General features: G+C 41.3%; 3 protein-coding genes across 4 annotated transcripts; all 3 read left to right on the forward strand.

Annotated features, from left to right (window-relative positions):
* The first annotated feature begins 2,314 nt into the window (after positions 1 to 2,314).
* Positions 2,315 to 29,378, forward strand: LOC139638247 (kinase suppressor of Ras 1-like). 2 transcript variants are annotated; one of them, XM_071512315.1, is made up of 20 exons: positions 2,315 to 2,406; positions 9,279 to 9,426; positions 10,833 to 11,238; positions 11,550 to 11,713; positions 11,847 to 11,916; positions 14,897 to 14,980; positions 15,071 to 15,132; positions 15,777 to 15,889; positions 16,000 to 16,174; positions 16,693 to 16,734; positions 17,960 to 18,017; positions 19,397 to 19,451; positions 20,399 to 20,644; positions 21,807 to 22,003; positions 22,688 to 22,784; positions 23,145 to 23,278; positions 23,390 to 23,521; positions 24,712 to 24,847; positions 26,071 to 26,204; positions 26,937 to 29,378. In XM_071512315.1, the coding sequence occupies exons 1-20, from the start codon at positions 2,404 to 2,406 to the stop codon at positions 27,019 to 27,021; spliced, it is 2,541 nt and encodes an 846-aa protein (XP_071368416.1). In that variant the 5' UTR covers positions 2,315 to 2,403; the 3' UTR covers positions 27,022 to 29,378. The 2 variants fall into 2 exon arrangements, with proteins under 2 accessions (XP_071368416.1, XP_071368417.1); XM_071512316.1 differs by lacking the exon at positions 16,693 to 16,734.
* A 10,593-nt stretch (positions 29,379 to 39,971) lies between these two features.
* On the forward strand, positions 39,972 to 46,766 carry LOC139638244 (galectin-5-like). The gene is given in 9 exon segments (XM_071512313.1): positions 39,972 to 40,001; positions 41,575 to 41,663; positions 41,801 to 41,855; positions 43,593 to 43,709; positions 44,128 to 44,184; positions 44,862 to 44,950; positions 45,849 to 45,900; positions 45,903 to 46,007; positions 46,620 to 46,766. Coding segments are annotated over 9 exon segments (741 nt in total).
* A 9,529-nt stretch (positions 46,767 to 56,295) lies between these two features.
* Positions 56,296 to 64,142, forward strand: LOC139638248 (galectin-9-like). The gene is made up of 8 exons (XM_071512317.1): positions 56,296 to 56,443; positions 57,427 to 57,515; positions 59,223 to 59,430; positions 59,521 to 59,643; positions 60,022 to 60,096; positions 61,159 to 61,247; positions 62,212 to 62,368; positions 63,021 to 64,142. The coding sequence occupies exons 1-8, from the start codon at positions 56,414 to 56,416 to the stop codon at positions 63,165 to 63,167; spliced, it is 918 nt and encodes a 305-aa protein (XP_071368418.1). The 5' UTR covers positions 56,296 to 56,413; the 3' UTR covers positions 63,168 to 64,142.
* The last annotated feature ends 7,947 nt before the right edge of the window (positions 64,143 to 72,089 follow it).

Genomic DNA, 72,089 nt, shown 5'->3' on the forward strand with positions numbered 1-72,089 from the left:
CCGCCTGCGGACTACAGATTGATGGGAGGGACACACACAGCACGCACACACACACTAGTTAGGCACTTAGTTGCTGTCGCCCAAACTCAGTATAGCAGTTTAGTAAAGTACATGAAGAGGCAGAGACAAGTCAGAGGCGCACGTGAATTGGCAGCTGTAGGCAGATCTTTTGCTTAATGGCTTCTAATGAGGCTCCTCCTTTTTCAGATGAGGCACAAGCATGAAAGGGTGTGTCTCTTAGCGCCTGCACAATGTGCCGTGCAGCCATGTAAATCCCTACATTTAAATACATGATAGGCATTTAGATATATGGCTGCTGTGATAATCGGTGGTAGCAAGAAGCTGATTAGTGTTTTTACTCGGCATGAAGTAATAATCTGCAAATTTTTCCACATAAATACATGTCCATTTTGATATTCTCTATTGCTTATTAATGTAACATAATAGTGTAATTTCACATTTGGTGTCTAAACACCTGTGAGGGGGTTCCTTTTTCCCGGGAAAAATCCTTTGCTGCACAGGAAGTGATGCGTTTTATCTTTATGGAAGCATCAACAGCAGTTTGTTTGGAATTATTAAAAGAAGGGAGAAGAAATATAAGCCGCAGTTTACATTGAGTGTCTTTATTATTACAGTGTGTTAGGCCAGTACCTGTATTGATTACAAAACATCAAAATCAAGAAAAACAAGAATCTTGCAGATTATCAATAAATGATGATGAAAAACAATGATTTTGGACCTATATATAACCATAATTTGTTTCTTACATACCTGTGGTACTCAATGAGTCCAAACGGGGTTTGTCAAAATATCAAAGCCAGTCTGTGAAAATGATATGGAGACCAACCGATATTTCTATTCACAGCCCGGAAAGCAGCAGCACCGCATTTCCACTTAGTGGATCGTCTTCTACCAACTCTACTGTTTACAATCTGACCTGACAAACCCTGTTTGGACTCATTGTTAGCAGCAAGAGGCAACAGGGCTCACTGTTTCACATGACAGCTGACTCTAGAGCCAATATTCTCTGTGGGTCCTACAAGTCACTAAACATTTCCTTTAAGCAAGTCAAATGAATGCAAGCTTGGTGATTGTCCCTAGCTTAATCTTAAAGTTGACACTGGTGTCTTCTGACTATCTGAAAAGTCCACATTTCTATTAATGTAAAATCCACTTTTCTTCTGTGATATTTAGTCGCTTACAAATACAATAGACATCTTCCTGTATTACTGATACCCTGCTGGAATACCTCAGCATTAGGAATGTGGAATCTAATGCTGGGGATTTCACACTGACTCAGTATTGTTGTATGAATGAATCAGCACTGCTGCAATCTCAGGTCAGTTGGAGTAGCAAGCCAGCCTTAAGGAAAGGGCTTGGTTTAACGAAAAGGCCGCTCAGCAAAACCCCTGTTTCCTGTCAACTAGTGGGAGACATGCCCCCCGCCTCCACCCCCCGCTCTCTCTCTTTTCTCTGTCCTCTCTCCCCGTGCCTCCTCCTCACCATCTTAGTCTTATATGGCGTGCTCTGGACAGTGCAGGAAAATGGTACTGTGGAAAAAAAAAGAAAAAGAAAAGGCAGGCGTGCAGAGGAAGTGGAGGATTTCTTGTGAAGTAGGGTGGAGTGCGGGACTGATTAGACATGTGGTTTGTATAGCTGCTGTCTTCAGGAAATGTGAAGAGGGCAACTGCATTAGCTGCTTCCATGCTTATCTTACCATTTTGCTCGCTGTTATTATGATTTGAACGCGCTGGCCGATACACAGAAAGAATCCTCGCAATCAAGAGACTCAGTCTCAAGTATATGAATTCCAACTCAACTTATTCAATATCTCCTATGTACTGGCTTCTGAATAAATGTGATAACTGATCATTCACTTATGTGCTTCCACTTTTGAATTTGTTTTTGAATGCAGCGAACGGAACAAATAATAATAAATACATTCCCACTAGCATTTTACTGCTCTGTGGTAAATAGCCAGTGGCCCAGCATTGAGTTCAGAGTTGCCAAACGTGCTTTGTCAAGTTGTGTCAGGGCCAACCAGCTAACATTGATTTGAGGAAAACCGATTGCACAGGGCTCCAAGGGGTTTCACAGCCTCATGTCTACCCAGAGGGAGTTTAGGAGGCAGAGGCGTCCCACGGTCGGACGCCACCAGTTGCTGATGCACCATGTTGGCATGCCAGGAAGACAGACCGGCTGGCTGGCTATCTGGAAAGCCTTGCTTAGAAAGGGGGAGGGAAGTGCAAGAAGGAGGGAGGAGTGTGATAACAGAGCTAGGAAGAGCCGTAAGCTCTCTCTCCCAGTGTTTCCCAGCAGTTTGCTGCGCTTGCCGAATATTTCGTAACACTGCCTGGATTATGAGAGCAGGAGCTCCCATGCTGAGCACATCCTGTCGACCGCATGGTAACGTACCAGCTTTTCATATCTATCTGTGTGCTCTTAGAGTATGTAGCCTATGTTATACGGACTTCAGGAAAGGCTTTTTTTTTTTTTAGTCTTCAGCAGGCTGTTTTTATCAGGTGTTTCCTTGTTTCCTGTTTGACAGGAGTGCTGCTGGAGAACTTGTTTCCGCAGCGCTCACAGGTGGAAACCCAACAATATCCGTACCCCTCTGTGGAATAATGCCGCTGTTTGAGGCGATTACGTTCGGTTTCGGCATATGTGCTTGTGTACTGTTTGTTCAGCTGTTTGTGTCCTTGTGTGTCAGCGCTGGCAAGTGACAAGTTTCATGACGGGTTCCCATTGGCCTGTTAGGTGGAGGCATAATTCCAGACCCACGTGCCTCTTTAGTGTGGACTCTACCCTTCCCATTCAGTATGTGTGCTTCATTGTTTACCGAGAAGCCCTTGTGTATGTGTGTGTGTGTGCGCGAGAGTGTGGGTGTGTTTACTTGCGAGTGCGTGTGAAACCAGTAATTTGTATGAGGGGAGGGCGTGGTGTGTTTATGTGTATGTGTGTGTGTGTGTGTGTTGGGGGGTGGGGGTGGGGGGTGGTGCTGTGACTATTTTCTGTGTGCGATGACCTTCATAGGTTTACAGGAAAAGTTTTGGGAATTGCTTTCCCCCCCCATTACTCAACCTTTTTCGGTTCCTCTCTCCTGATTTTCTGCCTGTGTCTCTTTCCTTCTTTCCTTCCTGTCATTCTTGGGCTTACATCACCTCTAAACACAACCAGCCAAGGCATGCCCGGACACTGCCCAGGTATCGGTATGTGTCAGCTTTGAAAGGTTTGAAGTCCGTCTCTCCTGCTGTTTTTTTTTTTCACCTTTATTTATCCAGTCAACTGAGCTCCATGCTCTTCTCCAGCAACACCCTGCTTCCTATATCCAGTTCCACACATAGGGGCTGCCCAGTACAACCACAGTCTTCTACTGGTGGCCACTGGGAGCTGCCCAGTACAGTATTGTTACTCATTCACTTTCCCCACCCACATTTTCCCAATCGATCCAGCTTGTACACAAGCCTTCCAATCACAAGCCCACGTCTCTAATCTTTTTTCTTTCCAATAGCTGAATTGATTTGCTCAATAACAATGAACATCCAGTCTGGTGAATAAAAAGGAACAGAGCAACAAATATCAAAGAAATGAATAATAAGTTAAAATAAAATATATAAATAATATAGGCCTAATATAATAAAAAAAAATATGTATAAAAACAACACAAAATGTTGTGCCTCTTGTTTCAATGGGCAATCCCTTGATTCAGTCATGCTAAAGCAATTTGCTGCAGAGGGCAATTTATTCATCCTAAGTCATCTTGCTGACCTGCAACCCTTACTGACCCCTATTTACCCTCAAAGGTGCTACATGTGGCATTTTAACATCAATAAATCATTACCACATTAATTTTGAGACTAATTTTGAGACTAGCATTTTACAGCATGTGCCACCGCGTTGGATTTGGCGGGAAATCTGCTGGATTGCTTTACGGCACAAAACAGGAAGAGGGCGCTGTTCTTCCAGAGCAAACGGAGCTAAAGCTTTCAGAGTTTCAGAGAAGCAATGGGTTTTATGGGAAATGTGGTCTCACATCAGTGGTATCAATACCACTGATGTGAGATCTTTTCTACAGGAAGATGTCTCTCTCTTATTCCCTCACTAGCTTACTTTTTTGCCTCTTTTTCACACACATGCTCACTCCACACACACAGACATGTACTCACACTCACGCACCTGTTTTATGTGCTCAGCTGGCTCTGTGTGTGTGTGTGTGTGTGTGAGAGAGAGTGTGTGGACAGCTGGGGAACATGCAGCTCATGCTGCTTCTGGGTGGCTTTGAGGAATAGCTAGTTGAGATATTTCAACTAAACCTAAATTAGACTTTTTCTTAGCAAATAGATGAGCTTATGTCAGATTTATCACATACCGAGGGCCGTGAGGTGACATAACACGGGACTCCCTATTTTCACGCCATTTTGCCTTGACTGCGACAAAGGGGGCGTGTTTTTGTAGAATGTGCTGGTACATGCAAAGTGCGCACTTCACAAGCTCACACAACTTGTTCAAATTGATCCCAGTTTCTTGGAACATAAACAACTGCCACTTCTAAAAGTTGAGATTTTATTGAAATACGAGCTGTTTGGTGGATTGGATGAATCGCAAATTGCAAATCCACCAAATCTACTTGACCAGACCCATAGAATAAATACATAAAAAGCAACGCATAGAATAAACCAATTTTTATCGCGATGGTCTCATGTTTCTACAGCCATTATACTATTACTATTGAGGTAAATACTCTACACTTTGGGACTTCAACTGAGGCAGCTCTTCTCAAGCTACAACTCAGGATGTTTTGGAGCAGAGACTAGAGCTAAAGACATGACAGTTTACTGTGTCACAATAACCTAAATTTGGAAGCAAACCTACTATGAGACTATTCACTTTTACTTAGAACATTTCTGAATGGATCCAGCAAACATGACCAATGCAGGTAGCCTGAAATTGCTTTGAGAAACCCTTATTAAACCCCAACTTAACCCCTCATGCCCTTTTTGGGCCCTTGCTGGGCCAAAGAGAGCTTGTATTACAGTTTACATTAAAGTCACCATTAAAGCCACTCAACAGAAAACACAGAGAAAACAGAGTCAACCAATGTCACGTCATTGTGGTACTCTACCTGGGGAGCAGTGATTATGCTAGTGCCATATTCATCGATATGGGTAGGCCTAATAGCCGTGCCATTTTTTGCAAGTAGCCTACTCAAGTGTTGCTAGTGGAACATGCTTAGAATTACACAAATATGTTATAATTATCTGTTTTGGGCATAACCTTATGTTTGTCGCTTTGAAAAATGTAGCCTACCTAGTATCCATTTTAAATTAAATATCATAGTCATTCATTTTGTGATTCAGTTAGTGAATAAACACACCACAAAACATCCAAAGTTTGGCGATTCTTGAGCTTGGATGCTGCCAAGATGAATGTGGTCAAACTGAAAGATATCGGGTATCAGCAAAAAATGTATTTGTCATGTATCTGCCTTCAAAAACCCATATCAGTCAAACCCTAATCTGTATATTTGATGCGGTCATTTCTGTTTTAGGGCTTTCTCTCTTTTTCCCAGATATAATTACATCAGTTTTGGCCACTGGTCAACTCTGGACCCACCCCTCCCTCCCTTTGATCTCTTCATCCCCTGGCCTAAGTGGGCAATAAGTGGCCATTTAGTGATCTGACTCCATCCCTGTTTATCCTTGTACCTCACATGGATATCTGGTATCTGACATTCAAAAAGCACCTCATGTTCCCCTCTCCTCCCCTGAATTACAGTCCCTCTGCCATATCCTCCTCCTTTACTCGCTCTAATATATTTTACGTATCTCTATCTTAAAGGAAATCCCCTCTGCCACTCCCCTTAGCTTGTGTTTCTCTGATTTATTTTCCTAACACTCCTCTCTCTTACTTGATCTTTCACAGGAAAATTATTGCGTCTGTTGTTAGGGCTCTATGGCTCTGAGCTTTGCACTCTTTACTATTGGTTGTTTGTGAAATTGGAGATCTAGAGCAGTGGTTAGTAAAGTGGGATACAGGGGACACCCAGGGGTGTTTATTCCAATTTGAGAATGTGTAAGAATGACTACTGTAATTATAGTTTTCACTCTCATCACTATTATCTCCAAGGTACAGTGTAGACAGTTCTACAATACAATACTTAACAGCTAAAATCTTCCCACATGGGTTCCTTTGAAGAAATCTGATTCAATAGGAGCTGCTGATCTAGGAATTGAGGCTTATTATACTAATAATAAGCTAATAATACATCAACTAAATGCTTAAAATGTAAATGTAAAATGACATATACATCAATACAGCAGTTTTAACAGTGTAGGTGAGAATAGCAACAACATCAACACTAATCTTAAAATATAGTAACAGGAGTCTCTTTTTACCCTGTGACCTCCTCGCTGGTCCCATGCTGAACTGCTAGATGATCTCTTACAGCTTGTTAAAGTTTATGCTTTTGTGTTTTGAGACAAACTAAATTCAAATTCTATTTGAAAAACCATCAAAAACACTGTGGTAAGTGGTAATCCCTGAGATGCTTGCTTTTTTTTAGTTTAGTCTCCATCTTTGGTGCTCAGCACTCATTGCTGTGGTGTTTCTGCACTGCTCTTCCCAGAGATCACCTGTCAATCAAACAGTGTGTCCAGCACTGTGACGTCTTTTTCCTTGGATTTTCTGTTGATGCAGTTTGAGTTTATCTTTTCTTTGTCTGTTCAGCCATGGTGGCTATCACTGCTCATGCTGACTACCCAGTTCTTCTCCTATTTATTCCAGACAAACTGGAAACGTAAAACACGTCACTTCCAGTTTGCCAGAGGACTTTTCCCAGGAAAGAGCTACCAGACACAGGCTGTTTAGAACAGCAAATGTAAAAGCTTTCATGAACTGGATATAGGTTGAATCACTATTGTGTCCTACCACCAGCGATGGAGAGTAGTAAAATGGACATTTAGTTTTAGAAAAATGTTTTGGATTACTACTTTAATGGTCATTCAATTTATTATTTTATTTATTATTATTTATTAACAAATGACGTGTATTGCACAGCTATCAGTATGGGCTATGCCAGTCAAATAATTCAGTAATCAAACTTGCAGGCATGCTGTTCCATTGGATCCATCAGCTGAGTGTTCATCAGAATGAATGAGAAGTTAACTGCAAGAATACAGTTGACTTACAACCTGACTGTGGCATGGCTGTATATTTGGAGATGGGCTGCACTTGATCGAACTACTTTGATGCCAATAAGAGCTAAAGGTTAAAACATGGCATATTTAAAATCAATGCAATTGCAATTGTAATGACTATGGACAAAAACCTTGATTCCAGCCAAATACATCTACTAACCCCCTTGTCCAAGTCATCCCACCCTGTCCATTCACTTACCATGGACACAATACAGGAAGCACCCAGTTGCCCGATGATTAAGCCCCCCCACCCCACCCCCATCCACACACACACACACACACACACACACCCACCCACACACACCAAGGGCTAAGAAAACGTATTCCAGTAGAATAGAGGGGAGAGGACATAGAGTAAACCCCCTTTTCATCATTTGCCAAGGGATTCCAGGAATCGGCCTGGCATCAGATTTGGCATTTCACAGCAGTTGACCTTTCCTCATTGTTTCTCATTCAAATTCTTTCGAATGTCTGTCAGTAGGTTTGTGCCTTCTGTTACAGCTTGCATTTGCTGTAATAAATATGAAATAAAGTGTGAATCAGCATGTTGAGGCTCCATATTCCTGAAATCAAGCTGTCAGCTGATCAAGCTTTCCACAGAATACCGAAAGCTTGATCAAGCTGTCAGTTGATTAAGCTTTCCACAGAACACCTTGCCTCATCCACTGGCCTAAACTTTGTTGAAACTTGTCCTGCTGCCTCAACCACTGCCTATTCATGTGAATTTACGTCAACGCAGTATTGCTCGGCATTCGATGAGGCGTCCATTAAGGAAATGTCTAACAGCTCCTTTGCTACACACTGCTGTGTGTGACACTTTGGACCCAGTGATCCTTGTTTGAAATGTTTGTGTACAGCATTCCTAATGGAACAGGGATGGTAAGCTTCGCACTCAGTAGCATTGAAAATAGTAACTGTCGACATTTATGGGCCAGACAGAACAAAGTGTAAATAACCTAATGTCACTGTTGCATAATGTCCCCCACACCCTGCCAGGACAGGGCTGGCATATGGCTTGTGGCCAGGCTTTAGAGTCCATGACCAAACATCTTAGGAGAACGTCATTAAAACGTTTGTTTGGGTGACAGACTAGTTGACTAGTTTCACCCGCACCTGTGTGGTTGTCTGTCCGTCCGTCCGTCTGTCTGTTAGCAGGATGTCTCAAAAAGTTGGGCACAGATTTGCACAAAACTTGGTATGAAGGTTTGGTTATGGGCCAAGTAAGAACTGATTAACTTTTCATGTCGATTGGCCAAAAGGGGGTGTGGTGGTGGGCGTGGCATATCACCAAATGGTGCATAACTTTCTTGCAGGGTGTTGTCAGGTCTGTGCTCTACTAAGCACATTTTCTAGTATTGCTAAATATATACATTTATATCAGTTTACCCATTTATCTCATTAATCTCTCCCCTTCACTTTTCCTGTCCCTTGTACACCTATTTAACTTCATACCTTGCAAAAACTAAAAACTGAACTAAAAACAAAAACTTGTCCCTGGCTATGTCTCTGCCTCTCTCCATTTCTCTGTGGTATTTTTTGTCTTCAACAGACAAATTCAGGTCAATTTGTGAGTCAGGGTGAGACACATGACTCCTCTATAGTTGTACAAACTACATCACGAACATCATCAAATCGATGTAAAAATTTCCACTCAGTTCCTCTTCATTTCTTTCTATCCCACACAAACAAACACAAGGTGACATATTTGGTACCAATTGCCCCAGAGGAGGGACAACATGTGACAACTTGTTAAAGCTACAATTGCAACAAGTTTTCTCCTTGAGACAGGAAGTGTATTGTTAGCCCCGCCCTCCTCCACCTGGTCAAGTTCCCGTCCCAACACTTGTCACTCATCTTGATGAGCTGTCATGTAGCCCGAGGTAACCAGCATCCATAAAGAAGAAGATGGTGGACGCAGCCAATCTGCAATTTTAAAAAAAACACAATGCTGATGTTCACCATGAATGTTTAGCTTTGCTGCTCTTTCTTTTCTTCCTGCTTTCCTCCATTGTTGTTGGTTAGGGTTTCCCTCCCTCAAACTGTCACTGACGACATCTTCCTCCTCCTTGTCCACCTCTGCAGGCTGTAGCAGGGAAGCTGTCTGTGGATGTGTTGCTGCAGATGTCCAGCTCTGAGCTGCAGGACACCATGAGACGACTGGGATCCAACTCAGAGGAGTGTTCTCGCCTCACCGCCGCCCTCTCCTGTCTGAAGAGCGCTACTGAGACAGGTGAACCTCTGACTGCCCTGCTCATAATGGATTATTCAGAAAAGAAAAAAAAAAACACAAAATTTTCAGCTCTATATTTTGAGTTTATTCATAAACTTACTGGGCTGTGATTACCTTGACTGAGCCACACTGCTGCCGCCTTATTGTGAGCCAATGAGAATCAACATGTTGATTAAGAGTTACATATATAACAGGCACCCTACTTATCCAGGCCTGTGTTCAAGTTCAATGCACAGCATACTAGACATCACTTTTGCGTGTTCCCGAAGAAAATGATGACTCCCTATGACACAAAATAACATTTAATATTTAAAATTGTGACATTTTACATTTATTCCAGAAATATACCATTTCACCGTTACCTTTTTGTGCTTCGATGAACTGCTTATGGGACATGCATCAAAAGTGGGTTGTGGTGCTGCAAAAATGTAAAAATGACCCAGTGATTCACATTTATGAATTACAAAACACTCAATAGGTTGCTCTTGGATTTATTAAGTAACATTACCAAAATCAAATCAGTTTTGTCGTTTCATGATTTGGAAAGAATTAGTCATGCTTTTATGTTATTGCGTTTGGACTTCTGTAATCCCTTGTTCTCTTGCCTAAACTATTCATAGGTCCCACATTACATCAGTACTGGCCTCCGATATTGGCTGCCAGTCGAGTACAAAATTGATTTCAAAATTCCTCGGATCACCTACAGGGCATTGCATTGTCAGGCTCCTATTTATATTCTGAGTTGATGGTGCCCTTCACCTCTCTGTAAATGTTAGACTGGCCAACACTAGTGCTGCTTTTAACACATTATGTAAGAGACACCTTTTCTGGAAGGGATTCACTTAATCTTGCATTCTGTGTTGTGTTGTGTCTTATGCAGTGGGTGCATTCTATCTGTTTTATGTTTGAAATCTGTTTGAAAATATAAAGCATTTTGTGATTGTATGTCTAGAAAGTAAAGTAAATAAAGTTTACATTGCTTATTTGTAGGGATAGGACGATATATCGAAATTCAATATATCGCAATACAAAAAAGTATGTATTGTGGGGAAAAAAAACAAATTTTTCTGTGGCAGAAAAATTAATTGCGATATTGGCTCCATTTTATTCTGCTGTAGTAATCACAATGAGACGGCTTGACCATCACAATTTCACAAGCTCTCCATCCAAATTATATTATTTGCACTTTGTAATGACATTTTTAAATAGTTGTTTACATTCTAGCCATCTAGCCACTCATGCTATCTCTAGAAAGTTTTGTGGCTCAGAATTCTGCACAGTCATACTTTTTTGTCACTAAAAATGTATCGTATAATATTGCATCGTATTGCATCGCATCGTATCGTATCGTATCATAAGCATATCGTCCCATCTACTTATTTGTGAACTTTGCCTTTTCACTGTAGGTGGCGACCCCAGGGAAGACGCAGGGTCCTGGAGCGCTGAGCCCCAGCACAGTGACGTCTCACCCCCCATCAACCCACCTCCCTGCCCAGCGGCCTCCCATGGCAGTCCCTCCACCCCCCGGCTCCCCACCAGCACTCATGGCCGCTCCATCTCTATATCAGTGGTACCCTGTCTGGACGACCACAGACCTTACATATCTCCTGAGGAAATGGCAGACGCCTTCTCCTCAACGCCAACCCCCCCACCCGTCACCCCGCCCTCCAAGAGACGTGCCGCCAAGCTCCTCCACACGCCGCCGCCGCCTTCCCGCAAACTGCTGCAGCTCTTTCCCAACATCACGCTGACGCGAAGCAAGAGCCACGAGTCTCAGCTGGCCAACCGCATCGAGGAGCCCGCTACCAACAAGTGTGTGTTAGGATTAATGCTGCATTCATGTCATATGGTAAAGATGGTAGATAACAGTTTCCGTTAGCTTTCAGATGGTAAATACTACTAGAAAATACTGTTCACCTCAGCTTTCAGATGGTAAATACTATTAGAAAATACTGTTCACCTCAGCTTTCAGATGGTAAATACTATTAGAAAATACTGTTCACCTCGGCTTTCAGATGGTAAATACGACTAGAAAATACTCAAATTATCAATGGAGGTGTAAACTGGACACTAGTTCTACCTTAGGACCTTTAATTCTATATTTGGTTGCTCTCTCTATGCAGGGCCGGTAAGAAGAACAAGTTGCTGACTAATATTCAGATCAATGGCTATGGGAACGGCTTTGAGGACCCGGCCATGCGTTCACCACTGCTGTCTGCCCGGACCCCGGGCCCGGTCCCGGCCACCGCCCCCTACATGCTGCCTGCCACTCCCACCCTCCTGGAGAGTGAGTCCCGATGAGATATAACAGATACTGGCCCAGCTTTGTGGTCCTGTTGCCTTCTTTTAGTGCTTCTGTATCTCTTTTTCCAATTCTCTCTCTCTAGTCATCTTACATATTCTCTCACCTTCTTCACCAGATAATCTGGCCATGCACAGGAGTTCCCCTCAGACAATGAGGAGAGACATCGGCCTGGCTGTAACACACAGGTGGGTTACTATCGCCGTTATCACCAGTGGGCAATCTATCCTCTAGTACAGTTATCTGGCCTATCCTGAAAAATGAAAAGAGACAGCGACTTGGTTTACGGGTCACTCTATTCTGACCGATTGTGAGCAGTGTGAGAGGCTTCAATTGCACCTATAAAGATAAGAATGGCGTGACGTTTCAAACAGGCCACGCCCACAAAGTGCGGTACAAGTGATTTGCCCCGCTGTATCTCTATGGGCAAAACAACAACAACAAGCTAGCAAACTTCCGTTCAAGAGAGGAGTGTTCGCATTTTGTGACTTAAAAAAAAAAACATTTTAATGATCATGCTGTTGTTTGACAACGGAGAAAAGGTAACGTCAAATTATTTACACCATATACATTTCACATAAATTATTGAACGCAGAAAAAACAACCACAGAACATGTCGATTTACTGTTTTGCTCATAGAAATTGAATAGGGTTTCGCACTTGTACCGCACTTTGCAGGCGTGGCCTTATTGTCGTCTATAGTAGTCTGGTGCAGCTATAAAGTTTTGAATAGGCAAGTCATGGATTTTTTTGCTGCTTTGGTATTGCCTTTCATTATGTTACATTGTTTTGATGAGATAACAAAGCTAGCTGGCAAGTGCTATTTAGGTAGCATGAATCAAAAATAAACAGAAACGACCCCAACGATGGATGGAACTATTCTCCAAGCATCGTTTTTGAGGCGTTTATTCCTGTAGTCTTTCATATAAAAGTTGTAGAGAACTGGGAAGCTTTCAATGGCTGTAATCAACTTCTCACCCATTTTGCACTTGCTAGGCGAAACTATTGTTCATGAAGCAAAGTCACATCAGAAGGAAAACAAGGAAGTGCAGAAATCTGATTGGCTGTTGCCAGCCAGTGACTGGGAAAAGTTCAGCTGTGGCCAATTTTTCTTGGCCGACAAGCTTGTTGACCGTCCACACACCATCCGTGTTTCCGTGGTCACTCGGCTATGTAGGAAATGAATGGACTTCTGGTGACCTGTGGATTGTGTTGCTCACAGTCTGAACTCAAGAAAAAGAAGAGTTCCTGGAACCTGGGCCGTTAAAGTGATATGAGCGATTCTTAAAGGAATGGATCGCCCCAAAATGAAAATCATTTACAGTCATTATTTACTGACCCCCATGTCAAAACTCAATTGAAGTTCATAGAATCACCAAACACACAGCAAGTTAGCCCCCGTAGTTCCATCTCAGCCTCCTAACAAACTATTGAAGTCATTTTACAGCTCCAACAAAATCTGAAAATGTCCATCAAATTTCTCCAAACAGCTCGTGCAGCATAATCCATGTGTTTTGCAGCCAAATGATTGCACCACAGAACAGTCCTTCCACTGTTTGCCATGGTAATTTGGCTAGTACAGCATAAAATGGCGACTATGGAATTTTAAGGGTTAATTGCTATGGTGACAACACAAGTCTGTCACTTGCTTGAGAACTGTGCAGATGAGTCTGTTAGCAAACAGAAAAAACTCAACTGAAAGCTAAACATTAGCGACGAGGGTAACGTAGAATTATCAAAGACTGTACTTTTCTCGCTAGCTCTTCTAGTTAACATTAGCTATTAGCTCTGCTCTCACCTCAGCATCTTGTTGTGAGTCAGTTTATACGGAAGCTAGCCCGATGGTAAACATACAAATGGCCCCCGCTCTGACCGTCCTGGAACGTTGATTTGAATGGGAATGACCGTTCTATCCATTCAAGTTCTGTGGATTGCACTGTGGGTCCAAAGGTCCAGTATTTACTTCATTATTTCCTACATTGTTCTCAGTGATGATGCTCTGGTTGACCTACAGCACTCTGGCTGAAGGCTTGCTTGCTACTGTAGAGTGACTGTTGGCATTGTCAGCATTGTCAGTGAGGAAAATATAGGACATAAGGTAAATATTGGACGTTTGGACCCACAGTGCAGTCATTTGGCTACATAACATTTGGACTATGCTGCAAGCTGTTTGGAGAGATTTGATGGACATTTTATGACATTTAATGGACGACCCTATTAACTTAAATAGTTTGTTAGAAGGCAGAGATGGAACTTCGGGGGCTAACTGGCTGTATGTTTGGTGGTCCTACCAACTTCAATGGAGTTTCCATTGACATGGAGGAGAGTAGATAATGACTGAATTTGAACTATTCCTTTAAGCCTCAGCACCTTCTGGTATCTCCACATGCCTACTCTGTGTGAATACTCATCTGGAGTTTAAAATGTTTTTCGGCTTATTCACATTCCACCACTCGTATTGTGGTTTGCCTCGTTCACTCCCAGTATGGGTTTAACTGGGACAAAGGGTTGGAAGCTGAGAGAAGCCTATCCTAACTTGAAACTGAGCCCTCTGGCACAAACCCCAGCAGAATTCCTGCATCGGTCTGGTGAGAATGGCGCCTTGCGAGAATCCAGGAATTTGAATTATGCAGACCGCTCAGTCCGGCCCTGTGTTTATCTTACTGGACAGAGTGTGTTTATTCATTTTTAATCTTGCCTCAACATTTGGCTAAGGGAGGTAGCTGCCCTGTGAAAACTATTTGGGTGGCGATTTGTGGCGAGTTTCAGATAAATGCTTTCAGACAGCCACTTAAAGTTCCCCACCTTAAATACAGCTCAGTCCAAGTTAAGAAAAAGATGACCATGATTTATTATCCTGTCCTTTCTCATGTTACAGTTTAGGTTCTTGCTGATGTAGTGGTACAAAAAGGTGCTAAACTATGACCTCCAGTCAGTGATTATCATAAGGCAAACAATCACTGATAAGGACAAAAATCATTTCAGAAAAGCCTTAATTTATGCCTTTCCACCTTAAAAGACCCTATTTTCATATAACGTACATCACTCTTGATATTCGTTATTGTGATGTGTACTATAAATTTAGGGTCGTAAAGATTAATGTCAGCCTACAAAGGTAGGAACTCTATTCTGCAAATAAAAAGGTAAACCTTGCTCTCTCCTTTGCAGGTTCTCCACCAAGTCTTGGCTTTCCCAGACCTGCCAAGTGTGTCGTAAGAGCATGATGTTTGGTGTCAAGTGCAAACACTGCAAGTAAGCAACATATTGTACTGTAACCGCCCTCTTCTGTTTGGTGTTATTTCTTCAGGTCTCATTCGTGTGTTTATATCCATCCCTCTATAGGTTAAAGTGCCACAACAAGTGTACCAAAGAAGCTCCCTCATGTCGGATATCATTTCTCCCATGTAAGCAATAGTTACCATCATTACTGCAGCAGCTCAAGGCAGTGGTACTGGGACTTTTTTACCTTGAGAGGGTTTTTATGATATTATTAAAGGTTCTAAGAATTCTATTTCAAACATTACAATTAGCGGTTTGACTGCTTCTCCTGAAAATAATTCCAGACTGCAGACAGGACTGCTGACAAGCTGCTTTCTCACCATGCGGTGCACTGCCATAAGTGGTGGACAACGCTTGTTTATGGCAAATACGTTTTCCGTCAGATATCATAAATGGATCAGGGGAGAGAATCTAAATTAATAAATAAATCGGAGGTTGATTGGACAATTTGTAGCTGATACCGAATACATCAAAATTCGCCAGAAATCTCATCACCTGATGAAGTAATGGTTGAGTCATTGGTATTGATCAACTACACTGTCAACCCCCCACAGATATATTCATTTTCAGTATGGGATATAAATCGGCTAAATTGTACCTTTAACAGGAATTTAGAAAATGTTTATTCTAAAGATTGGTTTTTCCTCATCAAATGGTCCAGGATAAACCCTGATGATGTCATGATGAATTACTACAATAACCTACTTCATATTCAGTGCCATGTGACATTAATTATTTTTTTGACTTTAATTTGAATTTTGACTTTAAGTGCCAAGGATCCGCAGGGCAGAATCAGTGCCGTCGGATATCAATAATCAGATCGACCGCACCGCAGAGCTACCATTGCAGTTCGGCACTTTACCAAAGGCGATAACCAAAAAGGTAAGAGTACGCCTTCAAGTGTCCTTCCACTGACAGTTCTGATCTGCTGTAGGTTTTATAGTGTTGCTGTGTTTTACTGTCATTTCAAACCTGTGTGCGTTCTTGACCAGGAGCCCCCCCCCACGTTAAACCAGCTGGACTCCAGCAGTAACCCCTCGTCCGCCACCTCCTCCACGCCCTCCTCCCCGGCCCCGTTCCAGCAGAGCAACCCTCCCAGCATCAGCGCCACACCGCCCCCCAACCCGTCGCCCCAGGGCTCCCGGGACGGCCGCTTCCATTTCCCAGGTCTGCGCCCTGCCGTGGCCGAGTCTCACACACCTTAAGTTACAAGTACTCAGTATTTTTCCCCCAGATTTTTATTCTCGTCAGGGTGGAAAAGCCTCTGAAACAGCATTTATAGACCATCATGGGACTCTAAAACTCTCCATTGAAACCCAGACTGATGAAATTCTTTAGGTGGGCTGGCAAAATCTTAAAACATATCTCTATCCATTTTGGACCTGTATCCTATTTCCCCGTCTTTTTCCATCATACTGATTGATTCAGATCAAAATCTCATCAATTGCTTCACTATAGAACTATGTATGTCTTGCTTGCCTGGGTGCCAGCTCTCTAACACAGTCATAACATCTCACTTGTTTGTTTTCATAGTTGATACGCAGGATTCTGGGTTCGGGGTGTTGAATGTGTAAGCTTACTGGTTTTTGCGGGATGCTCTTGATTTTTCCCTCAAATCCTGCTGTTCACCTAACGCCCATTCTCACTCTCATCACCCTCCAATCATGTCCCATCTGCCCCAATAGCTGCCTGTTATATTCAGCCTAGACAGCACTTTGTCTTTCCTGGTGAGTTAACACTAGTCCACTTTGTGTGCAATTTTCCCCCCACCATACTAAATTCACTCTTTTTGGTGTTTAGTTGATGGCACTGGTATAGTTGTGCTGTTGTTCTTTTTTTTTTCTTTGCCTGAGATTGTCTGAAATTAACCCTTTGGCTCACCTGCCAATGTCTGGTAAACTAAAATAATTTACCTGCCAAGAATAATGTATACCAGACAAAATAATTAATACACATTTTTATAAAAAAAATGGGTCATTTTACCTGTTTTCAGTGCAATCAGGTGCTGTTACTGTGTGTTCATTTACCTTGCTCACTGTGTTGTGGGTGGATGTGGTTGGCCTGAGCAGCAGTAATGTCTGTGTTGCCTTCTTTCTGTTATGGAGGTGTGTTTACTGTGCCACGGTGAAATGTAGCTCACGCATGCCGACTGGTGGCCAAAAAGTGAACTGAGTGAGAGGAAGCGTTACTTTGTTTGGTCCGTGAAATATGAAATATTCGATGGATATTGATTTGACAATATAGGATAGTGAATATTTTGTGACATTAACATTGATTCAGTCTAAACCAGTGGTTCTCAAAGTGGGGTTTGGGGCTCATCAGTGTTAGAAAATCAACATCATCAGATTTAATTGATCACTTTTAGATAGTTTTGACCAGCCGCCCCAGAGCCATATCAGCTCTATGAGTAATTGTCACTGAAAAATCAACACTTAGTAACACTGGAGAATTTGCTGTATACAAGACTTTTAGGCTCATTAGAAAAAGATTGATTGAAAAGATTGATTGAAAAAGATCAGAGTTAATAAGTGTTGATTTTTTAGTGACAATTATTTTGCGTTGACATGTGTTGATCGGAGCGTTGTTTGTGTAGAAACACTCTCAGAATTCAACTAACACTGACGATTTTGCTGATGGTCCTTGAAGGGGTTCCATGGGGGAATAGTTTAATTTGACTATAATTTAATTTACTAGATCCCAATTAGAAGATTTATATGAATTACTATTGTAATCCTATATTTCACTCTCACCACTATTATCCCCCCATGTACAGTGTAGACAGTTCTACTTTTCAATATTAAATCAACAACTAAAATCTTCCCATATGGGTCCCTGAGACTAAATTTGATTTTGAGAACCACTGGTCTGAATTCATTGAGTAACCTGTTAAAAGTGTTTATGTGTCATTTTTGAATGATGAGCAGTATTCTGAAGTTGTTCTTCCCCCAACAGATGTTCCCACTTCTCTGTATTCTGCTGGTCTACATTCTGGTGGCTACCATGACTCTGGGTAAGAGACAACAAAATCAAATTTTTTCAGCATGCAGAGACACTGTAACACGATTCCATATGACATGTAACTGACCTAAACACAGGTGTGGATGGTATGATTGAGGCATGTGCACTTGAGTTGAGTGTAGGGTTTTTTTTGGGGTACGTTTTTTAGTGTAGGTTTCGACTGATAAAGGTTTTTGAAGGCTGATACTGATATTTTTGGATTGAAGCTGTTTATAGAGCTGTTGTAAATTTTACCATTTTCTTGCCCAAAATTTCCTCAAATATCCACGTATGCAGATACATCTAGAATTATATTGTTTTCAGGGTGGAAAAGCCTCAGAAACAGCATTTGGTCTCCATTGAAACCCAGGATAATACTACTGCTACTACTACTATTGTTGCTGCTGATACTGCTACTACAACTAATAATAATAATGATGATAATGATAATAATAATAATACTAATAATAATGATAATCATGATAATAACAATACTAAAACATAAGACACTGACTGGAAAATAAAAGGCGAATATGGGCCTGATATTTTAACAGGCCTGCGGTCTCACCCTGGTTTAGAGTATATTTATCCATGCATGAAACAGTTATGCAAACTTTTTGTTCTTTCAACTGTTTCAACTTTTTTTTCTTTACAGAACTGAAACTGAAAACTTGAGTTATTTAGTAACTGGGTTATATATTAACTGCAGCAAATGATTCACTTATTGACCAGAGTCACAAAGCTTTTCCTTTAAAGGGCATACAGCTCAGCTATATGCCCTTTAAAGGAAAAGGGCATACAGCTGAATTTCAGCTTTGAAGAATGTTATTGCTATACTGTAATTAAACACCCTGAGGATGATTTTGTCCCACCTTTTAGTCTATGATGTCAAATTGATGCACAGCTCCATAGAGATGTGACTTGGAAAATGGAGAAACGTCAACTGAGACAGTGCTCAAGGAAACATTTTCTGGTTTGAAAATGAAACAACAGGAATCTCATTTGAATGTAAATGTTCATACAAACTTGCTTCTCCTTTTCATCATCAATAGAGATGCTCCAGGTACAACATCACAGAGTGGGTTCCTCCATCTGTAGTTTTTTCCATTTATACTGACTGGGCTGGCCAACACCTTGCTTGTGATTTGAGATGCATTGAAATGCAATGCATACAAATATTATTGATTTTTGTTTCTACTGGTGGTGGCCTTATACTGATAACAGGCTGGAGGTCATTTGTATTTAGCACTATGTCACTGGTTATAACCTTTTATAAGTTCTTGCACATTAAACATTTTTAACTTGGTCTTTACACAGTACTGTTAGATGTTAAAGATGCTTGTGAGGCTCATGTGAAAATAACTCTGATTGCAAATTCTTGTTTCTTCTTAGAGTTGTACAGTTGTCCATTGCCGAGACACAGCTTACAGGGCAGCAAAGAGAAGTGGTGAGTACAGGTAGTCAAATTCCCCAGCAAAAAAAATTAGGAAGTGGGAAGCAACATTTGCATGTTTGGTTATGGGAAACTAGTGACATTTTACTGAGGTGCTTGACAGACTGCATGTCTGGGGAAAGTAATTGTAACTGATAATCTTTGTTCGCAGTGTGTCATTTTGAATTTCAGTTCCTCATGCTTGGAAAGCGTAGCATAACAAAATGAAGCGAGGGCAAACCGCAGTCTGGACTGATGCTCATATGCATGAATTAGATACTTTGTCTGTATTGGTAAATTGTCATGTAAAGCCAGTTGCAAGAAACACAGGTGTAATTTTTTATGCAAATTTGAGTTTTTTCAAAATTGAATTGTTTCTATCCTTTAGTGATCTGGGATCTGAGTTCCTATTGCCTGTTCCACACTTTAGATTGAAAACAAGAGGTTCTTATTGGCTGTTTCACAGTCGAGATTAAAAACAAGAGGTTCCTATTGGCTGTTCCACAGTCGATATTAAAAACAAGAGGTTCCTATTGACTGTTCCACAGTCTATATTAAAAACAAGAGGTTCCTATTGGCTGTTCCAAGGTCTAGTTTAAAAAAAATAGACTATTATTATACATAGATAAGTAAAATCTGTATCATCTTTTAAATCACCTTTTAAAACTCACTTTTATACACTTTTAGGTAATGGTCTTTTTATAATTGTTTTTGACTTCTCTTTTTGTGGTTTTCTGTTTCCTACCTTGCTTTCATTGCTTTTGTTGTCGATTTAATCCTTCCTTTTTTCTTCTTTGTAAAGCAATTTGTAACTGGGATTTGCTATAGAAATAAAGATGCTTATATTTCTTGCAGGAACATCAGTCATCAACTGAATATTCAATATCCATATTCTCCCTTTCCTTCCTTCCTTCCTTCCTTTCTTCCTTTCTTTCTTTCTTTCTTTCTCCTGTGGCTCATAGGAAGAGGAGGCTGAGGAAGACTACCCAGCAGAGGATGAAGTTGAGCAGTGCGGTAGAGAGAAGAGCTACTCCAACGGGGAGTGTGACGAGGATGGACTGGAGGACCTGCCCACCTCGGCGTGCCGTCGTGGGGCCGGGGGCCGCTGGAGGGGCCCCATCTCCCGTAAGGCCAGCCAGACCAGCGTGTACCTGCAGGAGTGGGACATCCCATACGAACAGCTGGAGCTGGGCGAGCTCATCGGCAAGGTGAAGATAAAGATATAATCATCTCTGCGGACGGAACACTTAAAACTTGACTCACTTGATATTTAAATTGAATGCCATCCCTCTTCAGTGATGCAGTCACCCTTTGAGCCAATCAGTAACAAGTTATACAAATGTGAAAAAGGTCAAAATTTTAAGTCTGTTATTGAACCATGTAAATTTTGTAGGGGCATTTGTTCCGTCGGCTAGTCTTTTCTTGTTGGCATTTGTAGCTCCTCATACTGTTTGTTTGTATACTGAAAAAAAATATAAATGCAACACTTGTTGTTTTTGCTCCTATTTTTCATGAGTTGAAATAAAAGATCTAAGACTTTTTCTATGCACACAAAAGGCTTATTTCTCTCAAATTTTGTTCACAAATGTGTTTAAATCCGTGTTAGTGAGCACTTCTCCTTTGCCAAGATAATCCATCCACCTGACAGGTGTGGCATATCAAGATGCTGATTGAACAGCATGATTATTGCACAGGTGTGCCTTGGGCTGGTCACAATGAAAGGCCACTCTAAAATGTGCAGTTTTATCTTGAAAAAAGACATTTTTTTAAACAAGCCTTTTGTGTGCATAGAAAAAGTCTTCGATCTTTTATTTCAACTGGTGAAAAATGGGAGCAAAAACAAAAGTGTTGCGTTTATATTTTTGGTCAGTGTATAATGATACAGTATCCTTCTTGGTCAATCAGTATATAAATTAAAAAGCCTTTGAGAAAATTGTTTTTCAAGTTAACGAAAATGGTGGAAAATCCAATATGGCGTACATTGATGGTCTTGGAGGTAAATGTGTAGAGCAAGGATAGCTGAATATGTGAACCGCATTTCATGTCATTCCAGCTGGCAGTGTTGTAGATATGACTGTTTATTAAAATGTTGAATTATGACCTGTAATTGTGGCGCCCCATTAGTGTAATTTAAAAAAAATGCTGGAACGCAGTGGTGAGACCCCAAGACACCTATGTTTAATCAAAATCAGATCAGTGATATCTGAGATATACTATTTATAGTCATCTGCATACTCGTTGCAAATACATTGTACAGACACTTGTTTAATCCGGAGACAGGCGTGTGTAAAAGTCCACATAAAATGCCAAAAGTGCACAAATTTGTCAATGAACAGAGAAAAAAACACAACTGATATTGTGTTTCTCCAGGGTCGCTGGGGAAAGGTGCACAAGGGTCGCTGGCACGGGGAGGTGGCCATCCGGCTACTGGAGATCGACGGCAACAACCAGGACCACCTGAAGGTGTTCAAGAAGGAAGTGATGAACTACAGGCAGACCAGGCACGAGAACGTCATCCTTTTCATGGGCGCCTGCATGGCTCCACCCCACCTAGCAATCATCACCAGGTCAGTCGGTTGGTGAGCAGTTGCCAATAAAGAAATGTCATAAGATAGACGAAGAGGAAACTTTAATGGTCCCTGTGGGGAAATTGGGTTGTTGCACCAGCAAAATAATAATAGCATATGGCAAAGAAGAAATGGAATATACTGTAAATAAGAATTTTCAAAAAGTTTCATGAACATATTAAGAAATATCATGAAATATATGGAATTAAGGTGGTTCTCTTTGGTCTGAACCATAGTGGAAAAGTTGCATTTTTGTATTTGGTTCGTTTAGGTTCACACTGACCAATTACAAGCCAACCAGTTTCCTGTTTCCTGTTATTGGTTCGGATTATGTTCTTAGTCCTAATGAACTGCACCTCAGTTCTTTTGGAAGAGGACTAAGACCCGAATGACATTGTTGTCACTTGGCCAAACGAACATATGGATATGGAATATACTAAAAAAAATAAATATACTCAGTCGGAAATTAGTGAGAAGTTATCGAAACATTGATGTATGCAGTCTATACAAATTAACAAGATATATTAAGATATTTTATGATTTTGGCACTGTATACTTTTATATGTTTTAAGACTGTAGCCTATTACTGCATGCAGTATCTTGTTTTCCTGCATACTTCTGTGCCATTGTTGATTTGTGCATTCAGTTTTAGTAACAATATCTCATCCATTGTTTTCTCCCTAGTTTCTGTAAAGGTCGGACTTTATTCTCTGTTGTAAGAGATTCCAAACACACTCTAGACATCAACAAAACCAGGCAAGTTGCTCAGGAGATTGTAAAGGTAAGCAACCTTTAAGCTGCAACTCATATCACAGTGTGAATGAATGTCACAATGAGAATCATGAAATCATAAATAATTATCATAAAAATATGTTTATATTGATATACTAACTATAACTATATCTTAACTACATCAAACTGATGTTCATTGCTTTGAACTGCATGGTAATATAAAGTAGGATAAAACTGTAATTTTCAAATAATATTCCCCAATGTGTTTCAAATCTCATTTTGTGCGCTTTTTATCATTAATTTAGACAACAGAATTGTGTATTGTGATAACATTGATATCATTATTTCATCACGATATGATTCTATGATTCTACTGAAAGACATTACGAAACGTCAATCTCTGTTACAGGGAATGGGTTATTTGCACGCTAAAGGCATCGTTCATAAGGACCTGAAGTCTAAGAACGTGTTCTACGACGCAAACAAAGTGGTCATTACAGATTTTGGCCTGTTCGGGATGTCTGGGGTGGTACAAGAAGGAAGGTAGGCATGAAATGTCTGACACTCACAGCTTTTAGAAAAATGTATGAAAGAGAGAATGTACCTCCTAAGCAGTAGTTGTCTTCATGAGTATGTGTGTGTGTGTGTCTTCAGAAGAGAGAATGTGTTGCGGATACCTCAGGGCTGGATCTACTACCTGGCTCCGGAGATCGTTCGCAGGATGGGCCCGGAGATTAATGAGGACCAGCTACCTTTCTCCAAAGCTGCTGACGTTTATGCATTTGGGTATGTATCAGAATTTCCCATGTATTGATTATATTTGGGTTGGTCTGCCCAGGTAAATTAACAGCCGCTCTAGTAAATTTTTGCTTTATTTCGAGTGCTCTGATGCACTAAGTTGCCAGTAAAACTGGTGTTTTTCTTTGATGTAGTTTACAAAAACAAAGATTTAAAGTGGTATTCCCTGAGTAGAGAGTATCAAAACATTTATTTAGATAGAAATGTCATCACTGAAAACATATTAGTGAACTACATCGACTGTAATTCATTGCACCTATGACACAGTGCATGGCATTGGTCAGAGAGTCTGCGCTCTTTTGAATCATGCTGGCGCCAACATGAACTGAATAAAGGCAAAGTTTGAAATGTAGTCTCTGCAACATTGGCTAACAAATGGGTTCCCTTCTCAATATACATCAAGTCCATCATGATTAGAATAGATTGAATAGAGTGCATAGTGTGCACACTGAGGAACAGCTGTGGCCTCCATCACACCCGTCCCCGCCCAACCACAGAACCGATTACAGGAACTGTGAGCGCACACACACTCACACATCAAGGACTGTGACACACACACACACACACACACACACACACGCACATTAAGGACTGTGACACACACACACACACACACACACATCAAAGACTGTGACACACACACCTCCACCCTCAGAGACTGCTACCACAGACACAATTTATAAACACGATGATTTAACATCTATTTGTTAATATAACATTCAACCTTTATAAATTTGTAAATGCGTAAATTTAATTTAACTAGTGCCTTTTATTTTTAAGTTGTACTTGCACAAGTCTTTCGTAACATTATGCTGTTATTACTGCTTTTACTACTGCTTTTATTTGTTTTATTTTAACTACACCGAGAGAAGCCAGGTGAAATTTCATTGTACCTGAGTATAATGACAATAAAGATCATTCTATTCTATTCTATTCTATTCTAAAGAACATTTCCCGCACAGCACAACCCTCACCAGGAAACACTATGTATTGAAATTCACCTATGTACTGTCCTATACCTGTATGTATACATCTTTAGTAGACTTCATTTCCATGAGTCTGTTCAATCCATCAGTGTAATGTATGTGATAACCTCATTTGACATGGACTGTAATGGAGTGTAAACAATTCAAGTGTACTATATACTCACCAACAACATTTTCCTATTTAATATCTAGCACAATCTGGTATGAACTGCAGGCCAGGGATTGGCCCATCACCAACCAGCCCACAGAGGCTAAAATCTGGCTGGTGGGCAGCGGTGAGGGCATCAAGAAGGTGCTGGCAGATGTCAACCTGGGCAAGGAGGTAACGGTAAGTTTGTAACCACGGTGCTGTTATGATGATAATACCATCATGGTTAAATTGCTTTATTGTTGGATTATGGATATGGATATACAGCACAGACTAATGTGACCTGTAATTGTCATTAAGTCACATTTTCACAGTAGAGAGGAGTAAGATAGCTAATTAGAGCAGAGAGGTGGATTAGAACTGCCTAGAAACTCCAATGGGTACGGGCCAGAAAGTGAGTTTTGAAAGCCAGAAATCTCAGCACCTGGCCAAGCAATCGTTGAGTCATTGATATTGATCAACAACCCTATCAACCCTCCACAGATATATTATGGTCATTTTGTGCTACGGGGTAGGAAAAATCTTATTTATTGCACCTTTAATACAAGGACACATGAAAAATGACACAAGCTGAAAATCAAATAACAGTGAATTAGCTTTTGCAACTCAAAGTGTGCACACCAACATGAACGTAAGCCTGTTTGTATCCATGTTCTGATGAACAGGCCTATAGTAGGCCCATATAATGAATTATGATTAAATAATAATAAGGGTTAGGTTTAGGCTTTCCTGTTGATGCAACGTTGTAGATAAAGTTGACCTTTCCTATTTCGTTCTGTAATACTGTCTGCACCCACAGCTTCAAGGGAGTAGGTGTTATATGGATTTACCCAGAAATTTACCCAAATAGCTGTAGGCTAGTATGGCAAGTTTGAACTTGGAAGGCTAGCAGGCTAACTAACTAACCTAGATAACTTAGTTTGGCTAGCTAAAAGTATTTCAGCAGATACTCCTCAGAGGCAGAGCTGCTCAACTATCTTACCTAGATAGCTATAAGATAGTCTATCTAGCTTGAACTTGAAAGCTCAGCTAGGCTATCTAGCTAACCTGAATAACTTGCTTTTTTTCAGTTAGTAGCAGAGCGCTAGCCTTCATAATATTAGCTTCCTCCTCTCTTACCTCTTGCCTTTTTCACTGGGCTTCAGTCTAATGTTACCAAGACAGAAAACCGGTTTTGCTTTTGGCCCCGCCCATTGGAATTTAACTCAACCAATGAGATTATTTCTGCCTCAAGGGCAGCTCTGCCTCCGAAATGTTTGTATTTAAAAAAAACAAACAAAACACAAGTTGCTTTCAGTTTCAGGATTTCGTTCACATGAAAGATATGAGCCATTGTATTCTCTCTAGTAGAAATTAAAATGTGCTTTGAAATATTCCAACCCTCCTCCTTCCATCCCATATAGGAAATCCTGTCTGCCTGTTGGTCCTTTGAGGTAGACGAGAGGCCTTCCTTCACCCAGCTTGCCGACATGCTGGAGAAGCTTCCCAAGCTGAACCGCAGGCTCTCGCACCCCGGACACTTCTGGAAGTCAGCCGAGTACGTATCATAGAAAAGGAAAGCGCTTTCCATGATCCAGGGCGAGCCTGATTCAACGCGTACACTCTGATCCCTAGCCTCAGACGTTGTTCAAACCACCATTTGAAAAGGGAGTCTAAATTATGTCTTTTAGTTGATAAACGGTTAAAATATCTGCCAAAATCTAGATGTTTTATGGAGTGAAAGTGGTTCTTTTATCTAAAAAAAAAAAAAAGATGGAGCTGACAGGAACCAATACACTCCTATCAGTAAAGTGGGATATGTTATAAATAGGATTCTGTAAAAAAAATGTAACATGTTGTATGGTAATAGTGTTCTGTCCTGCTGAGAATTAAGTAATATAAATGACCTGTTCCTAATGTGATTGCTAATGTTGTAGAGGAATGCTGCAAGGATTCAGTTAGACTCACATTTTTCCATACCCAAGATGTGAAATTGTAGTTGCTCCCCTCACCTCTCCCTTTCTCTTTTTCCAGACACTTTTTTTTTAAATGACAATTTCCCACAATCTCTCTTCTGTTTCTGGGTGTCACCTCTTCTTTGTCTCTCCTTTTTATCGGTGATTTCCTTCCTCTGGACGCTGACTGGCCCCTCCCTTCGCCTATTCCTGCTGTCCCATGGTCTCCCTTGGATCCCACAACTTCACCTCCTCCTTTGCCTCTGTCTGCTTGTCAACCATTTTCCAACGCCTCTCACTGTCTTCCCGCTCATTCCCCTCTTCTCCATATGAAGGCCATGGGATCATCACTGCCTGAGAGATCACTGCTGTCAGGGCCTGCACTCTCACTGCCCTTACATGTACAAATACAGCAGTTGATAGATTTTGTTTCAAAAGTTGCTACATGTAGTGTTTTAACATGTCATTACCACATTAATATTGAGATATTAGTATAATTACTGTAAACAAACGAGATCATCAAGATTAGCAGCCTCTAGCGGCCTCTACACTGGATTTTATATTGGGGATTTGGCAGGAAATCTGCTGGATTGTGTTTTTACTGTGGAAGTAATCCACAACTTTTAACTTCAACTACGTAGTTTCAGCTTGACACTTACTTAGCTTACATGGTCAGAATGCGTATTGGTTGTTATGGGCTCTTATCCTTATTCTGGTTCTTCAAAACAAACGAAGAGAAGAGAAGGGGAGAGGGGGGACAATTAGCAACATCCTGTTTGAGACAGGAAGCAGCAGGGTTTATGGGAAATGTGACTGAAACAGCCAGTAGCCGATATTTTGTTTCGATATTAAATATTTTAAAATTTTACCAGTATTCAGTGTTTCCCCCAGAATTGTATTCTTGTCAGGGTGGAAAAGCCTCTGAAACAGCATTTAGACCATCATGGGACACTAAAACATTTTCATGCCTATTTCCCATAGACAACCAAACTGCATCATATCCATCATGTCAGAGGTAGACGACACTAACTGGATCATAGCCCATTTTCGTTAAAAGGCCAACATTTGCGCCGTATTATCAGCAAACTGATATAGCCTATCAGTCTAACTCCAGTCAGTCGGGTGACTGGAATGACGTAATTCATAAAAATTACTGTTATAGAAACAACTGCATCGTTCATCATTCACTCCATTTTTAGTTTTGCATGTCAGGGCTTTGCATGTCAGGGCTTTGCCATACCATATCAGGTGCCATTTGCGTTCTAACCACTGGCTCTTTGTCTCTTTCTCTATGTGCTGTCTGTCATTGTAACTCTCTCTCGCTTTTACAACACAGGCTGTAAACTGTAGAATGAAACTGATGTAAGCCAAGGCCAGGCCTCCAAAGCCTTAAAACTGTACTGCAGTAATACTTGAAACGCTTTAAATTGCCCACTAAAATTAGGCATTGTGGAGAAGCTGGTCCCAAGTCACAAGTCAGGGGCAGCTTTGGCTTTGTGTTGCATTATCAGTGTGGAGAGACATGCAAAAGGTTACATAGACCTGTCACACGTCTGCGTATCATAGATATCAGATTAATTATATGACTCCAGCACAGTTAGTTTAACTAGGGTGAAACAGAAACAAATTATGTACTAACCGTCAAACCATTCTGTGGATCCTTCTACTAGTCTTCTACAAGTGTGATTAAATGAAATCCACCGTTAATTTATCTATTTGTTATCTGTCTTACTTTGTAAGTAAAATGAGCTGGAGGGATAATATTGGATAGACAAATACATAGTAACAAGTAACTGCCTTTTATCTGTGCACTCTTTATTTCTTGGCATGCTTCATGTTTTTTGCACAGGATGTGGCTACACTGTGTGTGGTTGTGCATGTTTCCTCAGACAGGAGTGCAATGCATGCTCATTTGATGCATCTGAATGTAATGGGCTTCACAAGCACAGTCGAACCCAGTAAAACGTTGCAGTGACTTAATGTGAGCATCAATAATAATACAATTAATAGAATCTTTTAGATACATATATGTATATACAGTGCAGTAGGTTTTATTTAATGTTCTGGAGGCCTTTTGTGTTTGTACAAAGATTTTATACGACATGCATTTTAAATAGGTACTTCAACCATATTTATGTATAGATCTTTATACACATATTTTTCAGTATGAATACTGTAAAATTGTACAGTGTACATTGTCATGGGTGTATTGGTGTTTTTTTTTTGTTGTTTTTTTTTGGAGGGGGGAGGGCAGGGGTGATGTGTAGAATGCTATTTTTGTACAGAATGTGGCTACACTTTGTAAAGGTTTCTGGTTTGAACAATGGAGTACAATAAAACTGAACTCCAGTGACCCAGTGTGCTCTTTTCACGTTTTACAATAGAATCAGTATTATGTAGCTGGATGATAAAAAATCATTTGTATATAATTCTACTTAAATGTGGTTTGGATTCAGGCAATCAGTGGTTGCACGCATACTTACAAGCAGGGCTGTAGTCAAGACCACTTTAGTCCAGTCCAAGTCAATTCTAAGACCAGATCCAATCGAGGGGGCTGAGACCAAAACTGCGTTCGGAATGGTTCACTTGTTCGCAGTGTTTGTCATATAGTGAACTATATGCGCAATGACTGAACAAAGTTTCAGACACTGCATTAAACATTGCTTCAAAAAAATGCGCTGGATATTCATGCAACACACCTGGGCGTGTCCAGCATCTCATTAACAAGCCAAGCATCATGACAGTGGGTTGAAATGTACTCGGGTACTATCGATTTTAGGAAGTTTTGAACATTAAATTACAAATAAATGATTGAAATTCTAATCATGTGCAAGTGTTGTTTTTTTTTAAAGAAGGTGCTGTCTACTAATGCGGTAGCAAGCTGTTTTGGTTTGGCAAACAATAAGCTTGTGAGCTAATGTTAGCTAGCTCACAAGCTAGCGACTATCTACTCTTCTTCTGTAATGGTGCATTCCATTGGAAGTTGGAGGTCGGTAGTTCCAACTCGGAACCAATCTCCAATGTAAATGCGTTCCAGTGCGTCTTCTCAGGAAAACAGCCTTTGCCCATTAACGTTAATGGTAGCTATGTGACAGCTCTAGTTATGTTAGCAGGTGAGTTCATACAGCAAAGACCCATACCTCCCAACACTCCCGATTTTCGCGGGAGTCTCCCTATTTTTAACCCTTTCTCCCGCTGTGCTCCCGATTGGTAATTTCTCCCGTAAATCTCCCGATTTCATAGTGATACAAATCAAATGGGTGTTTCTCAGTTTCTGTGGGGGATATGTGTCGTGGTACCTGATTACCCCCCCCCCCCCCCCCCAACAACAATAGACAATGTATAGCCTATCCATTCGTAAGAAAATCTCCCTCTTTTTCACAGCCTAATGTTGGCAGATATGAAGATCTACTAACGAAGCGCAGCACACTTTCATAACACAAAAACTACATATCAAGTAAAATCAAGTGCAAATTGATGCTGTGACGTCAGCTGTGTTTATGTCGGACAACTCGGGCGGAAAGAATTTTGTCCGACTTTCCGACTGGGAACGACCGTTCCTTTGCACTTTTCCGTGTTGGAAGTCGTTTTTCTCCGAGTTCCGAGTACAATGGAATGCATCTTAAGACACAATCGCATTGCATTGTGGTATACAGGATCAATTGTGGGGTTGTGGGAAATTTAATTCACCTGAACTTGTTAAATGAATGAATACTCAGTATGAAATTTTACATGTGAAGTTGTTAGTATCCATGAGGAATGTATGTGCATTTATTATAAGTCATAATTGTTTTATCAGCATAACTAGCTCTACAGAAAATAATGGTGTCTCCAGATGAAAAGAATGGGCAGCTTGCCCAATGCAGGAATGAGAGGTCATGATGAACTGCAAGGCTAACGAGTTGAGGGAGTAGACATCATTTTTGATAAATGATAAAAAGACCCAAGAAAGGTAAATAATGGTGTATTGACAAAGATGAAAAGTTTGGAGTAAGATCAGAAGGTTTAATTAGGCCCACAATGGGATGGGGCAACAGTGGCATAAAAGACGATGTACTGAAGACATTTTGGCCCAGCTGAAGGTTTTTCTCCCACAGGGTACTTCGTCTGTTCACTACAATTTGCAGTGCATTGTGGGTATTTTATAGTTAACTATATAGTGAATCAAACTAACCTTTGAGAATTTGGACACTAGTACAAAATGGCGGACACACTAGTGCACTATTTCTGTAATAGGGAACGGTTTCCAACAGAGCTCAAGTCAAGACTGAGACCAGAGCAAAATGAGTCTTATTCAAGACCAAAATAGGCAATAACACTGTACAGTTTCTTTCCAAATGTAAAAAATAATGATTAAGGTGGTTCTTCCTGTGTGTTCACACCAAACGTCAGTCAATGTCAATGCAAAGATGCGAACAGACGCAATTTCGCACTGGGCAACGCGTATGACGCGAAATTCGCCTCAGTCTCGTATTCACGTGAGTTGAAATTTTTCAACTGAGCGGAAAATTTGTGTGACGCTGTGTCGCGAAAGCCTGTCAGCATTGAGATTCTCCCAATGTCACTGACGTCCTGACATTGAATCACAAAATGGAGGATACGCTAATAGTAGCCGTCTGTGGGCTCCCGGAGCTGTATGACAAGTCTCCTGGCATACAGAGACCATAACAAAAAGGAGAGGGCTTGGAGAAAAGTCAGTGAGGAAGTTGGACTACCTGGTAAGTTCTGAAAATATGTGTCTGTTACTTTATTCCAGCTATCGGTTGTACTTTACTATGAACCAAGTTAGCACAAGCATTATCCCCAGTTAGCGCAACCGTTAGCACAGCTGGCTTTCCCGGCATACGTTACTTGAATATTCGCAGGTTGTGTACTCGTAAACACAAATGATCCCGTGGTCAAACTCGCGTGAGTTTGGTGTGAACACACCTTTAAAGCTACACTAAGCGATTTTTTTCTGACCACTAGAGGGTGATAGAAACCACAACACATTTTGGGTGACGGCAGCCCTTAAAGACCCTATAGACAACTTTTTTGCTTTAACTTATCATTATGAAGTAAATGTCGATTTACGGCACAAAGGTAGTGCGTCATCCATTGCGCAACCAACAGAGGATAGGATAGGTTTTCCATGGTAGCTAGCGGTAGCAGTAGCGTTAGCCATGTTGCTAACGCTACCACTAGCAGCCAGAAAACGAACCAGGAGCTACAGGGAAGCCAGGACCAGCCAGAAACAAAGTCTACGTTTGTTTCTGGAACAAAAGAATCAAACATCTAACTATGATCCATTAAATGATCCATTGTGTATTTGATAATCTAAACAAAGAACAGGTTTTCTTGCAATGGCCTTTCTAAAATGAGTAGTGGTGAAAGTTACTATATTGTGATCAAGGAGTTGATAAGCAGACAGATGGTCTATTGCACGGAGCTAGGCTCTAACAGAAAGCGATCCGGTTGTCTTTGCGACAGCGGTGCAAACAACAATACCACTTGGAAACGCTAGGGGGGGACAACGGGGGGGAAGTTGAAAAGTTGTCTGTATCCACTTTGAGGACAAAACGTGAATAAAGGCTAATGGCTAAAATAAACGTACCTACGGAGAAATATCACCAGTTACCAGTCTGGCTTTGCCAGATTTTTCTCCCACTGAAGGTTACATGTCCTACAAGTGAAGAGCTAGGTAGCAAGTTTACTAGATGAAAACTTTTACTTGCTCGCTTTATCGATTCTGCCATTACTCGAATTTGACAACAAGCTTTAGGAAAGAGGTGAAAACACAGCTGGCCCGCGTGTGTGGCTAGTTCTTTATATCATTACGTCTCACGGAAATCTCCACATAGCACACGTTAGTTTCAGGATTGGTTTCCCAAACCTCTCCTCGAGTACCCCTTGTCCTGCATGTTTTAGATCTCTCCCTGCTCCAACACAGCTGATTCAAATGATGAACTCTTTATCAACCCCTGAAGCTGCTTGTTAACAAGCTGATCATTTAAATCAGCTGTGTTGGAGCAGGGAGAGATCTAAAACATGCAGGACAAGGGGTACTCAAGGAGAGGTTTGGGAAACCCTGGGTTACAGGATCAGAAATCACTTCCTGCAGGTTTAAGGATCAGAGATGTACATGATCTATCTGCAGGAGATCTGTACTAAGACCCTTCAACATCCAGCCAATCAATGCATAGGATTTTGAGGACCAGGTTTCTTCAGATGAAATCCCTTTGTCACGTGTGAGGAGGGGGGCTGGACCCAAATGCAAGACCGGCTCAGGACAGGGGTAACGAAAAAGGTTTTAATGAAAAACTAGGCAAACATACAAAACTAAAGTAGATAATCCTAAAAGGCAAAAGGCAAAACTAACAAAAGGCTAACCAAAAACAACCACAACCAGGCTGGCAAAACAAAAGGCAAACAGAACCAAACCTGGGTGGTGACCAACAAGGAGGAAGACAGGGGAACAAGGCAGGAAACAGGCGAGACAACAGAACACATAACAGGACACAACGAACTGGCACGGACTACAAGAAACAAAGACGAGGGTGCATTCCATTTGGTAACGATTTCTCCTCGTCTCGCGTCTCTTCCTCGACTCCTCGGTCAAAGGTCACGGAGGAAACGAGGAGAAGATGCGAGGAGGCGAGTGAACCTGGCTTGTCAATTGGAACGTCCTCACACCGCCGTATTGAACTGACGTGTGAAGCGTTGCGTTGAGGCTCCTCCCGCGCAGGATGACAGCTGTCTAAATTATTCTAAGGCTCATGTTTTATCCACATAAAAACGTTTAACAAAATTCAGATTAATGTTTAATTCATCTAAATTATGCCAGCCTATAGTGAGCCTTGTCTACCTCAAAAAAGGTAGAACAAAAAATCCCTAATGCCTAAAAAGCGTTTCTGTTTTTATTCAGTTTTTTTGTGTTATTCTGTCTGCTGTATGCTACATTTTAATTTTGTGAAGCACTTTGCAGCACTGATAAGAAAGGTGCTATACAAATTGTCCAACTTTTATCCTTTATGCGACTTGGATTAGACAACGATCATGTGGCTGTTTGACACTTACTGGCAATGAACCAAAGTGCTTTCTTTTTATTCCTAAATAAATAAATACAATTCCCAAATAACCATAGATCTAGCTGTAAGAGCAAAATGTGCGATTTAAAACAAGGAAATGCTGTTAATGTTTAGTAAGAATTTATTCTCCCGAAGAGAAATTCCATGGCAACACAAACACAATTCATAAGCATGATAAGAATGAGAGACACATCAAACAAACGCAGCAAACCAGCTGGTGATCCAGAGAAGACACAGAAGTGATTCCAGCAAAAGACAAACACGCGGCCTTTATGATGAAAATATGTGCTGTCATGGCAACGGTCATTACGCACCGTGACCAAGGTTATGAATATGGTGAGAATGGAAACAGAGGAAGGCTACGCCTAAAAGGCAGAGAAATTTGAATTTTATTTATTTTTTTACATTAAAAAAATAAAATAAAATTGTCTCTAATATAGTTGAAAATCGCTCCGTCTGCTGCTCAGCCCGTGCGTCCTCGGTCACTTCCCGGAGAAACCCCAGCAGCTCCCTCTCCTCTTCGCCTCTTGGCTGCCGGGGGAACCGAGGAAGCCGCGGAGGTCACACATGGGAGCGGGCAGCAGCATCTGATGGCCCCGGTTGCTCGTCAGGGGGACTGGGATCGGGGCTGGATGGGGAGCGCACAGCGGCTGACTCCGGCTGCTGGTCCACACGAGTCTGTTAAAGCGGGAGGGAGCGCCGATGGCCTCCCGCCGGTAGTCTCATGCATGAGGGAGAACCGGGGCCAGCTGCAGCCGTTTGCTCCCCATCCTCAGACCCAGAGCCCGGTGCTGCTGACTTGAGGTCCTATTAGAAAGAGACGCGCATGGTAAAAGAGACGCATGTGTGCATTTATAGGCTATTTCTATATGTCCTAATGAACGGATTTAATTTAGGCTTATTAGACCATGGAATGTCATTCATATTAATGATAAATCCTATAAAATAACTCCATAGCCTATAAAATTCACGTTACTTGCCCCCCACTCACCCCACTATGCGCTGGAGGATCAGCTGGCCGTCTCCTCTGTCCCTATAATCACATTCAAGCCTTAAAATAATTTACTGATGCCTATTTGGGAAAAGTTTGACATCCTACAACTACAGCAGATCTGTCAGTATATGAACATTTAAGTATACCCCTTCATTAACAAATGTTAGGCTAACATTTAAAACCTCTGCTATTTCTGTTTGAAAAATATATAACAAGTTGGTGCTACTTACTTACCTTGCGAGGCAGCTGGATTCGCGGAATCATCTGGCAAGTCAGGTTAGCTACTTACACCTGTGGATTTTTTTTCTGCCAATGTCCGCACGTTTTCTGATGGTATGGAGGCGGGCTTATATCCGCACGTGCCAATAGTTAATTGACTTCACTCATTATTTCCGCATCGAGGATACACCTGAGTATCCTCCGACCACGCCTTATTGGAGGACGGAGGCGAGGAGACTTGAAGGATCCTTCATGTGTCTTTTAACCAATTGGAACATCCTTAATGATGGCGGCTCATTTTTGGATGCCGGGTCAGCGAGGAGACGAGGTCGCGAGGACGGAGGAGGAGACACAATACAATGCACCCGAGGAGACATGAAGGATCCTTCATGCGTTTTTTGACCAATTGGAACATCCTTCATGATGGCGGCTCATTTTTGGATGCCGAGTCAGCGAGGAGACGAGGCCGCGAGGACGGAGGAGAGGATGCATTTTGGCCAAATGGAATGCACCCAAGATATACACACAGACTGATTACACACGAGGGGCAGCTGGCTGGCAGGGGGAGAGTCTGGAAGGTGATTGGTTGGAAAGCAGGCTGGTGAAGGGGGAACAAGGTAACCGGGCTAATGGGCTGACGGAAGACAGGTGTGGTGGAAGCAGGAGGGGGAGAACAGGTGAAGAGGGGAAGTCAGAGGACATCTGGTGGCTGGGAGGAGGATGGCAGGACTGGGGAGTGAAGGGAGAGAGACCAGGAGGCGGAGACACAAGGGCAGACAGGAAACACAGAAACAAGGAAAGTACAAACACAAGGGCAGGCCATGGCAGAACCATGACACCCTTGTATTATAGTGCTGGGGAGAACATAAGCCAAACATCAAGAAAATTGCCCATTTTTTAATTTTTAGAAAGGCATCAACACCCAAACACCCAATAGGCTGAGACCGAGATAAGTTCAAGACATCACAGAAGTCTGGAGCAGGTACGTGCAGAGGAGGGAGCTCTGGGTGTTTGGGCACCTGCATCTTTTCCCTTAAAGGAATAGTTCACCCAAAACTGAAAATTCAGTCATTATCTACTCACTCCCATGCCAGAAAATCAGGTAAAGTCTGTTAGTCCATACAACAGTCACAGAGATCACTGGAAGAAGTACATTGCAGCTTTCTCCAAAACAACTGTCTCTTGTTGGCTTCAAGAGACTTGGAGTATGCTGTGAGAGCTGCATGGAGCCATTTTATGGTTATTTTCTGTTATTAATATAAGATATATAATAATATAGTATATAAGACTGAAGACAGGTCTGCAGCAACTTTAGTTGTTTAAGAGACAGCTGCAATCAGCTCACTGAGCAAAGTTTAGTGTGCTGCAGACAGAGCTGCGCTATCAACAGAATCACAGAGCAGGACAACAACCCTGGGAGACCTAACTGTGATAGGTATCGGTTAGTTTAATAAATGTGTGACAAGTTGCAGCCATTACTTAAACCTGGCGATATATCACATATCCTGCAATTATTTCTTAGCATGTAGGCTGTCAATGAATCAATGTAGCTAATTGACACTTGGACCGAACTGACTATGGCTAGCTAGCTTGATGCTGCTGCTAATATTGACTTTCTTAGCCCAGTAGCCCAGATTCTCTCGTTTGCTAACATTATTTTTTCATTTTACATATTATACAGTGAGTGGCTGCAAGATGCCCTCGAAAGCAAGAAGTAAAAGAGAAAGTAAAGCAGAAAGCAGCTGGAGGAACTCAAGACAACAGGTGACAGCCTAGGGAGTCAGAGGGTGGCAGGGCAAGCTAACTTACCTTGATTTTTGGGAAAAAAACCTCCTGCTCCTCAACCCCCTGCCTGAAATGAGGTCATCGGGAGGGTTTAGTTGCAGTCAGTGGTGCCCAGGTTGGAGGACAGCGATAACACTGAGCAGTACTTGACTACCTTCGAGAGGCTAGCAACAGCATACCAGTGGCCTGAGGAAGACTGAGCGGTGAGGCTGGTTCCCTATCTCACAGGCAAGGCTGGCAGTGCCTATGTGGCTATGGTAGCTGTTAATGGACTAGTCTATCGGCAGGTAAGGGAAGCCATTCTTGTCAAGTATGAAATCAATGATGAAGTGTACCGTCAAAGGTTCAGAGATCCAGATATTAGACAGGGGGAGACCCAAGTGAATTGTATAACCGGTTGAATGACCTGTATCACCTGTGGATCCGCCCTGCAGATAAGTCCAAGGAGTAGATCGGGGAGATCCTTATCTTGGAGCAGTTCTAAAGATGCTTGTTACTGGGGGTCAGAATGTGGGTCAAGGAGCACAACGTGGGTGGTTTACTCCTAAAGTTGAAACATCGGCCACTCTTGATCTCTCTCACCTCTCTCAGGTCCAAAAGGAGGAGCTGGAGTCTATCACCCCCCCCCCCAGATCTGTTTCCAGAGAAACCACGAACCACTAATCTTGTGAACCATGAGATCCACCTGAAGAATCCTACTCCCATCGGGCAGTGGTTGTACCGGATTCCAGAGAGGATGGTGCCCGTGTTGATGGAGTAGGTCCAGGTGATGATCAATCAAGGAGTAATCAACCATCAACTAGCAAATGCAGCAACCCGGTGGTCCTGGTGATCAAGAAGGATGGAAGTATTCGTTTCTGCATAGACTTACGTAAGGTAAATGCTCAGTCTGAGTTTGATGCTTGCCCCATGCCTAAGCTTGACGACCTGATGGAGAAAGTGGGCCAGGCCAGGTTCATCAGCACACTTGACTTGTGCAGAGGCTACTAACAGGTCCCACTGACTGAAGCAGTGATGCCTCTGACAGCCTTCAGAACCCCTCAAGGTCTCTGGCAGTTTACAAAGATGCCCTTCGGACTGTAGGGGGCACCGGCAATGTTCCAAACGTTGATGTACAATGTCTTGACAGGTATGGATTCTTTTGCAGCTGCATATCTTGATGATATTATGATCTACAGTAACTCATGGTCTGAGCATCTTACTCACCTGAAAGAGGTCTTGCAGAGGATCAAGCAGGCAGGTCTAACCATCAACCTCAAGAAATGTGCTCTGGCGAAGGGAGAAACCACTGTATAAACCATTGTATAAATGTAAAGACTAAACTGGCTTATGTCAAAATGGATAGCTATTTCTACTTTTAGTGGCACCCTTGCTGCTAAGGGAGAACGGTACTGAACAGTTGGTATTTAAGCAGTGTCTTGATTTCTTCAGTATGTGTGACTGGCTGTGGGCTGGGGGAAATGCTGTCTGTAAGTTCATTGTCATCTTCCTTTGTTGTGCTTCCGGGCTGACACTAGCCTGTGTGCAGTATAAATAGTTTGAATGACTAATAAAGCCAAAACCCAGAGCTCTGAACCAAACTTTTGGACTGTTGCCTTTTTTCCTCTGCTCCACACTTCCCAGAACTGCTTGTCAACATCCTTTTGAGTAGGAGTTTTACACCATTACCCTACAATCCTGGCATTAGACAAAGTGAATCAGTCACAAGTATTACCTAACGTGAATAGTGTATTATTAATGTAATTTGGTATACCTATTGTAATCAATATCCATATTATTATCCAATAGTTGTAGTAGCAAATTCTTTGTATCCAAAGTAGTAAGGTTGATGATCACAATATACAGTAAACTCCAATTCAACTCAGTTGGTCTACTTCCCTCCCTGACATCCTCTGGTCTCCTGGCCAGTAAATGCTCTAAAAACTGGGTTAGACCGATATATATATTGGTATGTTGGATATTGGTTTGCCGATATTGGGCTGTTATTGAAAATCAGATATCAGTCAGTCAGGTTGGTCCACCTCTGATGGAGGTTGCTCCCTGACCACAGCTGCTCAGTATGTTTTTATTATTATTATCATTTTTATATCAAATGTCTGACCAGAGAAATTATTCCAGTGTGTTGTGGGATAATTTTACTCAACAGTCTGTAAAACCTGCAGTGAAACTTGAAAATAGTGAATATTGGCTATCAGCAACTTCAATCCCAAACTGTCGGTAGTGACCTTCAAACTCATATCAGTCTAACAGCCAGCCTATTAAAGCTTCAATCCGTGATTTAAATGCAGCTGGATTTCATTGTGGATAACTTGAATTGATGCCGTCACCTCTCAGGCATTTCATTGTGTCATGATTACTAGATATGAAATTAGAAAAACAGTTCCTGGAGAAACTGCGTGGGCTTGCTGCAAGCAGCTGGAAGTATAAGAATACCTAAGTTAGACAGGTCAGTGAGTTAAGTTTTAGGTAGTTAGACAGGTAGTTAGCTCAGTCAGTTACACAGGTAATTAGTTAGACAGTTCATTAGTTAGACAGTTCTACAGGTCAGTCAGACAGGTGATCAGTTAGACGAGTGATTAGATAGTTGACTAGTTAGACAGGTTAGTCAGTTAGACATGTGATTTCTTAGACCAGCAGTTAGACAGCTCAGTCAGTTTGAAAGGAAGTAAGTTTGACAGGCAGTTAGATAGCTCAGTTAGACAGGTGGTCGGTTATACAGGTGAGTGGTTAGACAGCTCAGTCAGTTAGAGACAGATGTATATGTGTGTATGTGGCTCCACAGCTGAGCCTGTGGCAGTTGATGAGTTTTGTGGCAGTTGATGACATCACCTGCTGTGAACATTCTGTCATGATTGTGTATGTGGAATTAATTAGCGGTAAAAACTTAAATATCTTAAAAAGTGTAGAATATGAAAAAGTTGTATACAAGCCTCTCATTCCAGTATGAGCTGAACATTTAAAGTTTGAATGAAGTTTCTACATGAAAGTATGACGGAGGAGATAGTCTAACTTATTTATTTTTTCTCTCCAATATTTGGACAACGAAAGTGTGCTTGCTGCACGGAAGCACACTAGATAGTGCAATAATGGCAATTTAGGTAATGGAAAACTGCAAGACAAATTTCAGAGGTCTGATGGAGAAGGGTTAGATCAGTCAATTTTTCACTATTCAAACACTGTCTAGGCTACTGCGGGAAATCGAAACCTATAAAACGGTTAGCCTATCTGCAGAAACCTCTAAATTTGAGCATCCAGAGGAAACTTCCTGCAGCTCAGCAAACCCTTACTGCCTCCTATTTGGAATAATGGCATTTCTTCAGCTATTTCACAACCCTGTAAGTATTTTTACATTTTTGTATCTGAAGTCATTTTTCGTCTGAGAAAATAAATGATGAAGACACAACGATAGAAGGTGCGGGTCAGGGTTCTAGTAACTAGTATCTTAAAATAACCTTACATTTAGCCTACATTAATTCACGCCTTAATTCATGCCTTAAAATGAGTTAAGGGAGTTATTAATGGAGGAGACCCCATCAAAACCACCTTAAACACCCCTTAATTTTTGACTGCTTTCTAATTTAATGTAAAATAGAATAAAAAAAAATGGAAAAAAATAAAATAAAAAAAAATAGAGACAGGAACTTTCCATTAATAACCATGTAAACCATGCACAAAAGGCATGAAAAATCCCTTAATTTCTAGTGTCTCCACAAACCAACCCATGAGTAAATCCCTTAAAAACCCATGATACTAACCTTACTTTTTTTTTTGCTTTGTTATTTTTAATGGATAATCAATGTTTATGTAATGAGAAATTAGGACGTTTCAGAGATAAAATTAAGGGGTTTGGTTTCCGTTCCCTTCTCTCGAGTGTAGCGGGAGGGAGCGTAGCCAAACTACACTCAAAATTGGGACAATTTACGGCTGCCTTGCTTGTCGGCAAAGGTGTAACCTTGCAGAACAATTATGATTTTTGACGAATCGTAAAGATCCATTCTTCTACTCGGCATACATCCAATACACCAAGAAGGAGTTATTTCAATACATTTTCAACTTTAAGTATTGGTTCATCTGTTATTTCCACAATCTTCGTGCACCAAAAGTGGAGGGCAATAGTGATTTTATAGAAATAAACAACACAGTCTCACGGCAGTCACGAAATAGTCACGAAAATGTAATCTATTGATTCGTGTACATGGACACGATTTTGCAATTTTTTTCGTGAAATGAACACGACCTAAAAAACTTGTCTCCACCACGACCTGAATTACGTTCCTCCACCATTAATTTGAAAACATACGTTTTGGCAAATATAACTACTTGTGTTACGGTTATGGTTAGGGAAATGGTTTGGTCATGGTTAAATAAAAAAAACATTCGTTAAAAATTTAAATGTGGCTTATGGTTGAAATGTACTTTGAGGGCAAGCGTAAACGCTCATCCGCCACTGTTTCATTTCAATGTCACACTACTTCCTAAGTCCCGACTGACAGAAAAGAAAACGTGTTGCAGGCACGAAAGATACTTCCAATTGAAATACATTAGTTTGAAAGTCGTGCTGAGTGTCATGAAAAAAATGGAAAAATCGTGTCCATGTACACGAATCAATAGATTAAATTTCGTGACTATTTCACGAACTGCCGTGAGACCGGGTTGAAATAAAGCGCTGATTGCTTTTAGGCCACTTTTACCAGTCGACAACGCCGCTTCATAAAAGGCCTTAGCCTACATCATGTTCTACCAGGTACATTTGTAGGTAGGCTAAAGAAGGAGGCATTCAATTGACAGATTTTTGTATGAAGTTTGGCGCAACAGTATTGGGGTTGTGTAAGGGTGTGCTCGACTCAATGTACTCGACTCTAGTATGAAAAAAGCTCATTACCTGAAAAACTCCTGTGTCCTTTCTAGCAAATCCCGTTCGATGGGGCTATCACCGGCGGTCTGCAAGATGGGAAGATCATAATTGTTACTGGCCGAGTCCTGCCTGGAGCGGACAGGTCAGGCATCCTTTCACTTTTTGGGGAAATGGTTCTCAAAGTGGGGTCCATGTGCCAGCAGGGGGCCTTGAAGGGGCTCCAGTGGGTTCCCAGCAACATGAGGAATTGTTTTTAACTGTTGTTTTGTCTCGTTTTAGTATATGTACCCGGGACTCCCTGGAAACCAGTGTAATTACTGAGCGGACTATCCTGGTAAAATAAAGTTGAACTGAAGTTTAATTTCACTGTAATTTAATTCACAACAAATTATACCATTTAGAGAATGTATATGAATGACAATTGTAATCCAAGGTTTCACTCTCACCACTATTATCTCCCCATGAACAGTGCAGACAGTTCTACAATTCAGTACTAAATCAGCAACTAAAATCTTCCCTTATACAGTGTTGTGAAAAAGTTTGTACACTTCTTGAGTTTTGTTTGGCCTACAAAATTATTTTTAAAATGAAATTATTTGATTTTCTTTGTCTGAGACCAATACAATGTTTTCTATTACACTAACGTAATGAGAAAATTCTATATATTTTTATGAAGTTAGAAAATTTTAATAGGGTTTGCAAACATTAAGTACACCCCTTGAGCTAAACTGTGTCACTTGAGATTGTGCTTCTAGGTTTTGAACATTATTTGCCATTCTTTGAAACATGAAGACCTGGACCCTAATGCCACCCATAAGTGAACCTCACCTTCCCCACTATACTACTGTTGTCAGCTTTTGTTGGCTAAAAAGACAGAATAACTACAATTTTGAATGGCAAATGTTCAAAAGCTATAGCTACAATCTGAATATGTCATCAGCATAATATGAAATGTTGATCAAATATTTGTCAGTGACACAGTTTAGCTCAAGGGGTGTACTTACGTTTGCAAACCCTATTCATTTGAATTCTCTAACTTCATAAAAATATCTACAATTTTCTCATTACTTTAGTGTAATAGAAAACATTGTATGGGTTTTGGACAAAAAAATCAAATCATTTAATTTAAAAAAAATAATAATTTTGTAGTCCAACACATTGTGCAAAAACTAAAGGGGGGGTACAACATTTTTCACACTGTAGATCCTGATCAAATCGGGGTCAATGGCACAAATGAGTGTCTATTCTGGGGTCTGTGACATGAAAATGACCAAGGAAAACTGCAGGGCTGGTTTTACTTGAATAACATGTAAGGATTACTATTAATACCAAAGATAATGTCTTTTACTTCCCAGGCCCATTGTTTTCAGCAATCTGACAGGAAGTGGTCTGTCTCTCTCTTTGTGGTCCCTCTTTAACTTTCTCTCTGACTTTCCTCTCAGTTCAGTTCAAATCTGCTTCATTGGCATGACAGAAAAGTAGCTTATGTTGCCAAGGCAATACAGTATCAATTCAGGTGATATTACAAAGATTAACAGATGTCTGGTAGTAGTTTCGCAGAAATCATCCTGGGTTTCAATGGAGAGTTTTAGTGTCCCATGATCTAAATGCAACCTTAACAAGAATACAATTCTGACGGAAACATTGAATATGGTCAAATTTAAAGATATTGAATATCGGCAGAAAATATCAGCGATCAGCGTCTGCCTGCCTTCAAAAACCCATATCGGTCAAACTCTACTGCTATGGTCAGCGGTGCTGGTCAGTGTTGGGATTTATTACACATGGGAAATCAGCAATCTACAGATAAAAATACTGTAACTTATATAGGTTACTCTAGCAGCATGCAGTATTTCTCTTTATTGCTATATACTGTAGGATGGTTGGATTCAACTAATATCAACTTGAATTCACAAATGACTATCGCTTCGTAGTTTATATTATTTAAGAGTAATATTACACTCTAGAGAGCCATGATTGAAGTAAGTTTAATTTCTCCCCCTAAACTACAAATGTGTTGAAATTGAATCCGAGCCCAGTTTGTTTGACAAATTTTATTTCCTCTCCACAGTTGACTGTCAATGGCTGCCACTTGATGGACTACAAACATCGTATTCCATTTAATACGGTGGATACAATCTCAGTGGGAGGAAAAGTCGAGGTTTTCACCATCCAGAGCAGCTTTATGGTGAGGATGTAGCCCAACTGCATGTAAAAAAAAAAAACACATAGCATGGCACCAAATATATTTAATATATGTGAAGTTCTAGTATAAAGCAAATTGATCATAGCATTAACTATGTATGCCAACTGAGTTAAATGTTTATGTTATTATTATGTTGAATATGTTGAATAATTATTTTCGGACAATATTGTTTTAAATAAGCCCATACCTAATGATTAAATCACCATGTAGTGATTTTGTATCTTTTTTTCACCTGGCAAGATTTTTTTAAGATAAGATGACAATTCCCAGAAGACAGATTTGTTGAGAAATAGATTGAAGATGAGACTAATGTAAGAGATTTCTTTTCATATTTGCTCCTCTACAATGTTCATTTCCTCCTCAGCCTGGGTTTCTTCCGCTGCAACTCTTTCCCCTGCAGCCAGCCTTTCCCCTGCAGCCAGGGTTTCCTTATCCAGGGTTTCCACCAGCAATGCCTGTGAGTATCTGGCAGATTGGTGTTTTATTTATACAAACGTTTCTTGGAGGCAGAGCTGCTCTGGAGGCAGAAATAATCTCATTGGTTGAGTTAAACCTCAATGGGCGGAGCCAAAGAATCACAGTTTTAGCTAAAGCTAGAAGGTAGCTAATGATATTTAAGCCTTGTGCTCTTGCTACTAACTGAAACAATGCAACTGATATAGGTTAGCTAGTTAGCCTAGCTGACCTACCAAGTTTAAACTAGCCATACTAGCCTGTAGCGATCTAGGTTAGTTAGCTAGCTGCTGACTTTCTAACATCATGAATGCCATAGTCATGAATGAATGAAAAAATGAAAAAAATGAAAAAGTCTTTGCCACTTCTATTATTATAAATATTTTGATCACAGTTCCTTCTTTTCCATCCAAGTTAGCTAACTGCACCACAAAAAACTCTGGTTCTTTGGCTCCGCACATTGAGGTTTAACTAAAGCTGAGCTGCAGCCTCCTTCCTCCCAAGTAAATTATCACAAATTAATTAAGAGGTAATAGCTATGTCGTCTGGACATGGTTTTTATCTTGACACTAATGTTAAATCCCAGATCACTACAAGGAAGAATTAAGAATGTGTTCATATAGCACTGCTCTCTTAGTTTCTAGATAATTGTTAATAATTTCCTCTAATATTTGTATACAGACTGTTCCCTACAAGGGTGTAATCAGTGGTGGACTTCACCCCGGCAGGACCATCATTATCCAGGGGATAGTTAGTCCCAATGCCTCAAGGTCTGGATTCATTATTAATTGATTTCCTTGTTACATTTTACGTTGCATGCGGTATACTTATGCACATCTTGTAAAAATAATTTAAAATAGGTGCACACCTCAGGACTGAGGACTGTGTACCTAGGATACATTAAGATGAATAAAAACATAATAACAGGGAGAAATAAGAATAGGACAAAAATACAATGAAGTGAATGACAGAAAAAACAATGCAGACCAGCAGAAATATTTGCACTGATAGAGGTTTATTAGGGTCACAAATGAGAGACATTTTGGAGATGCACCAGTTTCATAGCCTATAGAAAGTGACAGTACATCATGAAACACATAAAACCGTGTGTAATTTGGAGCCAAAGACATTTGCAGACTGAAATAATGATATGGTGAATACATTTGTTTTAGTTTTCTTCAACCATTACGTTACCAAAAATACTACTCTCCTAAAAACATAAGGGAATCCACTCTAGGAATCTATAGTTTGTATTGCATCTTACCATCGCAGCTCCTCATACTTGATCCAACAGTATGTTGTTTGGAGCTCTGTAAGTTTGTCTATTTTTGTCTGTCTACCTGACAAATGCAATGTCTAGGTTTGTTGGTGTTCATTCAGTACTGAATTCTGCTGACCTTATATGGGCTTACTGGGACGTTTACTTATGCCACTTGCAGATTGTCAGGCATGTGCTTCCAATTTAAGATGATGTGTGATTCAGCGATAGACTTTTGTGTGCAAGAACAGAATTAGAGGCCTGTGCATGTTTCCTGAATCTGAGTGTGGATTTTTGCAATTTTCTCTTACGGCATTTCTAAAGAACACATTTAAGAGGAACATAAAACATTAATTCCTGAGGCCCAATGGCATGTTCTACTCTCACTTTTCCTCTGTTTTTACTCTCAGGTTCCATGTGAATTTAGACTTTCACAATGGCACTGCTCTGCATTACAACCCACACGTTTCCATGAGAACACTGTGGTTCGAAACACCAGGGTGGGTGAGCAGTTGGGGAGTGAGGAGCGCTCTGGAGGAATGCCCTTCCACCGGGGACAACCATTCACGGTACAAATACATTACTAACATCCTGAGTTGATAGGTTATTTTGAAGGCCAATACTGACAGATTGAAGTTGCCAATAGCCAATATTTTGTGCCAATATTCAGGTCTAGATTCACTGAGATTGCGTTGTGAGAGCAATGTGTGTGTTTGGACCTCCGCTGCTTGAGCTAAGAGCGTAGAGATTTCCAAATATGGTTTCTGCAAATTGCCAATTGGACCAGTGGTGAAGGAGGAGGTGTCAAAAATGTGTATTTCCAAAAAGTCAAAAGTGCAGAAAATTCAAAATGGTGAGCAGGGGTGGTCCCGGGGGCAATGTTGTAGAGCACATCTGGCTGCATATGTATATATACCAAGTTTGGTGTAAATCAGACTTGCGGTGTGGGAGTTATGGCCTTTTATGTGTATTGACTGTTTTCATTTGTTTATGACACCACCATCTGGCCCATCAGGATCATAAGCCACCAACAATATAATTTTGCCAAATGGCATGACTCTATCATGTATGATACTTGACCAGTAAAATATTGATCAATTGTACAATGAATATGCCAGTTAGTTTCACAGTAACCTGCATGGAGTCAAAGTGGGTGACTGTAACTTCCTTTTTCTTTTCAGCTGATCATTTGCTGTGAGGCTGACATGTTCAGGATTGTGGTCAACGGGGATCAGACACATGACTACAAACACCGCTACACCCCCCTCCAACAGGTTGACACCCTGGAGATTAGCGGGGACGTCAGCTTGACCTCTGTCTTGCTGTAGTTCATTAGAGATCCAGGACCTGCATCTTGTATTAATGATGCCTTACAGAGGTCAAGCTTGCAAATAGTAATTCCCATCTTCATAATAGTATATGCTAGTGATCCCCTGAAAACAGTGGTTCTTCATGTAGTAGGAGCTAGGGCTGGGCGATATGGTTGAAATCAATATCATGATAATCATAAGGATTTTTCTCAATATCAATATATATCACAATATGGTTCATGTATGCAAAATCACGTTAAATAATCAAATGAATGTTCATCTCATTGAACCGAATGGTAATGTTAGGTGTGATGTCAAACAAAACAGAAATATTCAAATAATATTCCTACCATACCTCATTTTATGAGAGTTTTTAAGTAAAATTTGCTTGTCATCATCAATTCAGAGAGCAGAAATGTGTGTCACGATATTAAAATATCTTTATATCATCACGATACGATGCACTGCTTCTTAATTCCAAAATGATTTATATATTGTGACAGTGTTTTGTGAAATTAAAATATAATGTGACAATGTGTCATGGTGTGATGAATTCTACTTTGAGTTGAATATTGTCAAAACTAAGGACATGGTAGTTAATTTCAAAAGGATTCAAGTTTCCAAACCCACTGTAATTGTTGTGAAGAGCGGCGCTGAAGGGGTTAATCTGCATGGAGCAGAGAAGCCCGCCATGCACCCTGCCAGATTGACGCCTCCTTAAACGAAATGGCAGTCTGAAACCTTTGAAGGGACCAAAGTGACCTTTAACATCGCTTCTGCCTCTAATCACCAGAAAAGGTTCCTTATCAAGGCCACCTTTACCTCCAGCCAGCTTGATCTGGCTGAACAGAGCTAACCTGCTGAGGTTCTCCGCCATTTCAAACACCTTCAGGGTCTGCCCATTCAGCCTTTCGAGTCCAGCCTGTCTTACTCATTGGGTCAGACAATCTTCACCTTCTCTGCCCTATTAAGAGGGTCCGTCTAGGTCCTGAAAATGGTCCTACCGCTACTCACACCGGCTTAGGGTGGACCCTTCAAGGACCCACACTGCTCCCTGCAGATTCCACAGAACACACTGCTTCTGATCCTGACAGACACTGAAATCCAGACCCTGTTCCTGGAGAGTTGCTCCGTCCAGTCAGATCTCTGTCGGGATGTGGAGAATCTCTGGCAAATTGATGTGCTCCCATACCAGAGTAATAAGTCTACAACACGATCCAAGCAGGGCCAAGAAGCAGTAGCCTGTCTTGAATCTTACAGACAGCCCCCAAACTCCAAGCCCCCAAGGTCACAGTAATGGCCTCTCTTCACCACACAGAGTGACAGCTAGCCCGCAACCCAGAACGTGCTGCAATTTACAACCATGAGATACTGAAGTCGGTAGATGCTGGATATGTCAAACGCCTCACCCCTCAGGAAGAAAATCAGTCCATCCAGTCCTGGTACATACCCCATCATCTAGTGGAACACAATGATAAACATCGAATTGTCTTTAACTGTTCCTATAAGTTACAAGGTCACAGTCTAAATGACTACCTTCTTCCTGGTGCCACGCTTGGTCCGTCCCTGATCGGTGTTCTTCTGCACTTCCGGCAGTATGCCTTTGCCATCAGTGGCGTTATCAAATCTATGTTTCACTAGATCAGACTTCTGCTCCGCTTTTTGTGGAGAGGCATGAGGAGAGAGGAACCTGCGGATGTCTATGAGTGGCAGGTTTTACTGTTTAGAACTACTCGCAGCCCCTGTTGTGCGATATATGCAGTGCAGCATCATGCCCAAGAACACCAACCAGGGAACAAAGACATCCTGCAATCTGTGCTGCAGTTGTTCTATGTAGACAATTGTCTACAGAGCCTACCTACTGCTCGGGAAGAGCCTCTTGGACCTGATGCGCTCCTTTCTTGCCCTAGGTGGATTTGAAATTCGCCAGTGGACCAGCAACTGTCCTACTATCATCCAGCACTTGCCACCAGAGGCACGGTCTGCCCTCCTCAGAGCTCTGGCTTAACGAAGACCACACCGCTCTTGGTCTGATCTGGCATTGTGCCACAGATACCCTTGGTTACTGGTATTGGCCAGTGGAGTACAAGGTTCTGACTGTTTGGAATGTGTCAAGAGTCCTAGCCAGCCAGTATGATCCCCTCAGTTTCCTCACACCATTCAATTTGTACAGACATTTCTCAGACATTCAGAATTTGTACTTTTAGCTTTATGTCGGTACTAATTCTCTGTGTAAAGATGGCTCCGAAAAGGACAACAATGACCATAAGATTACTCCAAACGGCATAATCCCAGTGCTCTGAAGTGAAACGAGTCCAGAAGTCCATTATTTACTTCATTATCTTCTACATTTTATCCACTTTTACATCGCCACACAGTCACAACTGTAGCAAGCAGATGCTGCCTTCAAATGCTGTCAGAAATATTGCTGAAAGTTGAATTTTACATAATAGCCAAGATGCCAAGATGTGGCGTTCTCACTCTTTGTTGAACATTTAGGTGTCACGTATATACAAACATTTTTAGCCAACTATTTATTATTAAAACATAAGTTATAAAGCTGATGGGAATATTCTCTTCTTCTATTGTGGCAGCACAAAGTAGCCAAGCTTTGTTTCTAAAAGTGTCAGCAAAAACAGCTTTTATTATGTCGGGGTCCATTTTGTAATTTCTCACTTAAAGATAGGCTACATGAATACACAATGAGTTGTAATTACGATTGTTAAATTTGGACTGACGAGCTTATGAGGTGCGCCTGAATGCAGCAAGATTCTTCCATCAGATCTGACAGCCTGTTTGGCCTGACTGTTATTAAAATGCATTTGTTGGATCTTTGCATTTGGTTTGTATTGTTTATTGCTATTTAAATTTACTCTTACCGACCTTTTTGGCTGGTAAAAAAAAATGTCTAGTGGGAACCCTGGTTCTATGCATGACCATAGCCAGCTATGAGGTCACCGAGGTCTGGACCTTCCTAAAACAAGACTAGGTCAAAACCTAGTATATGGTTTGACCGTGTATGAAACGCTAGAGGGCTTTTAATTTGAAACGACGGATACAGGAAGTGGCGACACATTGCGACACCCGGCCGAGGTGAGTGTCTCTCCCCTATCTGTGCATCGACCAGGCAGCCTACTGTGTGCGGTAAGCAGGGCTGCCAACTCTCACGCATTGACCGTGAGACTCACGCAACTGACACTTTTCACACGCTCTCACGCCACAAGTCTATTTTCTCACGCCGTGAAAAACAAATTCATAACTGATAACGTTGCGGCGCAAAAAGAGACACTGACAGCAGGACAGACAAGACAGAGCAGCACCGTGCAGCAGCGAGTTATTCAGACCATAAAAATACACAAATCTATTATATTGTAATTTATTCCCATGCATGGTGCTTAGAGTAATCTCAGTCAGTGGCTCGTCTGCGTCTCTCCCTCTCCTCTCGCGCCATGCGCACCAGGCAGGAGTGAGAGTGAGTTGCTATGGTTAGGGGGACGCACTGTGTCTCTGTCGCTCTGAAACCGTCTCGCGATAATAATAGGTTTTTAGGTTAGTATGCCTATGCAAAATCATGTAAGTATACCTCAATGTTGAAATCTAGTAATATAACATAATTTAACATTTTTGGTTAACATTATACAGGGTTGCTGTTTCTTGATTTAATCCAAGAGGTTAGGTGGTGTAGAAATGCAGGAAATTTGTTTTAAATTACTATTTTTTTTCTGGGGGAGGACCACCAGACCCCCCGCCGATTATGTATCTTACTTTTGCCAACAGGTCCCTCTGTATGTATTTAATTATAGAAAATGGGTTTGTGTATAGAGTATAGCTTGGGTTGTGTTTCTAGGTGTCATTTTGGTATGAATTTTGCTCGTCCAGAAATGCAGTAAATAAGCTCCATTAAAAGAAAAAATTCTGGACCTCACTAATTTCTAAACCCTGGCTACGGCCCTGGTTCTATGTATGATGTTATATAATGTTAAATTAAAGGAAGGGTATCATTTGCTTTTTCAGCAATTTTATATAATTACCTGGTGTCTATAAAATACATCTGTTATGTTTTTTTCAGTAAAAATCATTTAGTTATAGCTTTAGCTATTCCCTTCCCAGTGTTTGTTTCCTACAAGAAAAGGTTGGTAGGTTGTTTTACATAAGCAGCTACTTATGCTAATGAGCTACTGCTCTGATTGGCTGGCCATTCTGGAAGGCCCACCTTCCTCTTAGCCCTGATTGGTCGATTTCAGACAGTCCAATGTCTACATAGACACTGGAGCAAAATCTGACTGGCTTGTACAAGGGGGCATTTATAGTTGGTGACCATGGGGAAACAGCATAGTAACATGATTCAATTTCTTTACTGTGATTACTTCACACCTCCAAGTACCCAAATCACCAGAAATACTAAGAATTGCCACATCCTAGGATACCCCCCCCCCTTTAATAGAAGTTTATTGTAAGTAAAACAAATTCTGCCTCCAGTGGATGATTTGTCTGATTTACATGATAAAAAAAATAATTATATATATATCGGCAGATATATTGGAAATCTGAAATTTTTACCCCTCATTATCGACATCGGTATCAGACGTAAAAATCCCATATCGGGATATGGGAAAATGTAAAAACGTTCTCTTTGGAGTAAGAGGGTATTTAGATCACCTCCTCTTCTCGGGGTTCTAACGTGCTCGATGCCAATGTATCTGAGAGAGGCCACTGGGTGATTTGCCTCTCTGAAATGCACTGCCACTGGGTTACGCTGGTCCTGGGTACGGATGCAGCTCCTGTGCTCTGCTATCCTGGTTTTTAGTGCTCTTTGTGTTTTTCCTACATATGCCAAACCACAAATTGACTATGGGACTATGGGAAACAAGCAGATGAATTACAATATAGATCAAGGAAAGAGGGTATAATGAAAGTTGGGTAAATGCTGCCCGAGACAGGTTCAGCAATGTCACACAGGGAGAGTGCCTTATCAAAAAAGAAAAACCTCCACCAAATAATGGTCCGAGGTGTTTTTTAAAATATTCAGTAGCTTGCAGTGCATCTCTCTCTAGTCTGGCTGTCTTGCTAACCCAGCTGCAGTGCATCTCTTGGTCTGTCTGTGTCTTGCTTGCAGCCACTTCCAGGGCTGTTCTGTGACTTTGTGCCTGACAAAAGTGAGAGTGAAATACAACTATTTATTCCATTTGATAAACGCCAACGGGCAACGATGTTTATAGACTGCTGCTCAGAAAAGATAACCGCATCGCGCATGAACATGTGTTCATATGCGCGGGCACAAAATGAAACTTGCGCTTTCCAGCAGCAGCCTCTGTGGGGACCCTTTTAAATAAATTAAATAAAATACAAAAAATCGTTCTACAAGAAATGTAATCTACCTTATAAAATGCCCATGTGGTTTGGCATATGTAGGAAAAACACAAAGAGCACTAAAAACCAGGGCCCTCATTTATCAAGAGTGCGTAAGTACAAATATGTGTGTAAACCATGCGTACGACCATTTCTAAGCAAAGAGTCGGATTTATCAATTTGTACTTATGCTTGAGAACGTGCGTAAATTTAAGCACAGCTCTGACCATGCTTACGCACAGCACCAAGCGGTTGAAAATGAAAGACCACCAAGAACGACAGGAACAGACAATCAAATGAATAGGCATTTTCATAATTATTAATATAAAATTCCTTAGGCTTCAGTAGTTGAGACTAAAAGTGCATGTTATACCATTCATATACAATTTCGACAGTGCATATTGTTCAACTATATTATCTACACTGTAATGAATTGCTGTAAATTTACTGTGGATTTACAACAGTATCTTACTGTATTTGATAATAATTGTAAAATACTGTTAAATATTCATCCTCACATGTAAATTAACAGTTAATGCGGTCGGTTAACCAATAACAGTAGATAACTGTAATTTATCAGCATATAACTGTATTTTCTGTCAAGATGTGGAAATATGCGCTATCATCCCTTTACAAGTCCAGTCACTATCCATCGACATCATACTGATGATTGTAGGCTAATGTTTCTGTTTTGATGGTAACACTTTTTTTTTATTAATGAAACTGCCATACTCATTTTTGAGTGACACATGACTGGCTGTTCCTGAGCTTGACTTTGGACAGCACAGCTTCAGTATGAGAGCAGTCCACACGGAGTTCAACCAAGCGAGGAGATAACGTTATACTTGTGTTTACTTGTGCTATTATAGAGCCGACTGTACAACCGCAAACGGGAAGGAGGGAAGATTTTCAAAAGCGAGTGGCGACCTGGAATCGGCAAAGTGTCTCTCTCAGCCAGAGCCGGGCGGCCCTATACGCTCACTACGCAAGTTGCGTAGGGCCCCGCAAATTACACAAGGGCCCCGCCTCCCCCTTGTGTCAAAGCGTGTGTCAATGTTTACAACTTCGATGAGAGGATGAAGCAGAACTATCCTTCTGGTCACGAAAAGAGAGTGAAATGAGAGTGAATTGCGGGAACAGCAATCAGGTAAACTTGTGTTCTCTCCTCTCCAAGTTTGATGTCGGCAAATAACAGTAAGGTTAAGTTGATGTGCTAGCTTGCAGTGCGTCTCTCTCTAGTCTGTGTGTCTTGCTAACCCAGCTGCAGTGCATCTCTTGGTCTGTCTGTGTCTTGCTTGCTTGCCAGCCACTTCCAGGGCTGTTCTGTGACTTTGTGCCTGACAAAAGTGAGAGTGAAATACAACTATTTATTCCATTTGATAAACGTCAACGGGCAACGGTGTTTATAGACTGCTGCTCAGAAAAGATAACCGCATCGCGCGTGAACATGTGTTCATATGCGCGGGCACAAAATGAAACTTGCGCTTTCCAGCAGCAGCCTCTGTGGGGACCAGTCCAGTCCAGACAGTATATGGGCGTGATGGCACTCCTCATAGGCACACATAATTTTAAAACACGACAATGATTATCTAGTCTCCCAGTCAAGGTTTAGTTACAAATCTGGACTAATGCAAGATGGAAAGCAATGGATTGACATTGACTATTGATTAAATATTGAATTTAAAATGTTGATTAGCTGGGCATACTGGGCAATATGGATGCACATTTCTCAGTAAATAATAACCATCAAGTATTCAGCCAAGCCATAGTATAAATAGTATTTTAAATTTGAAAATGTATAAAAGGAAATCTGGGGGAGCCAGTTTGAATGGGCCTGATGCAGCTGATAAAATTAATAATAGTAGGCTATTGTTATCTATAATTTACAGGTGCTATGCTTAATTGTTGGATTGTAGTGGGAGCACTGGGGTGTCAGGTGTGACTGTGCGGCAATGGCAAATGGTTTACATGGCTCACGGGTCAGGTAGGAGGGCCCCTTAGCAGAATTTTGCTTAGGGCCCCAGGTGGGTCAGGACCGGCTCTGCTCTCAGCAGATGGAGAAGTGAGGTGTGTCAGTGTGTTATTCCCAGGAGCAACATTGTCTCTTACTGTTCTCTCTTCTTTGTACTTTTTGTCCTGTCTGTAACCATTTTCTGTCTCTCTCTTGAACACTGTTTTTGCTCTGGCCCCTTCCTCTCCCCTCATACTTATGTTTACCTTTCACTCCCTCCATTAGTCTGTTTCATATTTTTATATTTTACCAGTGACATTGTGTTGCTCAATTTTGTTGTTGTTTGTTTGTTTTACAGGCACTCATCATCGGTGATTGAGGATGCCAGCCAAACGCTGCAGTCAAGTCCTCTCTCACTGTTTGCTCTCTTTCTCCCTCTCTTCTCTTTCTCCCTTTCACTTTCACTGCCATGCGGTTCACATTTACATGTGCATAAGACTTGTTTCCAAGCTAGACTGTGATGCAGTTCCGTTACACTGTTCTTGATGATATCTTAATTCAGTGTCTGAGGTTGTGCTCATGAGTTCAGTAAAGACTGTCATTAAGGATTTTATTGGAGACAGTTTCTTCCAAATATGGTAATGCAGTACTTTGTCAGTTTTATAATACAAATGTTCCAAATATTATTAGTCTTACAAAGTCAGCTATACAAATGGTTGAGGACTTGTAATAAACTACAGTAATATTTTATTGAATGTGAATTCTCTTGTGTTTTCTACTTTTTTTTTTTTTTAATTTATGGGGATTTATAGGAATTAAATGCAAAAGTAGCAGATTTTATTACCCTTTGTAAATAAACAGTAACATACTGGCATATACTGCAAAATTAACGTAAAACTACTGTCATATACTGTCACATGTAATCCAATATACAGTAATATACTGTTAAGAGAAATTACAGTAGATGCACTGTAAAATAACAGTAAGATGCTGGCATCTCTGCTGCCAGTATTTTACAGTTATTTTACAGTGAAATTCTTTACAGCGTAGAACATATATATCAGAATAGAGTAAATGGGAGTTAAAACAATATGTAGGAAAAACACAAAGAGCGCTAAAAACCAGGATAGCAGAGCACAGGAGCTGCATCCGTACCCAGGACCAGCATAAAGTTTTTACATTTTCACTCTCCAGACTCTCACACCTAGAGGTCTGAACCAAGAGTATGAGATCAAACATTTTCTCTAAAATAGAAAACAAAAATGGTGGTAGTATCATGATGGCTCTCCCTACATATATGGGTATTTTTCTAGTTCCTGCCAAACATACCTGTACTGTATGTTTTCCATTGTTATTTTTTCCTTATTGTGATTAGAGCCAGCTGACTTTTTATAGAAGGGTTTAAGACCCAACTTCTTACATGAATGTAAGACTTCTTCTTTTTTTTCCTTAACTGAATATAAAACATTTTTTGAAAGTAGGTTATGTAGTATTTTCTGATATATGGGATTTTGTATGTGATATTATGCTTATATATCTGATATACATGTATGTTTGATATTTTTGAAGTATGGCTTTTGTACTACTGTTTTTTTCTCTATGTATTTGCTCTATGTACTTTATTGATTTGTTAAGTATTTGTGGATGTTTATGACCCTGGGCGGTTTGGATGGTTAACCACACCTGCCACCATAGAGCTTGTCAGCCTATGGGAGTGCATGATGTATAAATATGGCCGTGGTTTCTATTTTTCAAACTTTTTTGACCTGACGAAGATCCAAGTAGGATCGAAACTCTGTCACCATTAAACTTTTGTGGCATGGAGCAAGTGTGCTGGTGTTACTTTATTCCCTGTTACAGTACTGTATTCCCTTTGTTTTATTTTCCTACCATTAATGATTGTTTTCTCTGAGGGCTTATTAGATAAAAACTTAAATATCTTAAAAAGTATAGAATATGAAAAAGTTGTATACAAGCCTCTCGTTCCACTAGAGCTGAACATTTTAAAGTTTGAATGAAGTTTTTACATGAAAGTATGAAGAAGATAGTGTCCAAAATTTTGGGGAGAAAAATAAATAAGTTTATTTTATTTTTAAGTTTAGTTTGTTTTTGTTCTTGCTTGCAGCAAGCCCACTAACTAGTGCAATAATGGCAACTTAGATAATGGAAAACTGCAAGACAGATTTCAGAGGTCTGATGGGGAAGGGTTAGATCAGTCCATTGACTATTCAAACACTGCATAGGCTACTGTGGGAAATCGAAACCTATAAAACGGTTAGCTGTTATCTGCAGAAACCGCTAACTTTGAGCATCAAGAGGAAACTTCCTGCAGCTCAGCAAACCCTACTGTCTGCTATTTGGAATAATGGCATTTCATCAGCAGTTTCACAATCCTGTAAGTATTTTTTAAGTTTTGTAGGCTATCTGAAGTCATTTTTCCTCTGAGAAAATAAAGGATGAAGACACGACGATAGAAGGTACAGGTCAGGGTTCTCTACGAACTAGTAGACTACCTTAAAATAGCCTTACATTTAGCCTACATTAACTCACCTCTTAATTCATGCAAAATCCCCTTAAAATGAATCATGGGAGTTATTAATGGAGGAGACCCCATCAAAATCACCTTAAACACCCCATAAGATTTGACTGCGTAGGCTACTTTATGATTTAATGTAAAATTCTGATTTCCATTAATAACCCATTAATGACCCTGTAAACCATGCACAAATGAAAAATCCCTTAATTTCTCCACGAACCACCAACCAAAAATGTTAAAGCGTTGTTATTTTTAATGGTTAACTAATGTTTATGTAATGAGAAATTAAGGACGTTTCAGAGATAAAAATTAAGGAGTTTGATTTCCATTCCGTTCTGTCGAGTGTAGCGGGAGAGAAAGAGTAGCCAAACTCCATTCAAAAAATCGGACAATTTACGGCTGCCTTGTTTATCGGCAAGGGTATAACCTCTTAGAACAATTATTTAAGATCTTTTACGAATGATAAAGATCCATTCTTCTATTCGGCATACATCCGATAGACCAAGGAGCAGTTATTTGAATACATTTTCAACTTTTAGTTTTGGTTCCCCTTATTGCCGCAATCTTCTTGCACCAAAATTGGAGGGTGATAGTGATTTTATTGAAATAAAGCGCTGCTTGGTATATCGCTTTTAGGCCACATTTACCAGTCTACAACGCCGCTTCATAAAACATCATGTTCTGTCGAGTACTACATTTGTAGATAGGCTAATGAAGGAGGCATTCAATTGACAGATTTTTGTATGCAGTTCGGCGCAACATTATCCGGGTTGACTCTGTGCTCGACTCTACTGTTTAGTTTGAAAAAAGCTCATTACCTGAAAAACTCGTGTCTTTTCTAGCAAATCCCGTTCACTGGGTCCATGCATGGCGGTCTGCAACATGAGAAGATCATCACCGTTACTGGACGAGTCCTGCCTGGAGCGGACAGGTCAGGCACCCTTTCACTTTTTGGGGAAAAGCTTCTCAAAGTGGGGTCCATGCGCCAGCAGGGGGCCTTGAAGGGGCTCCAGTGGGTTCCCAGCAACATGAGGAATAGTTTAATTTCACTGTAATTTAAATCACTACAAATTATTCCAATTAGAGAATGTAGCCTATATGAATGATTACTGTAGTCCAAGGTTTCACTCTCACCACTATTATCTCCCCATGTATAGTGTAGACAGTTCTACAATTCAATACGACATAACAACTAAAATCTTCCCTTATACAGTGTTGTGAAAAAATATATAGAATTTTCAAATTAGTGTAATCGAAAAATGGACAAAAAAAATCTAATAATTCAATTTAAAATATATATATATATTTTTTAGTCCAACACATTGTGCAAAAACTAAAAAGGTGTACAAAATTGTTCACACTGTAGATCCTGATCAAATCAGGGTCAGTGGCTCAAAAGAGTGTCTGTTCTGGGGTCTGTGACATGAAGATGACCAAGGAACCCTGTTGATGGGGTTGCTTCACTTGAATACCACCAATAATACCAAAGACAATGGTTTATACTTCCCACGCACATTGTTTCCAGCAGTCTGACAGGAAGTGGTCTGTCTCTCTCTTTGTGGTCCCTCTTTCACTTTCTCTCTGACTTTTCGTCTCAGTTCAATTCAAATCTACTTCACTGGCATGACAATATCAATTTACAAAGATTAACAGATGTCTGGTAGTAGTTTAGCAAAAATCAGCGATACTATAATAAAGAAACATTCAATATCATTCTCTCAACAATATCTTACTGTCTCCCAATCTGGTCCCTCACTACAAAGGAAATCATTCAACTTATAGCAAGACAGTACAATAGAGCCTAGAAGATACATGGAAACCTGCCTGCCTGGACTCACCACTGCACTGCACTTTCACATTCTAACGCTCTCACCTTCCAGCACTACACAACCAATCTGGCTATCAAAACCTACTTCCATATCCAAAACAATCACTCCCCTCCAACACTTACTGCCCTACTTCCCACGATACACCATAACAAGACAGGAACACATCACAAGATCAATCTCACATGCACTTAATCCTATACCGTCTTACAAAACAACTACGGCCAAAGATCATTTTTCCATACGCTAAGACCTGGAATGAAATCCCACACCACATCAGAGCAATAACCTCCATCTCTCGTTTTAAACATGCATACTAACTTCATCTGACAGGACAGATCTGCAACCACTGACTCCATTGCAATACACATTAAACACATACATAATTTACATACATACACATACATACATACATTCGTATACACGCGCATACATTCACACACGCACACACGCATACATACTTCATAATTAACCCCCATCCTATGCCCTCACTGTGTCTCATGTCTAACATCTACCCTTGTCAAGCCACCTACCCTACATTTTACCCTTTATCTACCCTTTGTGCTTTATGTAATTGCTATTTTGTAATGTAATGTGATTTGTCATGAATGTGCTGCAGAACAGGAACCTGCTGTAAAACAGTTTTTTAACTGAGTCAGGCCAATCTAACTGTAACATGTTTTAACATCTGTAATGTTAATTTAAAATTTTTCCTGTATAATAAAATGAAATGAATAACAATTCAACTCAGCTGTTCCAGTCAATTAATAAAGTATAGGATGATCTCTCTCTCTCCCTCTCTCTCTCTCTAGGTTCCATGTTAATTTGCAGTGTGGGTCCAAGGCCAATGCGGACATTGCTCTCCATATTAACCCGCGGTATGACAGTTACCCTGGTTATGTGGTTACCAATACCTTCCAGTATGGCAGCTGGGGGTCTGAAGAGAGGAAGCAGAACTCCCCATTCACCGCTGGCTCCAGCTTCAGCCTCATGATCACAGTCCGGCATGACGTCTACCAAGTAGGTTTTATTTCTCCCCCTAAACTGCAAATTGTGTTGAAATTGAGTCCAAGCCCACTTTATTTGACAAATTTTGTTTCCTTTCCACAGTTGAGCGTCAATGGCTCCCACTTGATGGACTACAGACATCGTATCCCATTTAACATGGTGGATACAATCTCAGTGGCAGGGAAAGTAGAGGTTTTCTTCATTGCTTTCCAGAACAGCTTTATGGTAAGGATGTAGCCCGAATGTAAAAAAAAAACATAGTATGGCACCAAACATATTTGATATATGCGAAGTAAAGCAAGTGGACCCCTAGAATTAACTATGTATGCCAACTGAGTTAAATAATTATATTATTATATTAAATATGATGAATAATTATTTTCTCACATTATTTTTTTTGTTTTTTAAATAATCCCATGTCTAATGATTAAATCACCATGTAGGTGATTTTGTATCTTTTTTTCACCTGGCAGGATTTTTTTTTTAATGTTTGTGCTGAGATGACAGTAGATAGATTGGTTGAGAAATAGATTGAAGATGAGACTAATGTAAGAGATCTCTTTTCATATTTAGTTCCCTCCACAATGTTCATTTCCTCCTCAGCCTGGGTTTCTTCCGCAGCAAGCCTTTCCCCCGCAGCCAGGGTTTCCTTATCCAGGATTTCCACCAGTAATGCCTGTGAGTAGCCTACCTGGGGCAGAAAGTGGCAACGTCAGGTCACTCACTCACTCACTCACTCACTCACTCACTCATGGACGGTTTGCACAGAGCCTGCGATTCATCAGATGGCCTCTAGAGGGCGCGTGGGTCTGCACAGAATCTGCGCTTGTATTTAGACAAACATTTCTTGGAGGCAAAGCTGCTCTGGAGGCAGAAATAATGTCATTGGTTGAGTTAAACCTCAATGGGCGGAGCCAAAGAACCACAGTTTTAGAACAGTAACATTTGAAAACCCAGTGAAAAAGATAAGAGGTAAGAGAGACGGTAGCTAGTAATATTTAAGCCTCGTGCTCTTGCTACTAACTGAAACAATGCAACTGATCTAGGTTAGCTAGATAGCTGCTGACCTTCCAACATCATGAATGCCATGGCCATGAATGAACTCAGGTCATTGCCACTTCTGTTGTTTTAAATATTTTGATCACAGTTCCTTCTTTTACATTCAAGTTTGCCAGTTAGCTAACCTGCACCATAAAAACTCTGGTTCTTTGGCTCCGCCCACTGAGGTTTAACCAATAAGATTATCTATGCCTCCAGTGCAGCTCTGCCCTCAGGGAATGTTTGTAGAACTAAAACTCCAATCTGCGAGAATCAGTCGAAATTCCTTTTGCTGGTATTTATCATGCAAGCTGCAGCCTCCTTCCTCCTAAAAGAATTATCACAAATTAATTAAGAGGTAATAGCTATGTCGTCTGGACATGCTTTTTATCTTATTTTGATCACAGTTCCTTCTTTTCCATCCAAGTTTGCCAGTTAGCTAACTGCACTGCAAAAAACTCTGGTTCTTTGGTTCCGCCCATTGAGGTTTAACTAAAGCTGAGCTGCAGCCTCCTTCCTCCCAAGTAAATTATCACAAATGAATTAAGAGGTAATAGCTATGTCGTCTGGACATGGTTTTTATCTTGACACTAATGTTAAATCCCAGATCACTACAAGGAAGAATTACGAATGTGTTCATATAGCACTGCTCTCTTAGTTTCTAGATAATTGTTATTAATTTTCTCTAATATTTGTATACAGGCTGTTCCCTACAAGGGTGTAATCAGTGGTGGACTTCACTCCGGCAGGACCATCATTATCCAGGGGATAGTTAGTCCCAATGCCTCAAGGTCTGGATTCATTATTAATTGATTTCCTTGTTACATTTTACGTTGCATGCGGTATACTTATGCACATCTTGTAAAAATAATGTAAAATAGGTGCACACCTCAGGACTGAGGACTGTGTACCTAGGATACATTAAGATGAATAAAAACATAACAGGGAGAAATAAGAATAGGACAAAAATACAATGAAGTGAATGACAGAAAAAACAATGCAGACCAGCAGAAATATTTGCACTGATAGAGGTTTATTAGGGTCACAAATGAGAGACATTTTGGAGATGCACCTTTTTCATAGCCTATAGAAAGCGACAGTACATAATGAAACCGTGTGTAATGTGGAGCCAAAGACATTTGCAGACTGAAATAATGATTTTGTGAATACATTTGTCTTCTTCAACCATTATGTTATCAAAAATACTCCTCTCCTAAAAACATAAGGGAATCCACTATAGTTTGTATTGCAGCTCCTCATACTTGATCCAACAGTATGTTGCTTGGAGCTCTGTAAGTTTATTTGTCTATTTTTGTCTGTGTACCTGTTTGTGTTCATACAGTACTGAATTCTACTGACCTTATATGGGCTTACTGGGGTGTTTACTTATGCCACTTGCAGATTGTCGGGCGCGTGCTTCCAATTTAAAAAAAGTACCTAAATCCCAAATAAAGGTGACATCACCTGGCACAAAGACCAGCCAATAGCAGACGACCAGTTCAGTACCCTGCTTTTCACCATTAGGTGTCAGGCTACACCACAGATTTGGGTGGGGTTTAGTTACACTTTAAGATGATGTGTGATTCATCAAAAGACTTTTGTGTGCAAGAACAGAATTGGAGGCCCACGCACATTTCCTGAATCTGACTGTGGATTTTTGTACTTACTGCGTTTCTAAAGAACACATTTAAGAGAAACATAAGACAACATTCATTCCTGAGGCCCAATGTCATGTTCTAATGTTTTTACTCTCAGGTTCCATGTGAATTTAAGCTTTCACTCTGGCATCGCTCTGCATTACAACCCACGTTTCTCTGAGAACACGGTGGTGCGAAACACCAAGCTGAGGGAGCAGTGGGGGAGTGAGGAGCGCTCTGGAGGAATGCCCTTCTACCGGGGACAGCCATTCACGGTACAAATACAAATACATTACTAACATCCTGAGTTGATAGGTTATTTTGAAGGCCAATACTGACAAAGGTATTTTGGAATTGAAGTTGCCAATAGCCAATATTTTGTGCCGATATTCAGGTCTAGATTCACTAAGATTGCATTGGGAGAGCAATCTGTGTGTTTGGACACTCTGTTGCTTGAGCTAAGAGCGTAGAGATTTCCAAAGATGGTTTCTGCAAATTGCCAATTGGACCAGTGGTGAAGGAGGAGGTGTCAAAAATGTGTATTTCCAAAAAGTCACAAGTGCAGAAAATTCAATATGGTGAGCAGGGGTGGTCTCGGGGGCAATGTTGTAGAGCACATCTGGCTGCATATGTATATATACCAAGTTTGGTGTAAACCGGACTTACTGTGTGGGAGTTATGGCCTCTTATGTGTATTGACTGTTTTAATTTGTTTATGACACCACCATCTGGCCTATCAGGGTCATAAGCCACCACCAATACCACCAACAATATAATTTCCAAATGGCATGTCTCTATCAGATATCATACATCACCAGTGTACTGATCTATTGTACAATAAATATTATATATTATATATATAAGTTAGTTTCACAATAACCTACATGGAGTCAAAGTGGATGACTGTAACTTCCATTTTCGTTTCAGCTGACCATTTGCTGTGAGGCTGACATGTTCAGGATTGTGGTCAACGGGAATCAGACACATGACTACAAACACCGCCACACCCCCCTCCAACAGGTTGACATCCTGGAGATTGACGGGGACCTCAGCTTGACCTCTGTCTTGCTGTAGTTCACTAGAGAGCCAGGACCTGTATCTTGTATTAATGATGCCTTACAGAGGTCACTGTTTCTCTCACTGCCACCACAGAACCACTGCTTTTCCATGTAGAAATGAAGTCATGGTAATTAATTACTTTAGATATTACTTTGGATACTTTACTTTGCTATGAACATTCCTGTTTATTGATCTTGCAAATAGTAATTCCCATATTCATAATATTATATGCTAGTGATCCCCTGAAAACAGTGGTTCTTCATGTAGTAAGAGCTGCTGTGTTATTGCCCACACCACTTGTAAATTTGGATATGAGACTAATCAATGTGCTGTTGTGCAATGCACTGCTTCTTAATTCCAAAATGATTGTGACAGTGTTTTGTGAAATTAAAATATAATGTGACAATGTGTCATGGTCTGATGAATTCTACTTTGAGTTGAATATTGTCAAAGCTAAGGACATGGTAGTTAATTTAAAAAGGATTCAAGTTTTCAAACCTGAATTGAACAAAGTAATTGTTGTGAAGAGCGGCGCTGAAGGGGTTTTAATCTGCATGGAGCATGGAGTGGAGAAGCACCCTGCCAGATTGACGCCTCCTTAAAAGAGATGGCGATCTGCTGGTCTCATCCTTTTGTCAGTAGCAGTACACTGGGGTTTTTGTTTGGTGAGATTTTCTGTTTGATTGCGTGGATAATATAAGTTTATTTCTTTATTCCCACTTTTATTCACTTTATTCCCTTTTGTTATGTAACTCCTGCAACCACAATTATAATTAAATGGCTGTTTGTTTATAACTGTAAGATTATTCTTTGGTTACTTCCTTTCATGCATATTTTTTTGGTGGTAATTCTGATCATTGACAATTCATCTTTGGCATGTTTGTGTTTTCTATTTTTCTTTATTTAGAACCAACCAATCAAGAGTCACCACTATCACCATTTCAACTCAGCAGTAATTCTGGATCTGTAAAACCATGCAATAAACTGTGAACTGGACCCAATCCTTTGTGCTCATTGTGCCTGACCACACAACCACTGTGTTTATCCTCCTGGAAATCAGTACAAACTAAGTCAACCCAATATTTTACATGGTCACTCAAGTCGGAATGATAAATGCAATCAACCACCTCATTCACTCCCGGTGTACTATCTTCAATATAGCACCTCAGCGCCCCCACTGAGCAAATGGTGTTGCCTTGCACCCTTAACGCAGCACTCCAGTCCAATGTGCTGCCGGCCACAGTGAATGCAGCATCTCAACCTACTGCTTCTTTCAATGCAAATCCTCCCTCGCATGTGCCTCCTATTACCTTGAATGTATCCCGATGTAGGATGCCTCCAGCCCATGTGAATGCTTTGCCTCAGGCACATACATTTCCTGCTCTTTCCCATATCATCTCCCAGCCTCCAGCACTGCATGCTCCTGTGCCCTCACAGGGACAAAGCCTTCCACCACCAGCTCAACCTGTGTCCCATCCCTCCTTTGGCACAATACCCTGTGTGACTAACCCTGTGGTTCCAGCACAGCCTCCAGCCATGATAGCTTTCTACCCTCAGCCACAGTATGGCAACCTTATATCATCACAACCTTATGTGTAACAGCAGGCTCTGGTTCTGCCTTGCCCTCTCTTATGCAAATAGCCCATATCCTTACACCCATGCGCCGGCTGCCCTCCAACAGCGCTATGGGCAACCCCATCCATTGGTGCTCACTCACAGCCATTCAAGCCCTTCTGTCACTTTGTGCTGGAGACACAAGAGGCTTCAGTGAATTCGCCATCCGAATCAGAGCACTGGTTGACATTTTACAATCCTTGGGCAATGGAGATGGAGATGCCGAGTTGGCCTGTGCTTCTCACGTTCAACAACTCTTGGGCAAGCTGCCCCCTGAGCAAGTCGCCAATTATGCTCGGTATGCTCAATCCACCCATCCTGGAGCCCCTTACAACCTTGTGGACTGGCTGGAAGCTGAAGCGGAATGTGAGATGGTTGCAACCCAGGTAAATATCAGCAAAGTAGTACAAAGACATCAGTATCTGAGGGAGAGGAGACCAATTAAGCCAAGCTATCTCACTGCCACTATATTGCATGGAGCAAGTAACCCCCTAAGCACAATGGCTGTACCAGCAACCCAGAAGGTCACTAGACCTACCACTGTTCAACCTTGGGGAAGCAAATCAAATATACCATATAAGTGTCTGTCCTGACTTCCGCCAGCTTTCTTCCAAAGAAAAAAGGAAGTGGATTCTTAGCAACAACCGTTGCTGGCGATGTGGTGGGAACAAAGAAATCCTGCAATCTGTGCTGCAGTCATGTAGACAATCCTCCACAGAGCCTACCTACTGCTCGGGAAGTTAAGAGTCTCGTGGACCGGATCACTCTCTTCTTGCCCTAGGTGGATTTAAAATTCGCAAGTGGGCCAGCAACTGTCCAACTATCGTCCAGCACTTGCCACCAGAGGCACGGTCCACCTCCTCAGAACTCTGGCTTAATGTAGACCGCACCAAACTCCAAGAAGGCACTCTTGGGATGATTTGGCATTGTACCACAGACACCCTTGGTATACCGGTATTACCGGTATCAGCCAGTGAAGTACAAGGTTCTGACTCTTCAGAATGTGTACAGAGTCCTAGCCAGCCAGTATGATCTCCTGAGTTTCCTCATACCATTCACCACCCGTGCCAAGGTACTGCTGCAACAGTTATGGCTTAAAAGAATAGTTCACCCAAAAATGAAAATTCTGTCATTATCTTCTCACCCCCATGTCAGCTGAAACTTGGGTGAAGTTTGTTAGACCATAAAACACCTGAGCTTTCAGAAGAACTCCGTAGCAGCGCTGTCTAAAACAACTGAAGTTGTTGGGGTCCTGTCTTCAGAGTTAAAAAATAATGGAAAATAACCATAAAATGACTCCATGCAGCTCATCCAGCATAATCCAAGTCTTCTAAAGCCAAACAGTGACTTGAAAAGACAGAGATTTACACCATTATTTAGCTGAAATTGTCATGGTCCCAGCCTAGCCCTTGTGTTCTCCTGGTGTTTTCCTTCTACTTCCCAGTCCTGTCATCCTCCAGACACCCGCCAGATGTCCTCGGACTTTCCCTCCTCCTGCACACACACGCGTGTCTTCCATCAGCCCGTTATCCCTGCTACTTTGTTCCCCCTTCACCTGTCTGCTTTCAGCCAGTCAGCTTCCGGACTCTTTCCCTTCCAGCCAGCTGTTCTCTATTCTCGTTAGTCACAGTGTGTATATATGAGCCCCGTTTCATTAGTCATTTAACCAGCCCTCCCTCACTTCCCCTCGGCACTTGGTAATACGTAGCACCATACGTAACGCGAGTGGCCACTTGCAGAGTGGGGGTGCAGGGTCCAAGGGGGAGCAGAATATTTGAAATGGAATGCACTTGCCCTTAAGCAAGCCCAATAATTAATAATAAGAACAAATAATAAAAATTACAAAGAACAATGAGTAATGAAATATTGCAGATGCGTTCATTTCGAAAATATGTCTACATCCTCTAAATTTTGTTTGTTTACTTGCATTTATATTCATCGCCTGTTCATGCGCCGGAATTAACGGACGATCACAATGCATCCTGGGAAATATGCGCTTGTGAAGTCTACATCGTTGTTGACTCGCTCCCTCGGCCCTTGAAGGGTTGATCTCAGAAAGTTCACTTGCGTTATCAGAGTAATGGAACGACACTTAAGATGGCGACGGGGATTCCCCCGAGGGGAAGTGCCGAGGGGAAGTCAACGAGGGCCGGTTGAAGTGACTAATGAAACGGGGCTATTGTTTGTGTTTCCCTGGAGTTGTTGTCAGTTCGTCTGTTGTGTTTCCAGCTTTGTTACCAGCTCTGTTTCCCTGTGTTTTTCCGTTGGCTTCCAAGACCTGCTCTGTTACCTGTACCTGTGTTTTGTGTTGTGTCATGATTTATCCCTGCCAGTTTTGGATTCTTTCTGTTTCCTTTGCCTGTCTGCCAGTTTTAGTTTTTGCCCTTGGATTGCCTGTTTTGTGTTTTAAGTTCAGCTATTAAAGCTTTTTGCATAACCCCAGTTCTCTGTCTGCCGGTTTTGCGTTTGGGTCCATTCCCTGAGTTCTCCCCCTAACAGAAATCGTCACTCTAGCAGTTGATTTTTTTTTAAAAAGTTCACGTTTGCACGCACCCTGGCCTCAAGAACTAGATGCGTAATGCTAGCTCAAATTACCAGAAAACAAGACTTCCGTTTAGCCTTCAAAATAAAACTGTGAGAATTTAAACATGTAGAAATACTGTTTTCAACCAATTACTTTGTATTTAATCCTCAAATTCAATAAATGAGCACCCATATTAATGTTTGATGTCCACTTTAGTCTCTGTTCTGTATGCATTCTGCACAGTGTAATATATACAGTGTTTATAGTTAAAAATGGCACATATTATGGCATTTGTCATGGTTCTGCCATGTCCTGCCTTGTGTTTCCCTTGTGTCTCCACCTCCTGGTCTATCTCTCTTCACCTGTTCCCTCCTCCTGCTCCCACACACCTGTACCTCATCACTAATCACCCATCCCCACTGTATATCTACCCCGGTTCACCATCCACTCCGTGTCAGTTCGTCTGTTTAATCTACCTGTCCTGTTATCTGTTCGGCTCTGCTACCCGTCATGTTACCTGCTCTGTTCCTGTTCCCATGTTCCCTGCCTCGTCACCAGTTTTTGGACTTCTTGCTTTGTTGCCAGCCAAGTTGGGTTTTTGTCTTCCTTGTTTGCCAGCCTGTTGTGTTTTTTGGTTTTCCTGTGTTTGTACTTTGCTTTAGTTCTTTTTATTAAAACCTAAATTCAAGTAAATCCCTCTGCCTGTCTGCATTTGGGTCCTTACCACACCTACCCTGACAGCATTAGTGGCTGAGACTGAGATAAGAAGTCACATCACAGAAGTAGTCTGGAGACCGGACTCCAGACCAAGACTGGACTGCTTGCATATGCCACCCATGTAAAGGAAAAACATTGTAACCGTCATCACCAATGAGGGGATCATTACCCTGTTGATTGCCATAACACTTTCCATGAGTTTGACTGTATATTTTATGCAGAGAGACTTTATTCCTATCACAATATACTAGAATATATAAGGAGTTAAACTTAAGTTAGTCAGTTGTCAGACACTTAACTCCTCTATAGCTGTACTCTATCAAACTACATCACTTCTCTGTATCTGTACACTATCAAACTACATCACTCATCTATAGCTGAACACTATGTCACAATCTGTCATGATCTGCTCCTCTGTTTCCTGGTCAACCACTCCTGCAACTCCCCAGTCCTGCCATCCTGTAGACATCCACCAGATGTACTCGGACTTTCCCTCATTGACTCATCCCCTTTTCCCTCCTCCTGCTCCTACACACCTGTCTGCCATCAGCCCATTAGTCCTGTGGCCTTTACCTGCCGGCTATCTGCCTATCAGCTCCCGGACTCTCTGCCTGCCATCTGTTCCCTGTTTGTCATTAGTCCCTGTGTGTGTGTGTGTGTGTATATATAGGCTGTGTTCCTCAGTTTGAGTTGGCAGTTTGTCAGTCTTGTTATGTGTTGTGTTACCTGCCTTGCTACCTGTTTAGTTTCCTGTTCAGTTACCTGTTTTGTGACCAGCCTTGTCACCTGCTCTGTTTCCTGTCGAACTGGTCTTCTAAGACTTGTTCCTGCCAGGTTTGGATTCTTGATTCCCTTTGCCTGTCAGCCAGTTGAGTTTTGCCTTTTGAATTGCCTGTTTTGTGTTCTGCCTCAGTTCTTCAATTAAAGCTTCTTGCTTCAGCAAAGCTCTCTCTCTCCCGGCTTGCATTTGGGTCCAGTCCCTGAGTTTTCCACATAAAGGTGGAGCAATTTTAAATTACTTTGTATACTGCTGGGCAGCTTAACCTATAAAAATACATCATAATTTACTAGTTGATTTATAATTTGGACTAATAATCTGAAATCTGCAAAGTAACTAGTAACTAAAGCTGTCATAATAAATATAGTGGAGTACAAGTATAAAAGTAGCATTAAATAGAAATACTCAAGTAAAGTACAAGTACCTCTAAAATTGTACTTAGTTACAGTACTTGAGTAAATGTACTTGTTACATTCTACCACTGAAGATAACAACACATTTCTAAGAAGCCATAAAAATAAATAAATAAATAAAGAGGGCAAAAAGTGTGAGCTGAACCTATTAAGGATTGAATTAAGCTGTTAATAAATCACCAAGTGGGTGGAATTGAGACAAGCATAGGTGGAGTTTCCAAGTGTGCAGTAGGAAAACCTTTTGGGAAATCTGTGGAAAAGAAATCAATTTAAGTAAGACATACATAAATATCACAATCACAGGGAAATAAGAACTCATATTCAGGAACTAGAAGGTCTCCCTTAATATAGAAGGCCCCAGGTGGAAATCAGGCAGCATAAAACAAAAGATAATGGCAGGCCCAAAAACTACCACAGTTAATATACTATGCATTCAACATCCTTTGAGTGAAAAAACAATTAAAAGAATATCAGAAAAATTAAAAAAAACGCACCAAAAACATGGCCAGCCTGGCCAACTTATGTGAATAGATGGCCCCGTGAAACTTCGGGAAGGTCGGCAGTAAGCCCTCGGCGTGATGAAACCTCCATGCTTGTTTGTGTGTCTCTCTCCCCCGACAGAACAGAGGATTTCAGGTGGACTGAGCTTGCGCATATGCATCGACATAAACGGTGATATGATATAATTGTATAGATTCTACTTTAGCTTCAGCTTACATGCATGATATTGGTCAGCCTGCTTACTGTGTGGGAGAAACAGGCTCCTGATCTCAGCGGAGAAACTAGACGGCGGAGAAAACGAAACTTAAATTTCTGGCTCTGTGACGTGCCACGGCTGACCAATGGTGTAACTTGATCACTCAGTCAATCAGTCAGTCAGTGACAGACATTCGCGTTTGTAGGGCTGGCCCCGCTGTTGCGGTCCAGCCAAAAAGAAGGATGCAAGATCCAGAGAGGGAACGAGCAAAGGAAAGAGAGCGCAAAGAATTGAAGGGAGGATTTACAGATAAAGTACAGCAAATGATAGCCGATTCAGAAAAGAAGGGAGAAGAGGGAACAGAACAGGGGAGCATCAGCTGTCAGTCTCAACAACAAATGCAGATGAAGAACCAATGCTGCAGGTTCAGGTGGAGGGAAGGGCCGTCTCAATGATGGCTGATTCCGGTGCTGCATATACATGCGTCTCACCCACTCACGCCCCCCACCTCGGTACCGGTCACCCTACAACTAGGGCCACACCGAACCCGACTCCCAATCCTGATATCAGATCAAACCCCCATCAATCTACTCGGACGAGATGCCTTGTGTAGACTGAAATGTCGAATTCTGTGCACCCCTGATGGCATCAAAATAGACAACGACACATATCAAATGATGGTTAATCCCCAGCCTCAGAATGGTGACACAGTATATTGGCTTGGTGATATCCAAACAGAAGTTAACCTGGTTGTCAACAAATGGGAGAAATTCATAATGGCACAAATACCACAGGCAACAACACCAACTCTGCCCCCCCCCCACTGTACCCTCCAGTACTACCGCACAAATGATCCCAATTGCAACACTGAATGGCTTGCCAACCAGTCTAAACAAGTACATATGGACTCAGCATCAATCATAATAGGAAAACAAGGAGCTGCAATGACTGTCGACTCGAACAAATACATGAATGAACAGTTCTCCATCAAACATGCTAAGCCTCATATCACTCTAAAAATCAACACTGGTTATGAATCCAAACATCTCGGCCCAATGATGTCAGAAGCCTCAAACCAGGAATGGAGTTCCACGCCCTGTCCCGCAGTGTGGCATAGCAAGGATCGACATTTCATTAAAATCATGGTTTCCATGTCTGCACAAGCCACCCCCCAGGTGATAGTGCTGCCTGAAGCACTCCAAATGAACGACCTTGCACCAGAGGATCTGGTCTCTGACATGTTACAACAAGTTCCTCCGCAACTGTGGTCACAGCATGACACGGATGTGGGCCTGATCAAGTCAGCTCAGCTGGTAGAGATCAAACTAAAACCTGACAAACAACAAACAATAGCATGACCTACAAGCAGGTAATGACGTAGTAGAGGACTATGAGACAGAGGTACCTAACCCCCATACGCTACTGACTAATGTCCCTCCTTCATCTACCACTTCCACAGTAATTGTCAAAGCATTTTTCAGTCTTCCATTGAGCTCCAGGTCCCAGCACCTGTTTGCATTCACTTACAAGGGTCAACAATACACATACACTTGCATGCCACAAGGGTTTAAACACTCTCCGCATGTGTTTAATAAGGTGCTAAAAGAAGATCTTCAGGGGTTACAACACCTAGTGTCCAGCACTGTTATACAGTATGTCGATGATTTGATCTGTTCCAACTCTGTAGAAGAGTGCCACAGAGATTCCATAAAGGTCCTACAAGTACTGGCGGAAAATGGCCACAAGGCTTCTCAGAAAAAATTACAATACTGCCAACCAAAGGTAGAATACCTAGCCAGGATAATATAGCAGGGGAAAAAAGGCATCTCGCCTACCCAACTCGAGGGCATCAAAACTGCACCCAAGCCAATCACTGTCAGAAACATGCTGACCTTTTTAGGGCTTACCGGCTATAGCTCCGATTGGATTGAAAATTACACACTTATTACAGCCCCATTGAGGCAGATGGTCAAAACGGCAGGGCATGACACGCTCCACACCCAATTAGTATGGACGGAGGATGGGGGAGTGGCGTTTGAGACACTAAAAAATCTGCTACAGCAGGCCCCGGCACTCATGTTACCTGATTACGACCAACCTTTTCATCTTTACATCTCACATCGGGCAAATCAGGCCATGGCAGTCCTCTCCCAAGACACTGGAATAGGGCACAGGAAGCAGCCTATTGCTTATT

This window comes from Centroberyx affinis, unplaced genomic scaffold (genome assembly GCF_046629955.1).
Source record: "Centroberyx affinis isolate AG114_WGS23_722 - 3 ecotype Tasmania unplaced genomic scaffold, CSIRO-AGI_Caff_v1 ptg006231l_1, whole genome shotgun sequence".
NCBI classification, from domain to species: Eukaryota; Metazoa; Chordata; class Actinopteri; order Beryciformes; family Berycidae; genus Centroberyx; species Centroberyx affinis.

Excerpts from the sequence above, each read along its gene's own strand:
- LOC139638248 (XM_071512317.1), top strand. The coding sequence starts at position 56,414 with ATGGCATTTCATCAGCAGTTTCACAATCCT. Across the intron at positions 59,431-59,520 it reads TCCGGCATGACGTCTACCAA|TTGAGCGTCAATGGCTCCCA; the intron begins GTAGGTTTTATT and ends TCCTTTCCACAG. Across the intron at positions 60,097-61,158 it reads GATTTCCACCAGTAATGCCT|GCTGTTCCCTACAAGGGTGT; the intron begins GTGAGTAGCCTA and ends ATTTGTATACAG.
- LOC139638247 (XM_071512315.1), top strand. Across the intron at positions 11,917-14,896 it reads GGCCTGGCTGTAACACACAG|GTTCTCCACCAAGTCTTGGC; the intron begins GTGGGTTACTAT and ends TCTCCTTTGCAG. Across the intron at positions 22,004-22,687 it reads CACCTAGCAATCATCACCAG|TTTCTGTAAAGGTCGGACTT; the intron begins GTCAGTCGGTTG and ends TTTTCTCCCTAG.